We start from the raw sequence: 61592 nt of genomic DNA, 5'->3' as shown, positions 1-61592 counted from the left end.
GCATAGAAGAAATATTTTGCAACTTTACATCATTCAACAAACGTGATGTGCACTTGATAAATTTGAACGTTTGTAAGTACCCATCTACTAGCCACCTGTGGTGATTCTTAAAGGGTAACTGCACCAAATAGAATTTTTTTTGGTTGTGGAACTACAACTCCCTACAAAATACTACACTATAAGAGTTTTTTATCTCTCTCTTTTTTCATACTTTTTTTCCCTGAGCTTTTAGTTAGCGCTGACCTTTTAAGAAAATTTGGACTGAGTATATTTTCAAAGCTTTACTGCTTATTTACTGATTCTGTCATATTAAGTGATAGAACTGAGCAGAGAGGAGCCAGGAGGTACTTCCAGTGTCAGACTTGGATATTTGGGGCACAACTGTAACTGTAACTTCAAGGGTCCACCATCTCAGCCGGCATGGACTCAACCACCTCTGTGAACCCCCTGCCACTGCTGCTGCCATCACTCCCCACTCCCACAGTTTCTGCCAACATCTCCTGTTGCAAACCACCCTGTAGTTGGTGGGATTTCACCCAGTGGGCCAGTCTGACCCTGGGGACTGTCACCACATATTAAGTATAAAATAAAACCACCCACAAACCACATATCCTGTTCCTACAGCTGACATTGTCCTAATCCCTTGCATCACCCCTCCCACCTCCCAAGTACTGATATTATGGTCACGCAAGCTCCTTTGATGTTTCAGCACCAATGAGTGTATCTGAGAGTGTATGGCCTTTATTAAATATACAAAGGAAGACCTTTTAATGGATGTTCCATCTCCAATAAATCTATGCAAAGAAAACACAATTTACAAAAATATTATACTCATGCAAAGTTAAAAATTCTTGAGATTCCCTATAAGAGTGGAGAGTGAACCATAACATTTGATTTCAAAGTCCATCGTTACCTCCCATTTCTGTTCTTTCTATTAGAGCAGGGTTCCCCAACCTTATTTACCCGTCAACCACATTTAAATGTAAATAAAAGTTGGAGAGCAAACACAAGCAATCAAAGAGTTCCTGGGGGTGTCCATTATGGGCTGTGATTGACTATTTGTAGCCCCTATGTGGACTGGCAGCCTACAGGAGACTCTGTTTGGCAGTACATTTGCTTTTTATGAAACTAAACTCAGTTACAAGCCAGGAATTCAAAAATAAGCATCAGCTTTGAGGTCAATGGGAGCAACATTCAAGGGGGTGGTGAGTAACATGTTGCACATGAACCACTGGTTGGGGATCACTGTATTACAATATCTAGTGGTGAAAGTGTTTCTGTGTGTACCTGTGTGAATATGAGAAGGGAGTGAAGGTGGGCTTCTTGACTCCACTCCTCCTCTGAGGACATGGCTATCCTACTAGTGGTATCTTCATAAGTTGATGTGATGTGTTTGCTCCTGCACCTCCATGGTGCATATCTGGAGGTATAAAACAATCTCTGAAACATACAGGGTGCTCTGCGGTTTCCTACAGGTGCCGTAGTTTGTAAACCTCATTTACTATTAGTTTGCAAACATTAGTGAAGCAGGAGTAGTAAAGCACTGCGTATCTTGACAGCGCTATATAAATAAATGATGATGATGATGATGAGTAGGCAGGAGGACTGAGAGATTTCTGGAAAGCACCATAAAAAATTGAATAAGAAAATTGTATATTCCCATCATCATATGATTCATAGTGCCTACACTGAGGCATATTTTGAGAAAAACACATAAAAGATAACATAATTCAATGTCAGTGGGTGATTTTCAGCCATATGGTGGCTGTTGGTGCATCATGGGATTTCTGATTCAGCTACAGGCTAAAAAAAGGCCTCCTTTTATTCCCAAACTCTTGTTTCATGTGTGATAAGGGTCAATATCAGTATTGTAACTAGGTTATATATCAGCCTCTTTTGGGCATAAGGAGAAAGCATAAAATAAAAAGGCAAAAAAAAGAAAAGAATGAAGAGATACAGGAGAATGCTCGGGATCTGGGATTTTCTAGATAATGGATTTTTATGCAATTTGGATCTACGTACCTTAAGTCTACTAGAAAATCATGTAAACATTAAATAAACCCAATAGGCTGGTTTTGCTTCCAATAAGGATTAATTATATCTTAGTTGAGATCAAGTACAACCTACTGTTTTATTATTACAGAGAAAATGGAACTCATTTCTAAAAATGTGGATTATTTGGATAAAATGGCGTCTATGGGAGACGGCCTTCCCATAATTCTGGATAAAGGGTTTCCGGACAACATCCCATACTTACATACTTACATTTGTACATACGTACAAATATTTATTTACACATGCAAGTGCAATATGCAAAATAAGACGACATTCACCAATTTTAGCCAGAATACAGCATTTTTTCCCCTAGTTACGCATACATTTGTGTATCTGCCAATACAAGATAAATAATCAAAATGTACTTTTCATAACATAACACAGACTGTTACTTTATATATAATTTATTAATTTATATTTAATGCAAAATGTATTATACAAATATATATATATATATATATATATATATATATAATATATACAATAATTTATTTTTATACAATTATTTTTATAATAAAAAATGTTTTCCTATTCCCATCCCTAATTTGCATATGCAAATTAAGATTCGGATTCGGTACGGTGTTCGGCCAAATCTTTCTCAAAGGATTCGGGGGTTCGACAGAATCCAAAATAGTATAGTAATATTATTATGTGAGAATAAGGAAATATAAGAATACATTAACAACACTGGTCCATAACTGCTTGCGCTCCTTCTATAGTTGATCCCAGGCGAAGTGCGGGATTTTTCATCAATAGCTGCACAAATAGAAATAGTTGTTACTGAGCATATTCCCCTGACTCTGTTCCCTCTTTTACATTTCTCGTGAGCCTCCCTTGTATGTGACTGGCTAATCTCAGCCAATCAACTGCTGAACTATGTTTATCTATGACTGGCAAGACTAGGCCCTCTATTCTGTAATGTAAAAGCAGGGGAGGGACCAGTTTGTTTTAGGTCATGTTCTAAAATCCCTGATTTTTACTTTATGCAAACTGTGTGGGGGTTATTTACTTAACTCTGAATTTATCTGGTCTGGCTTTTTGGGGCAAAACTCGAATATTTTGATATTTATTAAAGCCTGATGCTGCAAAAAGCCTGAATCTGAAAATCCGCCAATTTAAGACCTGCCGCGGTTGTGTATAATAGTGATGTGCGGGCCGGTTTACCCGCAGGTTGGTCCAACCTCGTACCCCCATTTGCAGCTGTCGAGAGGGTCCGAGTCGAGCTCTTCTTCCTGATCTCCCCGCCCACCGCACTGCCGGCTTATGACTTCCACTTTTATAGCGGTGTGCCTTCTCACCCCTCCCCTTTAGTGATGTCATTGGCATGGCGGGTTGGGTTGGGTCTATAAAAGGAACCCGGAAATCGGGTAGGCGCGGGTGGAGGGAGGGCGTGTTCTGGTCGTGTCACTAGTGTATAAGTCTATGGCAGAGGTCCCTATCCTATTTGTAAGTTTCACTGGTCTGAATTAGCCTGAAAATCTGATCATTTTGTGTTTTTCATTCGGGTATAACCCCTGAAAAAATCACATGATTTGGGGTTTTACTAAATTTTACTCACAAGTTTTTACCCAAACCGATTAAATTGAGCTTGAGCTTTTATAATAATAAATAAGGTGAAATCAAGTATGGGAGTTTGGTCGTGTTCAGGGTCAAACTGGGTGGCCCCGGGCCCACCGGGCTGCTTTTGCAGGGCCCCCCTCTGGGTTCCATTCCAAACTGACCCCCACAGTGCAACACTGATTTAATGTTTTTCATGCCAACTACAACTCCATACTTAAAGGCCTTTAAGTTACATCTTAGTATTTTATAGAATGGCCAATTCCAAGCAACTTTTCAATTGTTTTTTTTTTTTTAATTATTTGCCTTCTTTTTCTGACTCTTTCCAGCTTTCAAATGTGGGGTCAATGACCCTATATAAAAAACAAAAGTTCTGTACGGCTGCAAATGTATTGTTATTGCTACTTTTTATTTCTGATCCTTCTATTCAGGCCTATCCTATTCATATTCCAGTCTCTTATTCAAATGATTGTATGGTTGCTAGGGTCATTTGGACACTAGCAACCTGATTGCTTAAATTGCAAACTGGAGAGCTGCTGAATAAAAAGTGAAATAACTCAAAAACCACAAATAATAAAAAATGAAAACCAATTGCAAATTATCTCAGAATATCCCTCTCTACATCGTACTAAAAGTTAATTCAAAGGTTAATTCAAGTGCAATACAGTTAAAAGACCCTAAACATAACATAAAACAATACTAAAAAAATGGATTTGTAGAGTATTGGTTTATGTATTATGTATACGGAAATTTCCAAAAGTACCATCTAAATATGCGTATACATAGTATATAGTGATGGGCGAATAAATTCGGCATGCGCGAATTTGCGGCGTATTTGTGCATTTCGCCACCAGCAAATAAATTCGCAAAATCAGAATTGGTGTTTTAGCATATGGGGGACCTCCTACATTCAATTTGGAGTCATTTGGTGGACTTTTGAAAAAAAAATAAATTTTTTTGATCAAATTCGATTCAAATTGGATCCGAATTTGCAGCTCGATCCTATTCACCCATTTTTTAAAAAAACTGATTTTTGTTAATAAATTTCGATTGGTCATTTTTTTTTCCATATTTCAAATTAATGGGAGTTGATGGGAGTTTTTAGAAACTCCCATAAACTCAAAATTCAACCCTCGATAAATCTGCCCCCATGTGTCTCTGAACTTACCTCCTCTTGACTCTTGTATTCTTCTGAATAATAAAATCTTGTTGAGTAAGGTGAACTTTCTAGTGGTTTTGGAGAATCTAGACAATCCAACCAAAAATAATCACTAATGATGTTCACGTTATAAACCAAAATACTATTTGTATAGCACATTCTGTAAGCAGACAGCAGAAGGAGATATAACTCATTATATGTTGCCCTGGGAAATTTAGTTTTTTCATAAGACACTTAGGGGCATATTTATCAAAGGACGAATTTCAAATTGAAAAAATTTCAAAATTCGAATTCAAAAAGACCAACAGAAAATAAGTCAAAGTTTTTTTTTGGCTGAATAGGTCAGTTTTTGATTGAATAGGTCAGTATTCAGCCGAATTCGAATTGTACGAATCGAAGGACTAGCACATTCGATCGAATCCGACTTGAAGTTTTTCCAAAAAAAAAACCATTGTCCACTAATTGACTAGAAATAGGTTCTAGGAGGTCCCCCATAGGCTAAAACAGCAATTGGTCAGGTTTTAGATGACGAATGGTCGAAGTCGAATTTTTAAAGAGACAGTACACTACATTTTAAATTTCGATATTCACATTTTTTTCAAATTCGAATCGAATTTGGATTATTCCCTAGTCGAAGTACACAAAAAATAGCTCAAAATTAGATTTTTTTTTTTTCATTCGAAAATTCACCTCGTCCCTTGATAAATCTGCCCCTTTATTGTTACATCCGTGAGTGCTCCTGAATATCTTCTGCTACATGCCTCTAATGAGGAGCACCCGGAAGTTGATTGAAGTCTGGTGAGTGCTGGTGCTTACATTGACTATATATATATATATATATATATATATATATATATATATATATATATATATATATACAGTATATATATATATATATATATATATATATATATATATATATATATATATATATATATATATATATATATATATATATATATATATATATATATATATATATATATATATACATACATATACTGTTGCTTGTTTGTTTTAAGTATTAAATAAAATAAATTAGTATGACTCTGTCCTTGCCTGCAGATAAACTTTAAAGGGAAAGTACATACACCTTGGCTATTGGACCAAATTGTCTCTGATGCAATGTAAACTGTATCAAGTGCTTAACATCATTGTCTGAGGACCATATTGCCTAGATTTTTGGGTATAAATACTGTAATGACTTGACCTCTGTGCCTGATTAGTATGCCTCCATGTTCCCCAGGTCTAAGCACTAGTAATATGCCTATGCACATTGTCCCAGATCTAGGAGTTCCTTTAAACTCCTAGTCATGTCCCAGTATATGCCTCACTTATGGAATGATACCACCCTCTCACATTCTTCTACTATACACTGTACCTTTATATACATTTATAATCAGTACTTTACACAACGCTTTGTTTCATTTTTTTTATTTAAAATTAAGAAATAAAATGCGTGTCATTCATGTAAAAACAAAAGGTATCACTTATTTGGCAGGAAATATTCTTTAAAAAACAGTTTTTATCAAAACAGAGAACCCTGAACTCATTTCAGGTCACAAACATTGACGTTACTTAATACACAAAAGCTATGAATATCTTGTAAATGATATCCTTATAAACGGTGAGTTCTGATGTCATCAGTTATAAACAGTGAGTTCTGATGTCATTTCTGTCACATGACTAACTGAAACTTGTGTATTATAATAAATAAAGTACCCCCAGTTGCAAGATATGAGGATATTAGAAGTAACCTCGGAGTTCCATGACCTGTATAAAAACACTCGGCCTTCGTGTTTTTATATGGTCATGAAGCTCCTCGGTAACTTATAAGATCCTTATAATTTACAAGAGGAGGTACTTTATTCACTATATAAATGGTGTCATCAGCTATAAATGGTGCGTAGTGATGTCATTTCTGTCACATGACTCACTAAAACTTGTGTATTATAATAAATAAAGTCCCCCTTGTTGGAAAATATGAGGATATTAGAAGTCATCTCAGAGTTCCATGACCTGTATTTTTATATAGTCATGGAACTCCTCGTGACTTATAATATCCTTATATTTTACAAGAGGGGGTACTTTATTCACTATATAAACCACATATGTATTTAATGGTAGCTGGCAGTACAACTTATTCCTCCTTTCAGTCTCTAATGAAAAAATGTAAGACCCTTACAGAGGGGACTAATGATGGGAAAAATTCGGTTTTTCGAAAAAATTTTGCCGCAAATTTTCGCGGGCGTTTCGCGAATGTATTCGCTGGTGGCGAATTGCGCAAATTCGCTGCGAATTCACACCTGGTGAATAAATTCGCCCATCACTAGAGGGGACCTCATTATTCCCTGTATTATGCTTTGCTGTCCTACCTAATGGCTTGTGTATTCTTACTAGAGACATTCTCTTCACATTTACCGGATAAATCTGTGAAAAGGACAGAACAGATGGTAAATGTTAAAACAAAGTGCAGTATCAAAATATTTCTATATGGTTTTCTGGATAGCCACAATTCACTAAGGATGTTCCCTCTTGAGCTGTGTGTTTCCTGTAGGTTTATAGTGGTGAGTGGTGGGGCAGGTGAAAGACTAGTGCATGGAATTAGCAGCTCATAACACAAACATCACTATCAGTGCACAATAAGCAGTAGCTACGTTATAGTAATAAACATTGCTGAGAACCAAATATCAGTGACTTTTGGACTCTTGTTAGGGTGAGTTTGAGCTGCAATCACATGTCTGGATAATAGCAGATAAGCCAGGAAACATTAAGGGGCTGATTTATCAAAGGTCGAGTGTTAGAGGTTTTTTTTTTGCCTTGATTGAACTCGAATGAACTGGAAACTCGAATGGTATCTTACATAAAACTTCAATGTGAAAAAACCCATTCTGTGAGTTTGAGTCCCACAAACTCGAGTTTTCGGCGAAACCAAACTTGAATCGCTCGAATCATTGCAGTTTTCGGGCAAAACCCTCCGAAAAAAACTCAAACATCAAGCTCAACCTCTTCAAATAGTTCAAGGGACCTCTGCCATTGACTTCTACGTGACCTCGAAAAGGTTTTAGGCGGTGTATTTTTTAAGATTCAAACTGTTTCCAGGGTCGGGGTATAATACATTTTCTAGTTATTTTTTTAAAATATTGATCGAGTTTTTCTTTTGTAATCCTAAAATGTAAGTTTTGACCAAAAAATATAACTTTTAGGGGCCCATTTACTTAGTTCGAGTGAAGGAATAGAGGAAAAATAGTTTGAATTTCGAATGGTCGAATATGGCTACTTCGACCTTCTACTTCGAATCGAACGATTTGAACTAAAAGTCGTTCGACTATTCGACCATTTGATTGTCGAAGTACTGTCTCTTTAAAAAATTCTTAGACCCCCTACTTCGCCACCTAAAACCTACCGAGGCCAATGTTAGCCTATGGAGAAGGTCCCCATAGGCTTCCTAACAATTTTCTGATCGAAGGAATATCCTTCGATCGATGGATTAAAATCCTTCGAATAGTTCGATTCGAAGGATTTAATCGTTCGATCGTAGGAATAGCGCTAAATCCTTCGACTTCGATATTCGAAGTCGAGGATTTCAATTCGGCAGTCGAATATCTGGGGTTAATTAACCCTCGATATTCGACCCTAGGTAAATGTGCCCCAAAAACTCGAATTTTCGAGATAAAAAAACTCAAACCTTAATAAAGCTGCCCCATAGTTATTAATTCATTTGATATCAACACATGCACAACACTCACGACACCATGCTACTGTAAGTCTAAGCTACAGGTTGCACGTTTGACATTACACACAGGAATCCACTAGCGCTTTGGGCAACTCACTTTGAGTCTCGCACATTGTGAACAAGGAACAGTCACATCAAAACATTAGAGTGTTTTAAAGTAATACAAACAGGGTCGGACTGGGGGGCCTGGGCCCACCGTAGCTACTGGCCCAGGGCCCCCTCTGTCCCCCCTTGGGCACTGGCGATGTGCGTCGTGAATTGCCTCCAACAAAGGGGGTCATGGCATTAAGAAGAAGATGTGGGTAGGGATCTGGGCCAGCGGGGCCCACAAGAGTCGGGGGCCAACCGGGTTTTTTCCCGGTGCCCTGCCGGCCCAGTCTGACCCTGACTAAAAATATAATGCAGTAAAACTGCTGTGTTTGCTTCAGAAACACTACTATAGTTTATATAAATAATCTACTGTGTAGCAATGGGGGCAGCCATTAAAAGGAGAAAAGGCTCAGGTTACAAAGCAGATAAGCTCAGTAGAACATAATGGTTTTATCTGTTATCCACTATTTAACCTGCCCTAACCTGTGCCCTAGAGTCTTTTTTCAATTTCCATCATTGCTACACAGCAGCTTGTTTATATGTAGTGTTTCTGCAGCAAATCAATCAGTTTTACCAGTGCAGGGCAACATTGCATGGTAAATTCATTACTTTAAACACTTTAATTTTTTGGTTTTACTGTTCCTTTAATAATTTCACAAGGGCAGCTGCAATAGTGTCTTTGCTAGAAAACCTTCAAAATGAATTGCTGATTGGTTGCTATTGACAACTGCACTTGGCAGATCAGTCCTTAGTTAGTAAATCAGGTCCTACAGAAAGCTCTGAATTATGGGAAGGCCGTCTTCTATAGACTCCATCATAATCAAATAGTCTGAATTTTTAAAAATAATTTCCTTTCTCTCTGTAATAATAAAACAGTAGCTTGTACTTGATCCCAGCTAAGATATAATTAATCCTTATTGGAAGCAAAAACCAGCTTATTGGGTTTATTTAATTTTTACATGAATTTCAAGCAGACTTAATGTATGAAGATCTAAATTATGGAAAGACCCGTTATCTGGAAAAACCCCAGGTCCCTGTACTGGTTTTTGCTTGGTCACTGATATTTCTTTCATTGTGCCACTAGGTGGAGTATGTGGTAACAAATAAAAACTAACAACACTTAAATCTTTGGGGAACAGCCCTGCTGCTCCAGATTTCTATGCAATAAAGTCTTATTATTGGCCTCTATATAAACATTAGAAGTCTATACATGCTGTTTGTATATGTTTAATGATCTCTTGCAACCGCAGTTCTTTAGAAGGGTGGCCTCCAATGTCTCTTGTTACAATATTTACGGTTACAATATTAATTACCTGTGTCTGCCAATTGTGCTGGGGGCAGGTAAGGGAGAAGGTTGGTTTAAGCAACAAATGTATTTTGTTCAGAGCAGACACAGTGCGTTGGATAACAGGGATTCCCTCACTGGCTCAAGGCAGAAAGTGAGAATATGAGAACATACTGTAGTATAAGTTCCCTAGAGCAGCATGAAAGGTGAATCCAGCCCTACACTATAACCCTGTACTTTATACCAATGGATTTGTTAGTTAATAGAACAGTATTCCTCTGCCCACCGGTCTCACACTATGACTTTCTGTGTTGCTAGACATCCGAATATTATTGGAATTCTATTTGGTATTGGCATTTAACAGCTCAGTGGATGTAGTGCAGGATTGTGTTATATCTCTCTGCATGAGACTACAGTGGGTGTGAGTATCCTCGTGACTGTAAGAACAGGTGAGATAAAAACATCTCGTGGGCAGCTTGCCATGGATCATGTGATGGTACAGGATAAAGATAAAAGTAATAAACATGTAAGACGTCAGTGCAGAGGAAAGGGAGGAACATGAAGAAGAACCGGTCTGGCTGCTCTTTTATTTATACTGGAGCAATTCTGGTTTCCACCAGGCAGACAATCACATGACGGGGTAGCTGGCCAAATTTGCAATTCCACAGGCATTTCCCTTGTCTTTGGCCATTAGAATGTAGCCTTTATCGCCCCATTCTTCGCCCCAACTGTAAAGAAAAAAGCAGGGGTTACACAGGGGCGGCAAAGACATTTATTACCAAATATCTAGTAGTATAGGTAAATCTAAAAACAACTGGAGTTGCTGAGTAATCATTGGAGACGTTTCACTACTCATCCGAGCAGCTTCTTCAGTTCAAAGCAATGTGGTATACGGAGTCCAGTGTAGTGAGGAATGCACTGATCTATACATTGGGGAGACAAAACCACTGCTCAACAAGCGAATGGCTCAGCACAGGAGGGCGAACTCTACAGGGCAAAACTCAGCTGTCTTTCTACACCTAAAAGACAAGGGACACTCCTTTGAAGAAAGCAAGGTCCAAATCTTGGATAAAGAAGACCGCTGGTATGAACGAGGCGTGAAAGAGGAGATTCATGTCAAGTTGGAGAAACCATCCCTGAACAGAGGCGGGGGCCTTCGACACCACCTGTCTGCTACATACAATTCTGTTCTAACATCTGTACCCCGGCGGTTTCAGAACACTTCACACATCTATTCATGCAACTCTCACAAGTAACACCTGTTTATAGGAGTTGCATGACACATTGGATAATCCTATCACAGTAACTACACAGAATGTTTTACAATGTGATTGGATTAGTGGAAGAGTTTATATGCCGAGAACTTCCGACACCAGTCAGTTGAACTGAAGAAGCTGCTCGGATGAGTAGTGAAACGTCTTCAATGATTACTCGGCAAGACCTGTTGTTTTTAGATTTACCTATACAAGTATAGGATCCGTTATCCGGAAACCCGTTATCCAGAAAGTTCCGAATTACGGAAAGGCTGTCTCCCATAGACTCCATTATAATCAAATTAAGCAAATTTCTAAAAACGATTTCCTTTTTCTCTGTGATAATAAAACAGTACCTTGTACTTGATCCCAACTAAGATATAATTAATCCTTATTGGAAGCAAAACCAGCCTATTGGGTTTATTTAATGTTTATATGATTTTCTAGTAAACTTAAGGTATGAAGTTCTAAATTATGGAAAGACCCATTATCCAGAAAGCCCCAGGTCCCGAGCATTCTGGATAAAAGGTCCCATACCTGTACTAGATATACCATAACCTGGATGAATGAAAATCTTCATAGTCATTTATTACCAAACTTATCATGGACTGAGCGCTGGGCACTAACTAAACTCACCACAGGATGCAACGGCCTGTTAATATTATGACATATTACAATATTAACAAGTTAATATGAGTTAAATAATAAACAATTGTATTTACATATTAACTCATATTATAAGTGCATGTCTATCAATCCATGGGCACAGATCTATTTGAATAGAATAAGATACAGGAAATATGGAATTGGGGGCAGCTGTATTACATATGTACTATCAGGTATAGTGTATATACTGTAGCCTTCAGATGTCTTGTTGGAGTGTGCAAGGACCCCTGGGAACATTATTTTTTTTGTACCCTCTGAGTAACACATAATCCATCCCCTCAATTTATTATGTGATGGAAAATGAGCCGTTAAGCTTGAGTAATATAACCAAGGAGCATATGCTGCTTTGCTGCTATTGATACTCCATATTGATTATAACTGACATTTGTATTTAGCTACTTTCTGTAAATAAACCATGTCCTGATTGGTTTAGAACCTCTGCCACTTATATTGGTGACTCTGCCCCACACTAAGCATCTAAAACACACAAACTAAAGCAAATATATATCAGGTGAAGGCTCATCCTTGGTTGCAAGTGGGCAGGAGTGTAACCCATATTTTACCCAGACAAAGCCACAGACTGAAAGGCACATTTATCAAGGGTCGAATTTCGAATTCGTGTGAATTTTTTTTAAACTCCCTTAAATTCGAATGAATTCGAAATTCGACTTGGGGAGCTTTATTAAAAAAATTGAATTTGTAAAAGTTGGATGAATTAAAACGACCCGAAAAATCGAATCGAATTCGATATGTACGAAAACAGTTTTTCTCCTGAATGTCAGGAAGGCTACAAACAACTCCAACTTGACCCCTGGACTTCCCCCATTGACTTATACAGTAATTCGGCAGGTTTTAGATGGCGAATAGTCAAATTTGAGGACCAGAGTATGATAAATCTCGAAAATAAAATTAGAACTTTTTTAAAAAATCTCTTATCGAGTTTCGACCATTAAAAAAATTCTAAAATTTGAATTCTAATTTTTAATTTGACTCTTAATAAATCTGCTCCTGAGTGTTGCTATAATATTTTTCAGCTAGTGTCCTATTTACCTGTTCTTTACAATCCAGTATTTGGCTTTCTTTTGCGTTCCATAGCCCACTGCAAGGACGGCATGGTTTATATCCTCAGCACTACAATCCTTGTCATAGTAAACGCCTGTAAATGACATAAGAGATTAGGGTTACGAGAAGAAGACAACTAACCACATAAATATATAAAGCCATACTAACCATAAGGCAGATATATATATATATATAATCGTTGTGCGAGGGATGAGTATAAAGATCTGAGATATGTTGTATATTAAAAAATCTGGGGATTTTGATGTCTGTAAGACTTCAATCAATACAAAATAAAAGAAGGATGTGCTTACCTAGTGTAATTTCCTTTTATTATTTATTTTTATTAAAAATGATTGCACTTACGATATCGTAGGCAACATTAGCTCAATGGTAGATTCAAATCCAACGCGTTTTGTCACCAAAATCGTGACTTCTTCAGGGATAAATAATCAATGAAAGTTCTCCATAAATGAAGAAACAGCTTCGCTTTCCAAGAGCCAACAACACAAGCGTTCCTTCATAGAGGCCAGAAATCTTATAACCAGCGCATAGAAACTCCAGTATTCCTACAGCTCCAATTTTGTTGACAGTAACAGCTTCAGCCTCATTCCCAGGTCTGAGAGAAAGAGAACTTTCTCTCAGATCTGGGAGTGAAGCACAAGCTGCTACTGTTCAGGAAAAAGCAAAGCAGATTCTTCGTTTTTCTTTTATTGATAATTTATCCCTGAAGAAGTCACGATTTTGGTGATGAAACGAGTTGGGTTTGAATCGACATTATTGCCTACCGATGAGCTGATGTTGCCTACGATATTTTAAAGGGCATGTAAAGGCAAAAAAATAAAATCCCATTTTTGCTTTCTTTAATGAAAAATAAACCTATATCCAATATACTTTAAAAAATATATACCGTTTTTATAAGAAACCTGACTGTATGCAGTGAAATTCTCCCTTCATTTACTGCTGTGGATAGGAATTGTCAGACGGTCCCTAACTGCTCTGCAGGGAAACAATCAAACTTATGAACAGCAGGGGGAGCCCCCGCCTTACTTCCCAGCCATGCAGAACTAAAGCTTGTCCTGTTTTGATAATTTATGACGATCCCTAAGCAGCCCAGACCACACTGAGCATGTGCACAGTCTTGTCTTGCAAAGATGTTTAACAAAGTTACAAAATGACAGCCCCCTGTGGCCAACTTAGAAAGCATAAATCATTTGTTTGATTAGACTTGAGGTGCAGCATGTTTATGTTTAGTATACAAAATACAGCATTTCTAGCCTTATTCTATTTTAGACTTTCCTTGTCCTTTAAGTGCAATCATTTTTAATAAAAATAAATTATAAAAGGAAATTACACTAGGGAAGCGCGCCCTTCTTTTATGATGTATTTTAGACATGTTTCGGATAGACCATCTTGTTATTTGAAGAGTGATTAAGAGACTACAACGAGAGTAAACCTTACCCGGATTTACGGATTCATAATTGAACTATTACACCTTGCTTGAAGAGACTTGGTTTGGCTTGTTTTTTTTAATTTAATTTTAGCTAAGTCATAGGCCCCCTAATTATTGACTAAGACTTCAATCAATGTTTGTTAGATAGAGAATGGAAAACAACCAGGTGGCATTTCCATGTATATAAGATATTGAGTCTTATGTGAGCTGTGTCATGCATGAATACTACGTACCTTTACTGTAAAACTGAAAGCTGGAGAGACCGGCATCTATACCCACTGACACAGGCCCCACCAATGCCACTGCCTTCTTTAATGCTTTTTCATTGCCTTCTTGGACCTCCTTGTAACCTTTACACGCGGCCGCTCTTCCAGACACGTTGTACATACATTCCTGATCCTGTATGAAATTTTAACATATATGAAAAGCCACACAGGAAGGACATAAAAGGCAAGACTGTCTATTATATATGTGTGAAAATCAATAATGATAAAAGGCAAGACAGTCAAACAGGCTGCAGACAACGTTTCAGGGCACCACTCAGCGGTCATTCATTGAGCATTTTTGTATGTAGGGTCTGACTGCATCGAGTACCAGAATTCCATAGTGTCAGACCCTGAAAGCATATGATATTTGATTGCAAATGCCTTTCTGAACCCTTAGTGCTATAGCACCCTAGTATTTGTATCTTAACACAGGCAGTGCTGTATTCATTGGGCACACGTAGGTCTCTATGCTCAGTTATGGACTATCATTACCACCTTCTCTATGGATATGGCTTGTGGTCAACATTGCTTCCTGACATTACTCCCCTCACCCTTTATGATAACAAAGGCATACAAAGCTATTTCACTCCTATACAAACAACTTAATACCCCAACCCAAATCCTAACGCAAGGGGGCAAATTCACTAAATGGCGAAGTGGCAAACGCTAGTAAAAATTCGCCAGCGTTACGTCAATTTGCCACTTCGCCAATTTACTAAAAGTGTCCCTGGTGAAAATTTGCTAGCGAAGTAGATAGACTAGCGCAACTTCGCAGCCTAACGCCAGTCGAAGTTGCACTCTGGCGAAGGGGCGAAACTGAGCAAATTTACAAACATATTTTTTTTCCTGAACGTTACCTCTTTCGCCAGAGTTTACTTCGCCAGGTCAGACCAGTCGAAATGCAATAGTGTAGATAGCAGTTTGTAAAAAAAAGTTGGAAATTTGAAAAAACGCTGGCGTTTTTTACTTTTTATAGGGTGATAGGCTGAAAAAGTTCGAAAAATGTTTTTAGGGTACCCTCTTTCCCCCCTACTTTTGTTAACATATGGCACCTAAACTATACTGTGGGCACATGTGTAGGGCATTAGAACACCTCTATATAATTTTATTAAGTTTCCCTGGGCTTGTGTAATGTTATTTATTTACTGCAGCATACTCGTTCATTCAAACTTCTATTTCGCGCTGTATGCAAATTAGCCTTCGCTAGCGTAACTTCGAACCGCTGATCGTAACATCGCTAGCACAACTTCTCAAACGATCGGTAACTTGTGTGCAACTTCGGATCTCCGTGAATTTGCGCAGCCCTGGCAAATCTACACCTGGCAACGTGCGGCGAAGACAACCCTGGCGTAACTTCAGAGGAACTCCCTTGTGCCCTTATCTTTGGCCCAGGGGGATGTCAAATACGCAGATCTTCCATTGTATGAGCAGCTATAATCTAATACTTGGTATGTCCCACTGATAAACACAATCACAATCTCACCCTTCCACATTCAACGAAGGCATATTGGTAAACAAAGGCATTTAGAGGAATAAAAAGATCTAAGAAACATGTAGCAAGCAACTACTATATTGGTAGTCAAAAAAGGAGATGTTTTAAAAAACCACATACAGTTACAATTCTTAAGTTTGTTAAGATCTCACCTCTCCAACATATGGATATGCTTTCTCCGAGTCAATCCCCTTGTTATCTCGAACATACTCAAAGGCATTGGTCATGTAGCCTCCTCCACATCCATCGTTCTTTTTGACACAATCAACCAGATTTTGAGGACTAAGTACCACCAATTTACCTTTTTTCTTCTTCAGTTGCCCTTCCAGAGCCCCAACTGAGCTAAAGGCCCAACAGGAACCACAGGAACCCTGTGGAAAGAAGGGCAATATTATAGACTACAAATACAAGTGTAATAAACTTAAAGTAATGTTATAATGACAGTGCTTATTTTGTATACTCTGCTATGCTGAGTAATTAATTAGCATGCCCATATCTCCCTTTAAAGGAGAAGGAAAGCTACAGTGGCATTTTATTGGCAATAGATTAGCTGCAATAGTGCAAGCTAGAATGCTATATTTATTCTGTAGAATGCTTTACCATACCTGAGTAAAAAGCTCTAGAAACTCTCTGTTTGTTTAGGATAGGAGTTGCAGTATTAACATGGTGTGACATCACTTCCTGCCTGAGTCTCTCCCTGCTCTGGGCTCAGATTACAGTAGAGAAGGGAGGGGTGGGGGGAGAGGAGCAAACTGAGCATGCTCTTGCCCAGGGCAATGAGGTTTAAGCTGAAGGCAGGAAGTCTGATACAGAAGCCCATGTGTACACAATAGAAGGAAAGAAATGCAGTGTTTCTTTTGACAGGGGACTCAGAGCAGCATTACTTTGGGGGTTTACTGGTATATTTAGATGGACCTTTCTGATAAGGCTTACTTAGTTTTAACCTTTCCTTCTCCTTTAAGTGATATTGTTCAGTAGATGGGTAGATAGGTAGAACAAACATTCTATAATTTTCAGTTTTGGACAACTGCCAATGCTATTTGGCTGTTTGGGGTTTCAGTGATCTGGGGGTTTGCTTGGCCTTCTGGCGTCTATTTACTTAAGTGTCATGCACTTTGCATTTGTTCCTTGTGCCTTCTGGCTCTGTGACCTGAGAGAACCTGTGCTTCTAATTACAACTAAACATCTTTACAAAGCACACAATTTCTATAGAAAGTCCACTCGAATATGTAAACTAGACCAGTGGAATATAGTGTCTGACCCACACATTGTTTCCAAAAAGCTCCAGCTTGCAGAACCCAACAACAAGATTCCCTAAACTGACAAAATGTATCTGCCAGCACCATAGAGTCTACATTTGTCAGTTCCTCTTTGATCTATGCAGTGCTGTGTTGTCTAGCCACACATACAGTAGGTAAGAGGGGCATTTTAAATATATCCCCCACTAACAGAATTTGTAAATGACCTTGTGTGGGCAGTATATGTAAAAGAAATTGTATAGATGTATGCTGCAGATGGTGGTTCAGATGCTTAAGATGCCAGTCTATCAAACTTACGTTTTTAGTAAAGTTTTCAATGATATATACTATAAACCTAGACCAGTTACCTGGTTTCTGATTGGGGTGACATATCCTTTTTTCCTGTAATCAATGGAATCAGGGACCTTCTCTGGTGCTTTGTCATGCTCAAATGTGAGGTTGGTTGGCTTGTTGCGTTTGTGGATCTTCAGGCCAGTCATTGTCCTCACAACCTCCTCACTGGTCTACAAGAGAAGCCACACATAAAGTCACTGTTCTACCTTTCCAGCATTATTTACATTCGTATTAGCCACTTGAATTCCCCCATACATTTAGTATACATGGCTTTACTTGCCCTTGTCATGTGTTTTTTGGCTGTCCAAAAAATCCCTTTTCTCCCATACACACACACACAAACATATTGGTGCTGTAACTTGGACCTCCATATTTTTGGACCACCCAGTTCAAAGAGAAGCAAAATGCTAACAATGATTATTTCAATACAGGGATGCTTTATAGCAGTGATCCCCAACCAGTAGCTTGTGAGCAACATGTTGCACTCCAACCCCTTGGATGTTGCTCACAGTGGCCTCAAAGCAGGAGCTTATTTTTGAATTTCAGGCTTGGAGGCAAGTTTTGGTTGTATAAAAACCAGGTGTACTGCCAAACAGTATATTGTGACCTGAGTTAAGTTAAGTTAGGGACCGCCATATGGGGTTTACCTTGACGTGGTATGGTGGCTTTTCAACTTTATGATCATAACTTTGTAACTAAAAACCCCTGTTTTGTAAACATATGTACTTGCATTTATATTGAATTACTTCTGAGACAGGGGCCCAGGGCAGTGCATTGTAAGTAGCACTTCCATTATACTTAAATATATTTTGTATTAGCCTTAAGAGTGCTTCCACCCCCCCCTAGATTTTTGTATGTTCGCCTGAAGCTGTGGCTCAGCTCAGTGTGGTTTTTTAATAGCACCCCATACCCACCCCTTTATACTAATGGTGGTCCTATGCTTTTAAATATGGGCTTTGGTTTGAGCAATCTCTCTCTCTTAAAAGCCCTTGCTGGCGGGGGAGGTTTTAGCTTTTAGATTGAAACCAATGCACAACACACTTTGTGTACAGGTAATGCTATTATGCAGAGAAGTATCTTTTTATATTGTGACCTGAGTTAAGTTAAGTTAGGGACCGCCATATGGGGTTTACCTTGACGTGGTATGGTGGCTTTTCAACTTTATGATCATAACTTTGGTAACTAAAAACCCCTGTTTTGTAAACATATGCACTTGCATTTATATTGAATTACTTATGAGACATGGGGCCCAGGGAAGTGCATTGTAAGTAGCACTTCCATTATACTTAAATATATTTTGTATTAGCCTTAAGAGTGCTTCCACCACCCCCCCTAGATTTTTTTACTGCCAAACAGAGCCTCAATGTAGGTTGACAATCCACATACGGGCTACTAAATGGCCAATCACAGCCCTTAGGAACATTTTTCATGCTTGTGTTGCTCCCCAGGTTCTAAAGGTTGGGGATCCCTGCTTTAAGGTATTGTTGTGCCATTAAGAAAAATGATAGAAATGGGCCATGAAGAAAAATGATGGAAATGGGCCCCATCATTAAAAATCCTACATTGATTGTAACTCCAAGAACAATAGTCAGTGATATTGTGTGCATTATAATCCCCAGAAAATGAAATAAACGGTACAACATTTGCACAGTCTTATAATCCACAGCAATCAATCAGATTCTTCCTTTAAGCAAACCCTATCTCCTGAGTGGTTGCTGTGGTTAACTAGACTTGCAGCAAACTTTGAAAATGTTATTATATCACCTCTTTTAACTTTTTTTTATGTTTGGCACATGCAAAAAAGATTAAAGGGATCCTGTCATCGGAAAATCAGAAATCTGCACTGAAATCCATTTCTCAAAAGAGCAAACAGATTTTTTTATATTCAATTTTGAAATCTGACATGGGGCTAGACATTTTGTCAATTTCCCAGCTGCCCCAGTCATGTGACTTGTGCCTGTACTTTAGGAGAGAAATGCTTTCTGGCAGGCTGCTGTTTTTCCTTCTCAATGTAACTGAATGTGTCTCAGTGGGACATGGTTTTTTTACTATTGAGTGTTGTTCTTAGATCTGCCAGGCAGCTGTTATCTTGTGTTAGGGAGCTGCTATCTGGTTACCTTCCCATTGTTCTTTTGTTTGGCTGCTGGGGGGTAAAAAGGGAGGGAGGTGATATCACTCTAACTTGCAGTACAGCAGTAAAGAGTGATTGAAATTTATAAGAGCACAAGTCACATGACTTGGGGCAGCTGGGAAATTGACAATATGTCTAGCCCCATGTCAGATTTCAAAATTGAATATAAAAAAATCTTTTGAGAAATGGATTTCAGTGCAGAATTCTGCTGGAGCAGCACTATTAACTGATTCATTTTGAAAAAATTTTTTTTTCCCATGACAGTATCCCTTTAAAGTTAAGCGGCTGAATGGGACATGTGAATATCAGTAATCAGTGACTACATTATAACCAACCATATGCTGTAAAATTGAAACATTATTTATTATTATAATGTAATTTAAGTAACTTTCATCTTAACCTGCTCTCTGCACTTTTGCTTATTGGTAACAAGCATGATGCATGGCTACTCTAATGTGTGAAGTGTCTTGAGCACCATGGAATAAAGTTGGGATCACCCCGTTGCTGCATCACAAAGGTATTGGCTCTCCAATTGTTTCTTGGATATTCTGGACCTACTGCCACCACAATGGTGGTAGTAATTCCACGTTTCCACTGTGGGTTAAGTCAATATATTCAGCAGACATTTCCCATTTTGATGCAGAATCCCAGAAATAATTCTAACCCACCTTTTGAGTGCAATTGTGTCTGATTTGCATTAAACCACAGGTACAATTGCACGGCTGTTAAAGCAACTGCGTCAAACTCACCCTTGTGGATCCAATGACATGCAACGGCACTTGCCTACAACCGATAAACCCTAGTATCTCATTGTGCTGCTTTGTAACATCAAAATAGCTTGCCTGTCAACTTACCATGTCTCCTAACTGATTCATGGCCATTTCATACGTGTGCAGCCCCTGATTGTACTCGAAATTATGGGAGGTGATCATCTTGAAATTTTTCTCCCAGATCAGACGTCTCTGGAGTTCATCCATCTGACAAAATGAAAAAGACACAGGTAAGTGAAACTTCAGCAGCCAAATCCAAATGTTTAGCAAGGAATTCTGACGTCACCCGCTATCTAATGAATGGAATAACTAACTAATACATGAGGTTTCCAGTAAATATCAACTTGCTTGACATATGTTAGTGCATCAATCAGCCTTATGCCCAGATTCAGGAATCATATCCTAAATATAACTGAGAAACTGATACAAGTGAGATACAGTAGGAATGGAGTATAAGAGATAAACATTGCTGAAAGCAATTTCTAAGGCCATACAGAGACTCTGTTGTTGGAGTAGAGAGAAAATGAAACGAAAAAGGGAACTAAAAAAGAGAACAGAAACCACCTGGTCAGCTTAAAACTGACAAAACTACAGCCCTGAGAACAACTTCTCGGATAGGACAGACTATTTAAGAAAAGAAAAAAAAAACCCAACCTACTGTGTCAGTTTAAGCTCAGTTTCCTTTAGATATTTGTAATTCAGTGAGTAAGCAAACCAGAATTTGTAGGAGTTTTATAAAAATATATATTGTGAAAACCTAGTTTTGTAGTTCAGGGGTTGTATTAATGGAAGCAAGTGGGCTGGATGTGGATCTCTAATGGAATGTTATGGTCTCTAGGCTGCTCAATGCTCCAGAGACATGCTATTTGTTATATATGTAGGTATAAGTGTATAACTGTAATAAGTTACCATGCAAAAAGACAAATGACTGGCCCACTACATGAAATAGGTTGCCTAGCACTGATACAGCTGGTGTATTTGTATGCCCTCACTTACAGCAGTTGTTGGACTACCCAAGCTTTTCATTTTTTGTTTGTGCTAATATAACATCAACAACAACCCTCTTGATACAAATAATAGTTGCTTTATGTCGTTCAGCAGAAGAAAATGCTGGTCATTTCTTTTTTACACTTACATTTCTATACTATGATCAATATTAATAGCTTGTTATTGAGTTATATTGGTATAGCGCCATTTGTACAAAAAAGCTAATATCGGGGGAGGACTAAGCCCTCTGAGTGAAACCAATGCCCAGGCCAGGAGACACTCAAGAAATGCTACTATGCAGGGAGGTGTCAGCCTTTGAATAATATGACTGTAAGTAAATAGTTAGGGACCACTATATGGGGTTTACCTTGACGTGGTATGGAGGCTTACCAATTTTATGATCATAACTTTGTAACTAAAAACCCCTGTTTGTGTAAATACATGCACTTTCAGAGATGCTAAATGACTTATGAGACAGGGGACCAGGGAATGTGCATTGATCAATCTCAGTGGCGTAACTAGAGTGCTCCGGGTTCCCCTGTAAAAAAATCTTCAGAGGGGCCCAGTGCACTCTGATTCTCATCCTCCCACCCACTCCCTGACTCCGCCCACGGTACACCCTGACTCTGCCCACTCTCAACCAGACTCCACCCACTCTCCTCCCCTTCCGGCTTGCACTCTGCTATCACCGCCGCAAGTAACAGAACAGCTGGGTCTGCCTGTAAAAAATCTTCAGAGGGGCACAACACACTCTGATTCTCATCCTACCGCCCACTTTTTGACTCTGCCCACTGCACACCCTGACTCTGCCCACTCTCAAACAGACTCCGCCCACTCTCCGCCCCCTGCTTCCCTGCCGCAGGTAACAGAGCAGCTGGGGAAGGGGGGGTTCCTTGTTAGCTATAGAGGAAGCAGACCCCGCAGTCAGGGCCCCCCTTTTCCTACAGCCCCCCCTGCAACTGCAGGGTCTGATTCCTCTATAGTTACTGATTAATCCACTCTCTTTTTTGTATGCTTATACTATGCTAATTTGACCAAACCAGTAACACTTCCTTTGTATTTATATATTTTTACTTAGCCTTGGTATGCTCCAACAGTCCCCCTTTTTTGTATGTCAGGATTCATAGATGTATTCTGGCTTCATGCCTATATCTTTACCTTTAAGATTATCCTACAAGGACCTACATAATGGCTGCTCCTGTCTGTTTCATTACCTGCCCATTGTACTGTTTGTGATAGGTCCTCTTCCACAGGTCCCACTCAGCATCTAGTGTTTCATCATGATACAAATCCGTCCTCACCATGGGAAGAACCAAGGCCAGAAGGCAGAAAGACAACATTATACCTAAATAAGAGGGAAGACATGTTTTAATGAAGTCCATTGTGCTTCTGGGATGTTCTTGCTCTTATTCTCATGAGTGGAAATTTAGAATTGCTACCATAAAACTAGTGGTAATGGCAGACATAGGCTTACTTGTCTATAGATATAAATGTGTGTATACAGGTATGGGATCCATTATCCAGAAACCCATTATCCAGAAAGCTCAGAATTACGGAAGGGCCGTCTCCCATAGACTCCATTATAATCAAATAATCCAAATGTTTAAAGGGATACTGTCATGGGAAAAACATTTTTTTTTCAAAACACATCAGTTAATAGTGCTGCTCCAGCAGAATTATGCACCGAAATCAATTTCTCAAAAGAGCAAACAGATTTTTTAATATTAAATTTTGAAATCTGACATGGGGCTAGACATATTGTCAATTTCCCAGCTGCCCCAAGTCATGTGACTTGTGCTCTGATAAACTTCAATCACTCTTTACTGCTGTACTGCAAGTTGGAGTGATATCACCCCCTCCCTTTTCCCCCCAGCAGCCAAACAAAAGAACAATGGGAAGGTAACCAGATAACAGCTCCCTAACACAAGATAACAGCTGCCTGGTAGATCTAAGCACAACACTCAATAGTAAAAACCCATGTCCCACTGAGACACATTCAGTTACATTGAGAAGGAAAATGCCAGAAAGCATTTCTCCTAAAGTGCAGGCACAAGTCACATGACCAGGGGCAGCTGGGAAATTGACAAAATGTCTAGCCCCATGTCAGATTTCAAAATTGAATATAAAAAAATCTGTTTGCTCTTTTGAGAAATGGATTTCAGTGCAGAATTCTGCTGGAGTAGCACTATTAACTGATGCATTTTGAAAAAAACATGTTTTCCGATGACAGGATCCCTTTAAAAATATCCTTTTTCTTTGTAATAATAAAACAGTAGCTTGCACTTGATCCAAAGATCAAGATATAATTAATCCTTATTGGAATCAATTGGGTTCATTTAGGGGCAGATTCACTAAGCTCGAGTGAAGGATTCGAATGAAAAATACTTCGAATTTCGAAGTATTTTTTTGGTACTTCGACCATCGAATTGGTTAAATTCGTTCGAATTCGAACGAAATCGAACGAATCGAACGAAAAATCGTTCGACTATTCGACCATTCGATAGTCGAAGTACTTGCCCTTTAAAAAAAACTTCGACCCCCTACTTCGGCAGGTAAAACCTACCGAAGTCAATGTTAGCCTATGGGGAAGGTCCCCATAGGTTTGCTAATCTTTTTTTGATCGAAGGATTTTCCTTCGATCGTTGAATTAAAATCGTTCGAATCGTTCGATTCGAACGATTTAATCGTTCGATCGAACGAAAAATCCTTCGATCGATCGATCGCAGGATTAGCGCTAAATCCTTCGACTTCGATATTCGAAGTCGAAGGATTTCAATTCGAGGGTCGAATTTCAAAGTATTTTTAACTTCGAAATTCGACCCTTAGTGAATCTGCCCCTTAATGTTTACATGATTTTCTAGTAGACAAGGTATGAAGATCCAAATTACGGCCATATTCATTACATTTTCCCTACTCAGGTATCTAACATTCCTAACTTAAACCTTACTTAAACGAACCTTAGGGGCAAAATGTGTAAAGGGATTTCTAGTAAATAAAATCTGCTTATTGGACCAACAGGTTTGAATTGGGATCCTGCATTCACCCAATTGCTTCCTGTTCCATATTCTCAGATGAATGTGCCTCTCTTTTGCTAAGCAAGGCCTGTGTCTTAAATCTCACCTATTTCCTCACTGCTAGAGATGACATCATGATGAAGTCATTGCCCATTTTACCCACCCAGTTCTAACCATTTGCCTGCACCTTGGACCCAGGTATTGGTTGTTACTTTGGGTATGGCAGTCAAAAGGGCATGGGGTGGTGTCCCTTAGCAATTTAGCTGGCAAATACCATTTGTGTGAAGGCTCTCTAATAAAAAAAAATTTGTCAGGCAGGACTGTCTCTTTAAAGGGGAACTATCAAGAAAATGAAAAATGTATATTCGCTTCAGTATACTGAAATAAGAAACTTTCTAAATATAATCAATTAAACATTCTGTATCATTTGGTACACGTTTATCTTCACTATCCCTCTCTCAGCATATGTTTTGCCTAGAAGATGTATTAGAGCTCACTCTATTAAAATCACCAGACATCATGTCTCTCTACATGCAGGACTTGTGCAAAAGGCAGTTATTTTGTTAGATTGTGTTTGTACTGGAATCAGTTGAGTGAGCGCTAATTCATCTGCTAGGAAAGAAAACCCTCCCTATAAGATATATTGGATCATTCATCTGACACCCAACTGATGCATAAAGACAGAATGAAGAGAAACAGATGCTGAGAGAGGAAAAGTGAAGACAAACTTGGTAATTTCAGAAGCAATGCAGAATATTTAATTGATTGTATTTAGAAAGTTTCTTACTTCAGTATGAGGAAGCTTATATTAAATTTTCATTTTCCCGATAGTTCCCCTTTGAAGGACATCAAGAGTATGTTTCTTATAAGGAGGCTTTCACACAGCCAGAGTAACCGCACAAAAGGTAGAGTTCTGTTTCTGCTATGAATGAGTCAGTGGGTCACGAGAAACATTCCTGGTACAGGCTCACAGCTGCAAGCATTTACACTTCTATAGCTTAGGCTAGACAAAATGAGAAACACACACTCTGTACTATGTACTCATCATATTACTACTGTCAAGTGACTTCCAAGCCCTCCACAGCTCTGCCCTGATCTGTAGCTTGTCCCTAAATGTTCCACAGGCCTGAGTGAGGGAGAACAAGGGCATGCCCCGAGGAACCACACTTGAGCCAAAGACAGGCTCACACTGCATTACTGCACATACATAATGTACTAATATGTACTAATATGTAAACTGCTAACATACAGTATGTAACCCTGAGATCTGGCCTGCTGTAACGGAAGTAGATTTTGTGTTCAATTGTTGACTTTTTTTTTCCCCTTTGTTTCCCTACAAACGAATCATTTTAAAAATCACTCTATGTGTAATATCTGTGGTTTCAAAGTTAAAGGAACTAAGGCCAGAGATAAAATCCTGGAAGACACGTGATGGGGGTATGAAAAAATGTCTTTATGAGACCCCCATAAATACATAGTTGCTCTACTGGAACAAAACTGAGTGTAAATCCTTCCCTGTATCCTAAAGTAAAAGTCAACTGAACCCTGAGAGAGAACTGGAGCAGGCAGAGAAATAAAAGTAAAAGAGGGCTGGAGATTATTTCTCATGCACTTTCTCCATAGCTACTATGTGGAACCTGAACTCGGCATAATAATTCCCTTTGTATTGCAGGACACAGCTAAATAGCACAGTGTTATAATTATCAAGGGATCAAAGGATGAGCAGACAGTTAATTAGTTCTATCAATCACCTACTATCCATCTGTCTATCTACATCGCTGTCTATCACCTACTATCTATCTATCTGTCTATCATCTATCTATTCATCTATCAACCAATCTATCTATTATCTATATATCAATCATCTATCTATCTGTTCTATATAAATCTATCTATCTATCTATCTATCATCATCTGTCTATTCATCTATCAACTAATCTCTCTTTCATTTATACATTAATCTATCTATCATCTATCTATCTATCTATCTATCTATCTCTCTCTCTCTCTCTCTCTCTCTCTCTCTCTCTCTCTCTCTCTCTATCTATCTATCTATCTATCTATCTATCGGCCCAGATTTGTGGCAAGGCCACAAAGGCAAGGGCCTAGGGCAGCAAATTTTAGGGGCGGCATGCCGCCAAGCCGCATCCTGAGGAGTACTGGAGGCTCCAGTGCTTGAAAGTGTGCTCGTGTGCGCATGAAGAGTTTTGCGTCGAAGAACCTGGCACTAGGACCATGCGGCCACGGAAGGGGGTGCACAGGCACGATGTTCCTTGGGGAACGGCTTCTATTAATCATCTATCTGTCTATCATCTATCTAGTATCTATTGATCTATCGAATCATATATCTATCTATCTATCCATCTATCATCTATATATAATTTATCTGTCAATCATCTATCTATATATCATCTATCATCTATCTGTTTATGATCTATCTAGTATCTGTCTATTATCTATATATCTCTCCTATCTAGTCTGTCTGCCTACATCTATCCACTATCTATCTTATTTTTCTGTCTCTCACAATCGACTAGAGACCCATCTAGCTATATCTAACTATCTGTCATCAGTATATCTGTCTGTTATCTATCTGATCTATCTATCCATTATGTATCTGATTTATTTATGCATTTTCAGATTAAACATGCCTGCCGTGTATACTGAAATAAAATCAGATACTGTCTGTCCATTTTACCTTAAATCCAGCCTTGCATGCAGGAGTCGGCAACTGGTCTGTAACTTAACAAGCCCACACTCAAGAGGTGACTTATCAGCATGAGATACATGAGCTTTTATGTTGCACATATACATTATTAAGCTTTTTATTTGGCAGCTCTCCATTTTTCAGTTTTAGCAAGTTTAGTTGCTAGGGTCCAAATTATCCTAGCAACCATGCACTGATTTGAATTAGAGACTGGAATATGAATAGGAGAGACTTGAATAGGAAGAGGAGTAAGAAAAAGTAACAATAACAATATATTTGTAGTGTTACAAAGCAATTGTTTTTAGATGGGGTCAGTGACCCCTGTTAGAAAGCTGGAAAGAATCAGAAGAAAAAAGCTAAAAGTTCAAAAGCTATAAAAAATAAATAATGAAGACCAATTGAAAAGTTACTTTAAGTAACGGATTCTGCATTATAGAAGCAAAAGCAAAGGGGACACAAGACATCGGCTGCCTTTGCTTGTAAAGTTGACTTTCTCTTACTCTAACAAAAGAGATCAGGAATAATTGAAAACACATTGGCTTGCAGGGCTTACATGCATATATACCTATCCCAGCAGTCACATCCAGAAAGCTACAAAGCACATTAATATGAAGGGAACACTTTCTGTCTACAAACTGATCACAGTACCTGTAGAGAAGCAGCAGAGTCCAGCCTATATCTTCTTTGTCTCTGAGCAGCAGCAGCAGCAGATGTGTAGTTGTGTCACAGAACAGCTTGCCTTATGGGCCGACCTATTCCAGGAAGTCTGAGAAGGAAATGGGAAAATCTGGGCGGCAGTGAGCGGCTGGGCAAAGTTACAGGCAGCCTCACAACAAAAGGAAATAAAAACATTCAGCAGCTGCAATTCTTTACACTGCACGTGACAATTCTCCGGAATCCCCTTTTCACTTCTAAACTTGCCTCCTGGCAGTCAGAAGTCTGTGCTGATTTTCCCCGAGTCATGTGAGAGAACGAAAAATAAATAAAACAAGAAAAATTACTTTGCCTTAAAGCAGAACTAAACCCTAAAAATGAATACGGCTAAAAATGTCATATTTTATATAATGAACTTATTGCACGAGGCTAAAGTTTCAGCTTGTCAATAGCAGCAATGATCCAGGACTTCAAACTTGTCACAGGGGGTCACCATCTTGGAAAGTGTCTGTGACACTCACATGCTCAGTGGGCTCTGAGCAGCTGTTGAGAAGCTAAGCTTAGGGCTCGTCACTAATTATCCAGCAGAAAATGAGGTTCCCCTGTAATATAAGCGATGCTACAAGCAGCTGATTATTAAATTATGTGCTGCCATGTAGTAATTATCTGTATTAATTAGCCTTATATTGTGACATTTCTATTCTATGTGTACTGTATTTTGTGAGTGGGTCCCTTAGCTCAGTAAGTGACAGCAGCACAGAGCATGTGCAGTGAATCAGCAGAAAAGAACATGGGGAGCTACTGGGGCATCTTTGGAGACACAGATCTTTATTGCTAAAGGGCTGTGGTTGCCTTGGGCTGGTACAGAAGCACAAAACATTGTACAAAATTTCTAGCTAATTGTTTAGTTAAGCTTTAGTTCTCCTTTAACAAAATGCTAGGCATGTGGAACCCTGGTTTCACCTCCACCGATCATACAAAACTGTTTCTTGTCTCCTTAGTGAGACTGAAAATACTTTGTTGACTGATTATTTTTCTTTATACCAAAAAGTTTTGCTTATTTATTAATTTATTTATTAAGAAGTATTTTCAGAGCACCAACTTATTGTGCAGCGCTGTATTTATGCCCATTTATATATTTGTTTAGACTGTCCATAACTTGCAATAATTTTATTTGACCAGTATGGGTTCAGATTGATTGAATAGTTTAAAAAAAAAAGCTTCTGGTTACTCTGCTTCTGCTTATCTTTCTTGTTCTTTCCACTCTCTTTGTTAAATCAGCTATAAGCTGATTCCAAGCACCAAGCAGCAGTGTAGTTAATGGCAATGGACAATTTAGATAAAGGGAAAGTTATTCAGCTGGTTATCTGAGAGTATAACAGGTATGGGACCTGTTATCCAGAATTCTCAGGACCTGGGGTTCTCCAGATAAGGATCTTTCTGTAATCTGGATCTCCATCGCTTCAGTCTACTAGATAACCGTTTAAACATTACTCAACAAACTCAATAGGCTGGTTTTGCTTCCAATAAGGATTAATTATATCTTAGTTGGGATCAAGTACAAGCTACTGTTTTATTATTACAGAGAAAAAGGAAATCATTTGTAGAAATTTGGATTATTTGGATAAAATGGAGTCTATGGGAGACAGCCTTTCCGTAGTTCGGAGCTTTCTGGATAACGGGTTTCCGGATAACGGATCACTAGAGTATTAGGTTCTTGGGGTCATTTACTTAGACCCCAGACAGAAGTGCAAGTGGAAAGTGGAAGTCCCTTGACAAAGGCTGTTTGCCGAAACGTTAGGGCTGTTCTCATTTTGGCAGGTGTATCCGCTTTCTGTATCTTCTTGTTTGCCATCTTTGTACCAAAGGGTGGTATGTATACTACTATTATGTGGAGTGTTTTATCTTTGTAAACATTATGTTACTGTCAAATTGTTCTTCTAATTAGTAAAACATTTTCTATTATACCACCTGAGTCAAATGATTTTTTGTGAGTGTAGCAGACCTGATTTTCTGATATGCTCCAGTCTTGATATACCATCAACTGAGCCCCCCATTCACTGTTCTGGTTCCCCCTAGTTGGACCAACCCAATAGGTCAGGGACCACTACTCTAGATGACAACTACGTAACTATGTGTTTTATATAGAAAAAAATTCAAATGTATGGATTTTTTTCATCAAAAGAATAGCCGGAACACATTTTTAGCATAAATTCCATTTTATTTTTCTCATGTTGTATGCCAGACTAACTGGTTTATCTAGTAAGTTTGGTTCTTCATATGCAGGAGTGCATGATGCACCATCTGCATGTAAAATCAAGGTCTGGGTCGCTAGGCAGTTGTGCAGTTTGGTATAAGTACCATATTTCCCCAACTCTGTGGGCATAGATCTTGGTCAGTCTATTAAAAAATTATAATTCTGGATTTATGCACAATTACATTTCTCCCATGGGCAGACCATACTGCTTAGATACGTATCTATCTGTGTAGCACTAGGAAATGATTATAATTGTACATAGTAGTTATGATAAAGGACAATATCAGATGCCACCATTAAACCTAATGAACACTGAGTGATAATTGGTAGGGGAATTCCAGTATACATAATGGCCCGGAGATAATTCATTAAAATCAATTCTTTCTTTGTCCATTATTCTGGATTAGTGGGCAATTTCTCATATCACTGGAAAGCTGGCAAGAGTTGCGATTCCGCATGCATTCTTCTTATCCCTTGCTAGGAGAACATAACCCTTCTTTCCCCACCAATCGCCCCAGCTTAAAAAAAAAGAACAAACATGTTTATAAAAAAATGAGTGTACAGGCCTCATCAACTGTTTCAGGGACAGTAGCATTTCTAAGACATAGGAAACTACTTTTAGTTGTATTGTCTACCAGAAGAACTCCTGGTGGGCACATGCTTTAGAAGGCCCCATGCAAGAAGAATTCCCTTCAGAATTCCATTTTCCAAATATAATCCTTTATAAAAATATATAATGTTTGATATTATCTATATCTAGATTGGCAGGCATGGCCTGTCAATCTGTAGATTCTTGTAAATTCCAAGGGGCTGCTATGAGATGTCATAGATAGTTACTATTTGTAGTGGCTACAAGAAGTGTAGTAAGAAAAGTGTTACATAAATAAAATGTGAGGCTAATTAAACCCTCCAGAGCTTGTGCCTCACAATAAAGTTAGGGCTCTTGAGACGCAACATGCTGCATTTTTCCTGCGTTGGGCGCCTACACGCGCATGTGTGAGTACAGCCCCATTGGAAAAAATTTAATGCGTCTATCCCTGTGCTCCCCTGCGGCTGAACGCAGAAAAACGGAACGCAGGGGAGCGCAGGTAAAAACGCTAGTCTGTAAGAGCCCTTATACTTATAAGTTCCCCTCAATGTAATGGAGCAGCACTTACCTGTTCTTAATGATCCAGTGTTTGATTCCCTTCTCGTTTCCATACCCAACCACTAGCACTGCATGATTTACTGCATCTGAGTTGCAGCTGCTATCAAAATACACACCTGTGGGGACAGATTTAGTAATCCTGGTTAGTCATTAATTATCATAGATTTAAACCCAAACTATGGCAGATTCATGCTAATTAATCAATAATTTAAATGCAGTATCCCCCAAAAATTCTATGAATATTTCCAGTACAGGTATGGAAGCCATTATCTGGAAACTCATTATCCAGAAAGCTCTGAATGACAGAAAGGCCTTCTCCAATAGACTCCATTATAATTAAATAATCCAATATATTTTAAATGATTTCCTTTTTCTCTGTAATAATAAAACAGTACTTTGTACTTGATCCCAATTAAGATATAATTAGTCCTTATTGGAGGCAAACTCTGCACATTGGGTTTATTTAATGTTTATATGATTTTCTAGCAGACAAGGTATGAAGATCTAAATTACAGAAAGATTCATTATTCGGAAACCCCCAGGTCCCGAGCATTCTGGATAACAGATCCCATGCCTGTATTAAACATTTTCAATTAAAGTTATTAGTAAATGTAATTGCTGTTGAAAGCTGATATTTTCTGCACTGCTAGTTCTGACTCCTGAAACCATGTAGCCGAAGCCAGCTGGATAGTAGACAAGAAGGAGAACTGACCTCTACTACATTGTTTTAAGAGTCAGGAGCAATTTATAGAACAGAGGGTATCTAGATTTAGGCTTAATTTAGGTTAATATGGATTCGTTTTCAGTTGTAATTATGACCACAGCCCTGGGGTTATTATACTACATGGTGAATTGTCATTGACAGTAATAATAATAGTCATTTATTTTATACACCAGGACTATCAAGTGCAAAACTATGACATTTTCACTTTTATGGTTTTGTATACTGGATGCTCTACTGTAAGCAGGGCATTTCTGTTTGAGAGAGTGGATATTTCACTGTGGTGGCAGTGCTTGATTATGGTCTATTTTGGAGGAAGAAGTACAGTATAGTCACCTTTATTATAGAAATGGAAAGACGGTAAGCTGGCATCAATGCTGACCACCACAGGTCCAACATGGGCGACCGCTCGTTTCAGTGCCTTATCGCTACCTATTTGGATCTCTTTGTAGCCTTTGCAAGTGGCAGCTTTCTCTGTTGGATTGTAATGGCAGCCTTCATCCTGTCAATGGATATTACTGTATGAATGTCTGAAGGGATAAGTGCAGATACTGACATTCTTAAAGGTGAAGGATCTGTCCGTTTGTATGCCACACACTTTGCATCTTACACACATATGCCTGTTCTTGGTGCAGAGCGATGTGAGAGTGATCTGAATCTTTATGATGGTGGAGACTTATTAGCACATCCAGAGAAAGGTGTACAGCAGTGATCCCCAACCAGTGGCTTGTGAGCAACATGTTTCTCCCCAACTCCTTGGATGTTGCTCCTATTGGCCTCAAAGCAGATGCTCATTTTTAAATTCCAGGATTATAGGCAGGTTCTGGTTGCATAAAAACAAGATGCACTGCCAAAACAAAAATCTATATGCTGCCAGTCAACATAGGGGCTACCAAATAGCCAATCAAAGCCTTTATTTGGTAGTCCCTGGAACTTTTTATGCTTGTGTTGCTCTACAACTCTTTTTATATTTGAATGTGGCTCACAAGTATAAAATGTTGGAGACCTCTGGTGTAGAGCAAAGAGCACTCTGGAGTACAAGGGAGTTGTGCACTTGACTGTCTTGCACGCAGAGGTGGTCCATCTAGCGCCTTATTAATAGCATGCTATGACCATGGACCACCTACATGTTGCCCCTTACACATCAAGTGCAATTTAAAACCACTTGTGGACCTTTCACTGTAGGCCACAAATCTTTAACGGTGGTAGGAGCAAATAGTTGCTCTGTTCCCATCGTCTTGAGGATGAATTTATTATGTGGTATCAAGTGTGATTCGATACATATTTTTTTTAAATAACAATACAATTGTCTCTTTTAGCTTTGCTAACGATAAATTGCCTACTCTTTCCTGTAGCAGTGTCCAAGAGCTCACCTGTCCGACATAGGGGTATACTGCATCTGAATCTATTCCTCCGTTGTCCCTCACGTAACCAAATGCATTGGTCATGTATCCTCCTTCACATCCATAGTTATCTGTGTCGCAGTCCACCAGATTCTGTGGACTTAGGGAGACCAAGTTTCCTGTTTTCTTCTTCAACTGTCCTTCCAATGCACCCACGGAACTGAACGCCCAGCATGAGCCACAGACTCCCTGCAATAATTAAAAGCCATTTACTGACGCATTAAAATCACTGGGGCTCATTTATAAACACTGGCAAATTTGCACCTGGGCAGTAGCCCAGAGCAACCAGTCAATGATTAGCTTTTTTTCAGCCAGCTGCTGTTTGAACAGTGAAAGCAATCATCTGATTGGTTGTCATGGGTTATTATCCAGATAAAAAAATGCCCATTGTTTATAAATGATACTAAAAGAGAAACCCATTTACTGATTACAACACTATAATAAAGTGTTTATAATACATCAGGCTATGCAGTGCAAGTAAATGACTCTAGTAGCAGCAGTGGTGGCATAACTGCTGGTAGGGAGCTGGAAAAGATCTGCAGCGATAAGCAGATAAAGTCTAGGAACAAAAACAGAGGAGGGTTAGTTGGCTAAAGAAAATTTAAAAAGCTGATTTCTCCTAAACTGTTTAATGTCCTGTCTCATGTGAAAATTTCTGGTGCCTTTTAAGATGGACTTTGGGTGGTGCCTCAACCTGCCAAAGCTTAGCCTCCTGGACCTTTCACCAATGCTTGGACCCCTTTATGAAATATGGGCTCTGGGTAATTAAAAGTTTTGTTAACTAAAGCAACTGGGCACATTAAATTAGAGGGCCTTGGAATTTTGCATTCATGCTCCCCTCTAAGATCCAGTATTTGGCCAGTTTTCTACAAAAGGAGTCATGTACCAAGTGGAATGCAATGTGAAAATGCAAAAAAAGCACCCAATCCACCATTTAAGACACTGCCTTCACTTCAACAGCTCAGATACCTTCAGTTTGCCTCTCTGTATTCAACACGGGATGGGCGTTATGTAGACTTCAGATTTCTTATCTTGTGGGAGGTCCAGAGTGCAGCCAGACCCTGCTAAGGGACATACTCTAGCACTAAAGGTGGCCATACACAGGCAGATATAGCTGCCGATATCGGTCATTTGGACCAATTTGACAGCTTATCTGCCCATGTATGGGGGCTTCCGATGGGTCTTCTCGATCGATATCTGGCGACGATATCGATCGGGAAGGTTTGATTTTTACCCGACCGACCCGTCGGAGCCCCTTGGCGTATCATAATTCGATCGTTCGACCATACGGCTGAATGTTCGAATTACCCCGGATATAGCCATGCCATTAGTGGCATATCGGGGAAAGATCCGCTCGTTTGGCGATGTTGCCAAACGAGCGGATCTTTGAGTCTATGGCCAGCTTAACTCTAACAATTCTGCCTGGGGCTGTCATAAATGACCCCTAAAGTCTAATGAAAATCTATGAGAGCAAATAAGCTTTCACCACCCAGACCCACATAAATAGACCTTTCAGACAATGCTTCCAATGCTCTAGGGACCCCTAGGTGGACAACTCCATAGATAGAACTACTACTACATAAAACTAATGCAAAAATGTCTGTGATGAATCTCAACTATTTATCACCAAAACAATCCATAGTTGCCCCCCACACACCTGAATTATGTTCCCTGCATACAGTATCCCATAACAACATATTATTTACCTGATTTTGTACTGGAGTGACATAACCCTTTTTCCTGTAGTCAATATATTCAGGAACCCAAGCAGTCTGATCTGGAATGTAAGTGTTATTGGGCCGCTGTTTAGGTGGGACCTTCAACCCCATCATCTTTTTCACAACTTCTTCACTGGTCTGTAAATAAAAGAGCGTAGGCAACAGAGAGGACTATTAAAGGAACTGTTCAGGGAAAAATCAACCAGTGACTTAAAGGAGAACTAAACCCTAAAAATGAATATGGCTAAAAATTGCATCAGTCTAAAGTTTCAGCTTGTCAATAGCAGCAATGATCCAGGACTACAAACTTGTCACAGGGGGTCACCATCTTGGAAAGTGTCTGTGACACTAACATGCTCAGTGGGCTCTGAGCAGCGGTTGAGAAGCTAAGCTTAGGGCTCGTCACTAATTATCCAGCAGAAAATGAGGTTGGTCTGTAATATAAGCTGATGCTACAGGGCTGATTCATTTCTGATGCTAATTGCACTGGTTTCTGTGCTGTAATGTAGTAATTATCTGTATTAATGACTAATCAGCCTTATATTGTGACATTTCTATTCTATGTGTACTGTATATTGTGAGTGGGTCCCTAAGCTCAGTAAGTGACAGCAGCACAGAGCATGTGCAGTGAATCAGCAGAAAAGAAGATGGGGAGCTACTGGGGCATCTTTGGAGACACAGATCTTTACTGCTAAAGAGCTGTGGTTGCCTTGGGCTGGTATAAAAGCATAATGTACAATTATTACATTTCTAGCTACTTCTTTAGTTAACCTTTATTCTCCTTTAAAGGGGCCATATAGGACATGCAGTTAAGGATCAAAAGCAAACTAACTGAACAGTTATGTCCCATGTGCCTCGATAATGAGTTATAAAGTTGCACCAGGTTGTAGAAATAGTTTTATTTATGGATATATATATATATATATATAGTGAATAAAGTACCCCCTTTTGTAAAATATAGGGATATTATAAGTTACCGAGGAGTTTCATGACCATATAAAAACACGAGGCCGAAGGCCGAGTGTTTTTATACAGGTCATGGAACTCCGAGGTAACTTCTAATATCCTCATATTTTACAACTGGGGGTACTTTATTTATTATAATACACAAATTTCAATGAGTCATGTGACAGAAATTACATCAGAACTCACCGTTTATAACTGATGACATCAGAACTCACCGTTTATAAGGATATAATTTACAGGATATTCATGGCTTTTGTGTATTATATGGATATATATCATGGCATGATTTATGTCCTATTTGTACAGGGTCTTGGTAGGAGTTAGATAAATATGATAAACATAGATAAAAATAGCTAGGGAACAGTGCTTTGGCATCTGCAGATTTGGGTCCTAGAATACAAAGCCCCCCATGTGAAACATGCCTGCAAGCAGGGAGAGGTAGGCAGGAGTCCTGTCATGGTTCTGGTTAATTGAGGCCCAGACTTGCAAAAAAGGGAAGTGGCTTCTTGAGAAATGGGTGTTTGGGTGTATTGTGGTCTTGGTCAGGCTAGTGTAAAAGGCCACAACATTTAAGCTACAATTTTACCCAATTTCACTTGAATTCTGAATCAGTGCAAATTCCATTTACCAATTTCAAATTTCGAAGTGTTTTTTGGCTACTTCGACCATCGAATGGGCTACTTCGACCTTCGACTACGACTTCGACTTCGAATCGAAGGATCGACTAAAAATCGTTCGACTATTCGACCATTCGATAGTCGAAGTACTGTCTCTTTAAGAAAAAACTTTGACCCCCTAGTTCGCTACCTAAAAGCTACCAAACCCAATGTTAGCCTATGGGGAAGGTCCCCATAGACTTGGCTAAGTTTTTTTGGTCGAACGATTATTCCTTTGATCGTTCGATCGAAGTATTTGCGCAAAATCCTTCGACTTCGATATTCGAAGTCGAAGGATTTTCATTCCCCAGTCGAATATCGAGGGTTAATTAACCCTCGATATTCGACCCTTGATGCATCGGCCCCTTAGTCTCTTTTTGTAGTCTGGGCCCTTGAAGTATGTAAGGCTGAATGGAGGCTCATAAAACCTATAGGAGATGATAACTTACCATATCTCCCAGATGGTTCATGGCCAGATCATAGCTGTGCATTCCCTGGGAGAACTCTTGTTATGTTGGGATATAAAATTCAGATTTTTCTCCCAGATCTGCCTTCTCCCAATCTCATCCAGCTAGAATAAGGCATAAATATTAAAATATACAATTCAGATTTTTGCAAGCCTGTAAAAGCATTTATAACCCAAATGAATGTTATAATTGTCCCCATTGTGCGTCTCATCTATCCCTAATGGGTGTTTCTGATCTTTAGTCTATAGAGGTTGCCTCCACCATTTCTGTGTATTAGCATTACTGGTACATACAATGGTACATAAAAAGCTGCACATTACAAAGAATACAGAGTAGAATAAATACATCAGGGTCTGCAGAGAATGAACAGTATACATGCGTATTATTATTACCTGCCCATTGTACTGCTTGTGATATGTTTTTTTCCATAGTTCCCACTTAGAATCGAGGTTGTTGTCTTGGCACAAACCAATCTTCACCAAGGAGAGGGTAAAAGACAAGAGACTGAACCACATCATGATGCTAAGAAGAGAAGAAAATATCAGTGTGAAAGGAGACATGCAAAAAAACTAACGAAAAGAAAATGAAACATTCTAACCAAAAACCTAACCAACCTATATCCTAATAAATGGTCCATCAAAGCATTTTTTAATTATTGTAATATACATCAGTAATTATTGTCCCTTTACATCTTTTCCCTTGACCTGCCATAGGGACAGACTTTAGTACTTGGCAATGGGATGATGCCATATCATATACTGTTGAAAAAAGCAAGGCTTTATTAATTTATATTAATTTATATTTAAAATATGGATTGTTTGTAATGTTATGGGGGTATAGCTTCCCTTAAGTTCATCTTTCGTGCATGTTTCCATAGAATACAGATAGATGTGAGGACATTTTTTTTTCTTTAACAAGGATTTTTCTGTTGATCACGAGCAAGGGCTGGTTTAGAACTGATTCTTCTGTCTTGGACATACAGAATGCTTTATCTAGGAAAGAAACATGGCTCCCACCACTCACCTCTTCAAATGCGATGTATTCTTAGGGGCACATTTACTATTGGTCGAATATCGAGGGTTAATTAATATCGAAGTCGAAGGATTACCGCATTTCCTTCGTTCGAACGATCGAAGGAAAAATCGTTCGATCGAACGATTAAATCCTTCAAATCGAACGATTCGAAGGATTTTAATTTTCCAAAAAAAGCTAGGAAAAGCCTATGGGGACCTTCCCCATAGGCTAACATTGGTGTTCGGTAGGTTTTAGGTGGCAAAGTAGGTGGTCGAAGTTTTTTTTAAAGAGACAGTACTTCGACTTTTGAATGGTCGAATCGTCGAACGATTTTTAGTTTGAATCGTTCGATTCGACGTCGTAGTCGAAGGTCGAAGTAGCCAATTCGGTCGTCGAAGTAGCCAAAAAAATACTTCGAAATTCGAAGTATTTTTTATTCTAATCCTTCACTCGAGCTAAGTAAATGTGCCCCTTAGTGTTCATAGCTTACAACCACATTTTCAGGAACTGGAGATATTAATTACATGAAAACTGGCAAAAATGAAATATTTATAGAATATTTTAAGAAATATATCTCTATATTAAAATATTCTATGCCATGTTTATCAATAATTCTGAATACATACACAAGATAAATATTTAGCAATGATAAAGGATATTAAGGAGCAATATACAATCTTACCTTTTACAAGTGCTTGGAGTGATTGTGTTCTCAGACAGTACTCGTTCCTGATGATCTGCCCCTGCCCTCGGCTTACAATTTTATTCAGCTCTGTAGGAGGAAGCCACCTTGGAAAGTCTGATGCGCCACATCTTGTTCTTGCTGAATCACATACAGTATCCCCAAAATTATGCCTTGCCATTGCTTAGGTTGAACTGAGGTTCAATATTGAGCATTGTAAAGGTTAGTCTATTGGAGTATTAATTAGAAATTATCCACCAATCCCAGTATCCAGTGAAACTACTGATTTCAGATAATCACCTTGTAGTACAACAGGCCAAACATCAGACCTGTCTCAGCAGTATATCAAGAGGTTATCCAACTGATCTAATGGCCTTAAGCTGGCCATACACTATAAGATCCGCACAACTACGGATATGGCTACCAAAAGGTGGGTAATATCTCGGTAATCTGATCATTCGGCCCTACAGCCAAAGAATCAGATTACAATGACAGGCATACCAGCCGACCGGGTGAGTACTGCATCAACTAGTTGATGAGGTCCTCAATCGGGAGGGAAAATCAAACCTGCCCACTCGCAAATCTGGCCAGATATCGGTCAGGGAGGCCTGTCTGAGGGCCCCATACATGGGCAGATAAATCTACCTGTGTATGGCCACCTTTAGAATCAAAATCATCTCAGCAGGATGTGATCAGATTACCAATGGACCTAGTGGCCTCAAAATGAGGCTCAGCAGGATAACAGGGGATCAGTAGGGCCTAATGCACGAAATGTCTTTTATGACCAAATAAATGTTTTTCTATTTTTACTATTTTGGCATATATACTTTCTCACACCAATCTCACAATCGAGCTTTGTAGTATATTCCTGTGCACCTGGACTGGGATGATCTGTGAGTTCTTCTCTTCATTTATTGAACTTCTGTCACTATATTACTTTATACTTTGGCAGTGCTTCTGTAAATTTTTATAATAGGGGATCACCCAAGAACCTTAAGCTGGCCATACATAGGGAGATGCGCTCGTTTGGTGATGACGTCAAACAAGCAGATCCCTCACCGAAATGCCTACCTTGAGGTGGGCGATATCAGGCCCTAGGGATCAAAAAAACGCATCAACAAACCGAAGCAGTCCTTGAACCAAAGGGATTTTTGAACCCACCCATTCGATTGGGGAAGCCCATCGGAGGGCCCCATACAATGCCCGATAAACTGCCAACTTAATCAATGAACAGATGCAGTCCTCGAACCAAAGGGATTTTTTAAACCCGCCCAATCAATTGGGGAAGCCCATTGGAGGGCCCCATGCAATGCCCAATAAACTGCCAGCTTATATCAGCCTGTGTATGGGGACCTTTAGACTTTAGGGGCTGTCTAAACCGCCAGTTTACATAAAAGCACCACCTCTAACCACCCTAAGACACAGCAGTAACTTTACAGCTCTGGTCTAGTCTCTCAGCAGGTCTCAGCCTTCCAAGTAAGTGTTGTTCAACAGCAACATCATCCCCTCTTTTCACCTTTAAATTAACTTTTATAATGACGCAGAGAGTGCTATTCTGAGACAAATTGCAATTGGTTTTCATGTTTTATTATTTGTGGTTTTTTAACTATTTCGTTTTTTGTTTGGCAGCTCTCCAATTTGGAATATTGGCAACTATCAGGTTGCTAGGGTTCAATTTAACCTAGCAATCAGGCAGTGGTTTGTATGAGATGCAGGAATATAAGTTCAGGAAAGTCTTAATAGAAAGATTTGTAACAAAAAAATAACAATAGCAATGAAATTGTAGCCTCACAGAGGAATAGATTTTGGTTGCTGTCAGTGACCCCCCATTTGAAAGCTGGAAAAAGTCAGAAGAGGAAAGCAAATTATTTAAAAACTGTAAAGAATAAAGACCAACTGAAAAATTAATAATAATAATAATGCTAAGAATAAGCTATTCTGTAACATACTAAAAATTACCTAAAGGTGAACCACGTTTGTAATTTCATCCAACAACAGACTCATCTCTGAATTGTGCAGTTTTGCCATCGTGACAGTCAAGATACTTAGGACAAGATCTATTAAATATTTAACTGGAGAACCCAGATTGCTAAATTCACACCTTACTAACAGAATCACCGTCCTTCAAGTCAAAGCTGGATAAATTATTCTTTATCTGAATGGCTCATTAGCATGTTACTGCGCTGCTGCTTGGCAGGACTGCAGTTGATTTAGCAATAAAATAAACAAATACAATAAATATAATAAATAAATATAAAAAAATAAGTACAAAATCAGAAAATAACAGGAAAAAATGGAACAGTAATAAAATAAAATGGAGTCATTACATCCCTTTAACATTTTAGAGATAGTTTTGCAATCACTGGAAATGACACATAAAGAGTTAAATCCGTAGCGTGTGCATTCACACAGTGTGATCTGAGAGAGATGGAGCTTTTAGCAGCTTCTTGTCCAGCATCTGTTTTCCATTCTCCAAAACTCACATGATTCCTGATCATTTCCCTGAGTCAGGCTGGAGCCTCGTGTGGTAATGGGATTTTTTTCCTCAAAATTCCTGCATACTCTTTAAAAACATGTTCAGAATTAATAAGGGTTTCACAGAAATTGTTGCTTCTTTGGGGAAGCCTGATCTTTAAAATGATTTCAGTCTGTCAGTAATAGTGTAAATCGTGACATTTGGAGGTGTTTGACCCCAATAGTGTCAGCAAGATACTATCTCAAAGGTCTCCCCTTTTTTAACAAATCACAGAAGGCAAAATTTAAACCAGGGCCCATAGGTTTGGTGAGCCCATGACTAAGTGCCGTACAAAATGCACAAAATGCGTAGGGCCATTAGGAGAAGTTCATATTTTAAAGGGGTTGTTCACCTTTAAATTAACTTTTGGTATGATGTAAAAAGTGAAATTCTGAGACACTTTGCAATTGGGTTTCATTTTTTATTATTTGCATTTTTTTTACTTATTTAGCTTTTTATTCGGCAGCACTCCAGTTTACAATTTCGGTTTATTCCAACCCCCGAGCTGATGGGCTGTTGCACCTGGATCACCTTTTCTACTTGGTAAGTGTATCAACACTAGTTATTTGTGTCCAACAATAAAAACAAAGGTCAGCGCCTGTGGCAACAGAAATTAGAAACTAAAATGGTATAGTACGTTTTATCTTTGTTGGCACCACCCAGAGTTCAAGCAGATTATTACAGACTTGCCCACGTTTAACCTTTGGAGATCCCACAGAAATTTGCATTCAGAGTTCTACAGTTGTGCTGAAATAAACGATTTTTGTGTTTGGTCTCAAAACACCTCCACCAAATGGCTAAAGTGCCTACTTACAGACCAAGGACATTGGTATAGCGTTTAGTATGGGTCCTCTCACTGGTTTCCCCTTCTGGTGCGCAGCGGCCTTATGACTCCCAGATGGAAACAAAAATCCAGGGATAGTGTAATACTATTTCAATAAAATAACATTTATTTAAAAATACACTCACATTTTACTTTGAATACAAGTCGCATATAGTCCCGAACTTGGCAAAAGTATTGTTTTGAAGAGGTGTTTCTGCCGGCTCAGTTGTATCACCTCTTGGTAATGCCCTCAGTCCTGTACGACGTCCCTTTCTCCTGACGCGTTTCGATAGTTTCCCAGCTTCCTCAGAGGATGCTTTTTGGACAGTGGAGAGACTGTAAGAAGATCGGCAGGAAATAAGTACCTAACAAACTAACATCCCTATCTTTTTGTATCGACTAGTTATTTGTGGCGCCTTTTGATCATAACCATTTACAATGCAGGCTACAGTGAGCAAAGTGCAAAAAAAAACTTCCTTTTCTGCATGTTGCACATTGTATTTTGTGAATTTCCACAGCCTTCTTTGCTCCAAAACCTGTGACTGCCCCCTTAAACAGAGCACTGCCTTTGTTTGTGAAGGCTCTATACAAGGGAGAGGCACATAAGCTTCCCACCCCTACACTTTGCATCATTCATGCTTGGTAATAGAGCAGGTCCAGACTGAGAATTAAAATAGGCCCTGGCATTTCAGGTACACAGAGGCCCAAACAGCCCCCACCAGCCCACTAAATACTGACTTTCTATGGGACCTTATAGCAGCCCCTCTGGCATTTGCCAGAACCCGCAGATTGCCAGTCCGGGCCTGTAATAGAGCAATAAGGGGTTCTGTCTTAAATTATGAATGAAAGGTCTAAGGCAGATTTGCCCAGCTACCCCCTGTATTGGTTTTGCTGCTTATGGCAGACAAACCTTTAGGCAGGGTTGAATTGGCGTATCATAGTACTGGTACCACTGGGCCCAACTCCTAGTGGACCAGGCCAATGACGATTCCCATCAGCACTTTCATACATCTGCCACTTATATATACAGTATGAAAAATATCACCTAGTCTGAGGGTGAGACTGTGATTCTCTGATGGGTCTTGGAGGTCCGTTGTGACACTGCACTCCTATACACACACATACAAAGATTAGGTAAAGGAGAGCTGACACTCTAGATAGAAGCTGGAGAATGTTGCTGTTATACTTGTGGATTCAAGGAATTTGACATATGAGGAAACTTATGCCATAAAGATGATGTGAAAATTACTATGGGCTAAAGTGAGAGCACAACAATAATAGAGTCAAAAACCATACGTTTCCCTTCCTCCTTCTCCTACTTATTTCTTCTATTTTTTCACACCTAAATCTACTTATGTTCAGTCATAACTGGTACAAAGCACAAACATATGAGTGTTTTGTTTTTAGCTTTACTAACTGTGAAGGAACAAATTAAAGAGTAAAAAGTATTTTCTCTGCAAAAAATAAACTGTAATATCATGTAAAGTAGTGTAGTTATATTCAGCTTGAATTAGCACTTGTATATTCTGTTTTAGACTGTAAGCTCTTTTAGGCAGGTTCCTCTTCACCTCTTGTATCGGTTATTGTTAGCTATGAATGTAATTCTGTATTTTCCTTGTATAAACCCATTTATTGTACAGGGCTGGAGAGTATATTGGTGCTTTATAAATACCGCTATTAATGATAAAAATGCTTGTAATTTTATGTTTCTGGCAAAGAGCAGCAGTACTGCCTTGCTTTATGGAAGGGACATATTCTTAGTCTTTCAAGAAAAAGAGAAGGATTGAATTCTATTACCTGATTAGCGTGTCTCCTGTGTGAGCAAATACCTTTGTATTTGGGCAGGTAGTGCCACCTGAGAAACTTAAGACCTCTTTGGGAAAAAGGGATTTAGACTCTTGATCCACCAGGAGTGGAGTGTGGGACTTTACCTGGCAAGGAGGTTCAGGATTGGACTGCAGATATTCCCAGGGTAGTGGGTCATTAATAAAAAAAATCATATTTTACTTTGCATTTAATGTTATATAAAGTTTCTATGTTACACAGCACTTGTGTGTTTGAATGTTTTCCTAATGGAGCCACTCGCAGGCGTATCCCCAGATCCCATTAGGTGGAGGCACTGCCATTAGAGGTAATTCCCAGTACTCTTTCACTTAGCAAAAGGGACTCAGGACCTGCTATTTGGTAAGAATGTGCAACCTTGTCAGCAGGGAATCTAATAAGTATCAGCTTCAATGAACAAGTGGCTTTGAACATATATATATATATATATATATATATATATATATATATATATATATATATATATATATATATATATATATATATATATAATTTGTCACACAGAACCGCACTCCAAAGTCTCTTTAGTGAGTCAAATCACCTTTATTAGCATGTGTATCCAACGTTTCAAGGATAAATGCTTACAATGGTGTACATATATTTATACCATCACCTCCCCCAGTGTTTTTGGCGCCAAATATGACATCATGTATTCCTGAATGATGCATCATCAACTGTCCATTTACATCAGGTATTGTAAAACAAATATATAATCTCACCACTCGGTGTCACTGTTGTGCATTGAAACAGAAATAATCCATTTTGTTACATTCTCTGCCCAGAGAACCTGTGAAATGTATACAAATAAAACAATTTAGCAACATTTGTAACAGTGTTGTGTTCTTTTTGTGCAAATCCTAAGCAACAATTAAAAACAATGAAAATATGTGAAAGAACCTTGTTTGCCGTTTTTTTTTAGAACACTGTGTTACTGGTTTTAACCCTTGCATAACAACATTAGAATTTAATGCAAAAAACAGTTAAGCACCAGTTGCCCATTGAGGCCTTTGGGAGCCACACAATCCAGCTCATTTATCCAATAGGCTTCTTTCCTTTGGAGGGCTTTGTAATAATCACCCCCTCTTGTACTTATCGAGATCTGCTCAATGGGCATACATCTGAACGAGACCGGGCTGTGTTTTGCCTCAGCCCAATGTTTCGCCACTAATTGTTGTGATATGTCCTGTTTTTTGTTTTTCTCTTTTGCTTTTTCACCTTTATCAGGGTTCAAGGCTGCCCTGATGCTGGACCTATGCATGCCCATGCTCTCTTTTAGTTGACGGATAGTTTTCTCGCAATATATAAAACCACAGGGGCATTTAATTATGTATATAACCATGGAGGTGGTACATGTCATCCTTTGCCTAATGCTGTACTTTTTGCCAGTTTGTGGGTGGGTAAAGCTGTCACCTGTTATGAGGCTGCTGCATAAAACACAGCCACTACATTTATATACTCCGGGTCGTGGTGTCAAAAAATGTTGTATCTGAGCATTTTTATATTTATCAGAGGGGTCAGATGGACTTAAATTTTCCCTTAAATTTTTGCCCCTTCTGTAATTCAATTTGCCTAATGCTGTAAATTTTTGCCCCTTCTGTAACTGAATTTTGGAGTGACAGGCAACTTTTTGGCAAAGCTGTCATCAGAAGCGATGATCGCCCAATTCCTTTCTCTCATAAAGCTAGATTGTGCACCATATTGGCTAACGTAGTAGATGCCCTTAGACTTGCCCTTTTCTTTTGTTTTTTTTTACTGGTGTTACTCTGTTCCCATATTGTTGTTCTGTGGTCTAAAGCTTGGGCCCATACCTTGGTATCACTAATTAATTTCTCTGGGTAACCCCTACTTAAAAAATTTTTTCCCATGTTGTCAAGATGACAACATGGTGAAAAAGCAAAAGAGAAAAACAAAAAACAGGACATATCACAACAATTAGTGGCGAAACATTGGGCTGAGGCAAAACATAGCCCGGTCTCGTTCAGATGTATGCCCATCGAGCAGATCTCGATAAGTACAAGAGGGGGTGATTATGACAAAGCCCCCCCTAAGAAAAGAAGCCTATTGGATAAATGAGCTGGATTGTGTGGGTCCCAAAGGCCTCAATGGGCAACTGGTGCTTAACTGTTTTTTGCATTAAATTCTAATGTTGTTCTGCAAGGGTTAAAACCAGTAACACAGTGTTGTAAAAAAAAAAAACGGCAAACAAGGTACTTTCACATATTTTCATTGTTTTTAATCGTTGCTTAGGATTTGCACAAAAAGAACACAACACTGTTACAAATGTTGCTAAATTGTTTTATTCTCTGCTCTGGGCAGAGAATGTAACTAAATGGATTATTTCTGTTTCACTGCACAACAGTGACACCGAGTGGTGAGATTATATATTTGTTTTACAATACCTGATGTAAATGGACAGTTGATGATGCATCATTCAGGAATGCATGACGTCATATTTGGCGCCAAAAACACTGGGGGAGATGATGGTATAAATATATGTACACTATTGTAAGCATTTATCCTTGAAAAAGGCCCCAAGGCGGGCCAAAACTTTGGACACATGCTAATAAAGGTGATTTGACTCACTAAAGAGACTTTGGAGTGCGGTTCTGTGTGACAAATTAAGTACAACCTTTTTGAACCTGCACCCACAGATATACTGCAAATCCAGATCAGAGTGCGGCTGCCTGAAAGTTTGTATATATATATATATATATATATATATATATATATATATATATATATATATATATATATAAAACATAGCAGTGGCAGTCATTACAATTTCACTTCTAAGCAGATGCTTCACAGGCCCAGTTGTGGTATTTATTTTTTTTACCTCACAGAATCCTTTCCATCACTCACTCCCTCTTTTCCTTCTGTTTGCAGCTTTGTGTTTATAAATGGATTTCAATTCTCTGTCTTTCTGTGTTTACCCTTTTCCATTTTTTCTGCTTCTCTCTGTAGAAACATGACCTCACCACAGTAACAAGCAGTTACTTTCCTCACACAGGTAGCTCCGCCCCCCTCCTCCAACCAGCGTCTCTCGTGTACTATTTTTTTAAATTAAATGTTCATTTTTGTTGTACAAAGGTGTCTGCTATGTCTCCCCTGACCAATGTCCACCCTAGACTCCCATCACTATTGGGCATTCCCTCAGGAATAAGAAAATGGAAGAAAAGAGCTAGAAAAATAGTTAGAAAACAAAATCAAAGGTCTGATTGGTTGCTGTGAGCAACATCATTAGTAATATTTCACTCTACTTTTTACATAGCGAGATAAACAGACCCCTAATGGGCCCATTTATTATGCTATGTAAAACATTGGAGAAAAAACGTCACTGGCGATGTTGCCCATAGCAACCATCTACAATTAGATTTCAACAGCCACCTACAAGTTAGAAAACAAATGCAAACTCATTGGTTGCTATGGGCAACATCCCTGGTGTCTCCACTGTTTTACACAGCATGATAAATAGGCCCCTATGTGAGGTCTGCAGTGTTGGACTGGACCTTCTGGGGCAAACCAGAGAACCTGAAATCTAAAGGTTCCTCATAACTAACAATAAGAAGTAGATAATGGCAAATGTTACAGGTGATATATACACCTTAGTTGCAAATAAGAAAGGGCTAATGGGAAATGGCCGAGGTCTGCTGTAAAATTCTCTGACCCTATAGGGGCAGATTTATTAAAGTTTGTGTTGTGTTTTCAACAAAAATTCTAGTTTTCAAGTTATATTTTTTTGTGTTTTCCATGAAAATTGTAGTTTTTGAGTTGTATTTTATGGGTCAAAACTCACATTTTCTGGTTTAAAAAAAAACAACAATTGTTCATGTTTTCTTTAAAAAAAAAAAAAATTTTTCAAGATTTATTATACCCCGACCCTGGAAATAGCTTGAATCCGAAAATACACCATTTAAAACCTGTTGACGTCATGTAGGAGTCAATGGCAGAGGTCCTTTAAACCGTTTGAAGATGTTAACATCCTGAATGATGTGCAAGGTTTTTTTTAGGAGGGTTTTGCTGGAAAACTGGAATGATGCGAGAGATTAGAGGTTTTTTTTCTCCAGAAAACTTGTTTGATTCAGGTTTTCGGGTTCTGTGACTCAAACTCTCAGAATTGGGTTTTTCATATTTGAGTTTTTTCTTAAACAACATACCTTTTCGAGATTCGAGGTATAAAAAAAACTCGAACTTTGATAAATAACCCCAGTGTGTCTACATTTGTGCAGAGCTCCTCAAACTGTGATTATCCAAGACAAAAAACTGAGGGCACACTGCTGCATAAAGTAAAAAACACTGTAAAAAACACTGTTTATTATAACATAAAAAAACAGATGGCTGCTGTGGAATGGACACGATTTAGGAATAGCCTGTAATCATTATAATAACCATTGATGTTATAATAAACAGTGGTTTTTACTTTACAGTGTACCCCATTTTTTTCCTTTTTTTGTCTTGCCAAATTGTACAATATCTGATTGATCGTCTCTGCAAGTGATTGGTCAAATCTCCTGAAAATTGGGGACCCTATTCATTGCCTGGCTGGTCACTGCTGGTTGGGGGTCAGCTGGTGTTTTAAGCCCATATGAACGCTTATTCAAAACTATAATTTTCAGTGATTAATTATTTTTGAAAAAGGCTGGGTATGGGCTAGCACTGTTGGATTGTTGACCACCACATCCTAGTTTTAAGGCATGGTCTCTAGCATACTTGGGGGCATTTTTATTAATATTGATTGCCCATAGCAACCAATCAGCAGTTAGATTTGAACAGTTAGAAAACACGAAAAAAACAAAGATCTGATAGGTTGCTATGGGCAACATCACTGGTGATGTTTTGTCTCCAATATTAAGTGCCTCATATGTGTGTTTGTGCACTTGCCACACTTATATAAGCCAGCAGTTGTGTGGTGTATCTGGTCCGGTGTGTGGTTACTGCCTGCCTAGTTGTTAACTGTGGCCTGCCTGCATCTCCCTCTGTGTCCTGCCCCTCTGACATGTGGAGATGTTTAGTTAGACATCCTAAAAGTTTGCCCATCTGTGGCCCGTTTTAAAATGATTCCTGTTTTAGGAAAACCCTTGAAGAATAATCCCATAATAGGAGATTTGGTACAAAACTAGTTTTAAAGTCTTTGAATCTATAACATGTAGGACAGCTTAATAAAAGGTTATAAGAGGGGCCGTGACACTGCAGGGTAGTTGCTTTAGTAGAGTCCCATAGGCATAGGATTTTTTTTTGCCTCTAGTCAAAGCAGTTTTAATGGCTCCATCCCCCATCCAACAAGATCCTGTAAGACCTGCATGTGACCTGCATGTAACTAACAGCAACTAAAATATGTATAATATATAAAAGCCATGTATAAAATGTAAAAGATTTATTTTAAGATAAACCTGCTGCCTTGTGCCCTTATATAGTCATCAAACTACTCAGATACATTTTTGTCCCTATAATGTTCAATAGGAGATACATTATTCATATGACAACATTCTGGCATGAAATGACACCATTTAAACATACAGAATGCAGAAGAGTTTATGATAACAGTAGTGTTGTTCATGTATTCGCTACTATATATATTCACTGTATTGGGTATTGTCATAGTCGGTGTCACCTCTCAAAAACAATGAAAAGATTAAATGCTTTGCCAAATTATATTTATTGCAATAAAAAGAGCATCTGTGACTCCTGCAAGCAGTATACATATAACATAGTTCAAGTCACAAGCAATATGGTGATACAATAATACAAACAACAGCCTAAAGGGGAAATGAAATATCCAGACAGTCAGTAATAAAAACAGCATAAAACAACCGAGCACTGCACTAAATATAATTACAAGAACATAGGGCAGGGTATAGAACTCTATGAGATTTATAGCACATGTACATATCTTCCAATAGCCCCAGTTTAAATAGCATAGTCCCAAACTGAGAGCCCCCAAATGTGTCAGGGCTTAGAGGAGATCTGTCAGAGTTTCAGGGGCATGTGGGTATATATGGGCATAACCAGGGGTGTGTTCTATATTATCCCTGTCTTTAATATTTAAATGTTGTGAGGCAAGAACAGCTTTTCGGCCGTCAGGCAGTACAAATATTATAATGATTATATAGTAAAATGCATTGTGCTGGGCAGGGGTGCAAGCTAAGGAATATTTTATAAGTCTCTCTAAAGGGGTATGTTGGCATGTATGAAATATTTCACAATAGAATTACTATCTATAGTATCTATGATACTTTGACATACTACTTATTTTGTTGGACTTAATTCCACCTTCCATTGCTGCTTGAGCTTTGATGTTGGGCTTGGGAGAAAGGAACATGGCGGTATATTACCCAGGATTTGCCCCATTCTCAATTACACATCACTGATGCAGCAATAGGAAATGGAATGAAGTTTCCTCACTACAGCATATATATATATATATATATATATATATATATATATATATATATATATATATATATATATATATATATATATATATATATTTATATTTATATATAAATATATATATATACATATATATATATATATATATATATATATATATATATATATGTATATATATATATTTATATATAAATATATATATATATATATATCTATATCTATAGATGTAGGGACATGGTGAGCCATCTGAGTCAAGGTTCTGCATGAAGTTTGTGCCAAAGTTCTTTGTTGCAGCAGAAAATGCAACATTTAGGCATTATCCATAAGCTTCATGTAAACCGAGCAGAAGGCAGTGCCATGTAGGGGGAGTAAAGATTCCACATGGACCTTCAGATTTGAAAAAGAGTCTCACATTTAAGTCTGGCCTCACAGTTTGACAAACAGAATAAGAAAATGACAGAATAAAAGAATGAAGACATTTACTATAGACAGCACAATGCTCAGTTATATAAATGCCTATATGATCCATCAAAGCTAATTGTTGCTGAGTTGCAGTTGAACTAAGGTTAAGCAGAGAATAAGGCTAGAAATGCTACTATACCCTGTGTTTGGGGTTCTGTACCAGCCCTTTAGCAATGATGATTTGTGTCTCCAAAAATGCCCCCAGTAGCTGAACCTTTAGGCTGGTGCAGTAAGTTCAGTATATAAAATATGGCATTTCTAGCCATCATTTGTCTGTAGGGCTTTTCCTGTAACTATATTAAAAAAGAATTTTTAGCCATATTCTATTTAAGGTGTAAGTTTTCCTATGAAAAAATAGGGTAGTAAATATAATTTGCAATGCCGCAATGGTTGCGATAATTTCGTCTCATTTTAATGTATCCGCCGACACCAAATCCAGTCCCATAGCTGAAACAAACGGAGAGTTAATACAAATTATTCAAATGCACGCACGTGAAAAGGCTATTGATTGTTATTATCATTGCATGTATATCGTGGTAAACGTTGCTGCATTGCTTAATATCGGTAGTCCCGTTTTATGGATAAAATAAAAAAACAATATCATCTTCCAAGCACACTAAACTAAAGCAAATACACAGCACCTTCTAACACCTTACAATAATCTTTTATTACAATGTGATATATTAGATACTTTGCAGTTGGTCTTTTCCCTATTTTATTTGTACTGTTTAAGAGATTTCCGTTTTGTAAGATATTATCACTGTGTGATTTGTTTTCAGTTAAACCATTAGGTCACGTGATCCAGTATCTATGAGTTCCCCCCTTAATAATTTATCCCACAAAGTGCTAGTGCTTAACCTCAAAACGTTAACATTAAATAGGGTAAAACTAAGACACAATTAATTTTCCTTTTAAATATTGTGTGTATTTGGTAATTACTAACTCATAAACAGTTCATTTAACATTGATTAATAAATTACTAACCACCAGCTAAAACACCAATAAGGATGGTAAAGTGCCAGCAATTGTGATCGATTCACATATAAAATACTTAAAGTGCAATTATAAATATCTCTGATTCCAAGAAAAGGTAAGAAAAGGAAATTGGTAGAAGGGTGGAGAAGTCCCGTATTGTCTAGACTCTAGCTGATTGTTTTACTAACCGTGGGACCCCACAAAGGAGGAGAAGTCAGTGCTTCTGGAACTGTGGTCTCAATTTAACTAGCTAGATTGAGAAGCTATCTTTTCTAAAAAACACACAAATTCCAGAGCACTTATAGTGAAAACAGCAAAACAAGAATACAGATGAGGAATCTCCTATAATCTGAGCAGAGAGAAGCGCCCAGATCACTATAAAAAAGTTTTTTTGTAAAAAGAACCCTCCAAGGTTTTATCTAAAAATGGTATAAACCAGTGAAAATGGCAAGCCATGTGAATCGATCACAATTGGTGGCACTTTACCATCCTTATTGGTGTTTTAGCTGGTGATTAGTAATTTATTAATTACTGTTTATGAGTTAGTAATTACCAAATACACACAATATTTAAAAGGAAAATTAATTGTGTCTTAGTTTTACCCTATTTAATGTTAACTTATTGAGGTTAAGCACTCATAGATACTGGATCACGTGACCTAATGGTTTAACTGAAAACAAATCACACAGTGATAATATATATTCTTTTGTATTTTTTCTGATTAAGAAGACGGGGATACTTTTCTTTTTTTCTCCTATACAAAATTGAATACTGACGGAAGTCAGATCCCCTCCTTTTAGTCAATTTTATATATCTGAAGTTAGATCATTCCTTTTTTATGGAGATTTCCGTTTTGTTTGTTTTTTAACTCGGTTTTTATAACATTGCCTGTAGATGTCCTACCCACTTTAACTTTAGCAGGTGTTTTACTAATTGGGTGACAACCCAACATGCAACATGTACACTAAGCAGCCTACTGTCACTATTACTTTCATGATTGCTTACCTGTTCTTAACCAGCCAATAGTCTTCGTCATTCTCTTTACCATATCCAACCACAAGCACGGCATGATTCTGTAAACCCAACAATGTTTCGCATTTATTGTCGGTATAAACACCTGCCACAAGAAAAAAAAAAACGTGTTACCAAGACAGCCAAAGTGGTCGAAGTACTATTACCCGAAAAAGAAACACCAACACAACATCATTATAATGTTTTACGGACTGCAGGGAGGCAGTCGCTTGTGTGAAACATACAACCTTCTCCTTGCGACCAATAAATAAAAAAACACCAGACTCGGTTTTCTTTTTCATAATGGGTGGAGGTCAGCCACAGTTTTCTTAAACCACGTTTAATCAATGTTATGGCAAAACAGGGTCAGACTAGGCCGGCGGGACACCGGAAAAAAACCCAGTGGGTCCCCGTTGGCCCAGACCTGCTCCACAATCAGTTGGCCAATTGGCATTCATCAGCGATGCATCACTCGCTAGTTTATGCATGTGCACGGCACATCTTCCGCGTGTTCACACATTCACAGGAGTTTGGAGGTCGGAGCTGCCCCCCAGTGACTGCCAGGAGGGCCCTTCGCCTTGTAGCCCCAATAGGCCCCCAATACGTCAGTCCGACCCTGTGGCAAAAATGTAGCTTACCCAGCCACCACAGCTGTAGTGGGCACATAAAGAGAACCCGCAGCAGCTGTGACATAACATATCAAAACAGTGGCACAAGTAATAACATGTTGGCAAATAGAAGCAATTATTTTTTTTTACATTTCAAAAATAAAAACCTTTACATTAACACATATTGCAAAATAAAACAATGCAATAGGTCAGGGGGGTGGGATGATCTGATGCCTTAATTCGAGACCAGACACGCTGCCAAGCCTGCACAGCACTCCAGGTGCCCATGATGCTGAAAGAGGGGGATACGTATTCTCCTTTTTATATCAGCCCTCCTATTAGTGTACATCACCAATCCGTCACCTTCATGTAGTTATAACGAGAATTCCCTCTGCTCCCCAGCATCTCCCCACAGTCCCCGGCAACCTTCATTATCCACTTTGGTGCCATACATAACAGAGACAGAAGTATCACAACAGTATAATTAAAAGGAAATTAGCAGAGGGCACTGCTGTGTAGGAAACAGTTTTATGCATTGACATCTAGTTAAAACAGATACATGCGTCAAACCAGATACAAGAATCATAGACACTAACCGGTTGTGAACGAGCGAAAAGTTTTTGTAAAATTTATAGCAACAGACACAGGTCCAATTGTTCCCACTATTTGTTTAAGTTGCTCTTCGCTCCCGGGTGATATTTTTATGTATCCTTTACACCGTGCAACTGTGTTACTTGAGTTAAAGTTGCACGTCTGCTCCTGGGAATAAGAAGAAAATCACGTAAATATTGATTCATTTGTTCCATTGGTCTTATCCAGATAAATTCTACAGTGTCAGCTAGTAATTAGTAATTAAAATCAGGGGCATCATTTAAAGCCAGCTCCCATATTTTATGTGAGTCCCATGGTCCTGAAACCATGTTGATGATGACTCATTTACAATGCAAACTGCAAGAATGGATACAAAATTGTTCATACACTGATGCCCTTCATAACGTTATTGTCACCAAAACATGCTCCTAGCAACTTGGGTCTAGCACCAATTAGGGTTGCCATCTTTTGGCCCGGTTGAATCTGGGCAGGGGGCGGGCCGTGGTGCAATGGGGGCGGGGTTGTGATGCTGCAGGGAGGGGGCTATGACATGGCAATTGGCTAAATCATAGGGAATCCTGCCCAGTTTTCCTACTTTGGAAAACCAGCAGGCAGTTTTGATGTGGGCAGCCCTTCAAAAAACTGAGTTGTCTGGGTCAAAATTGGACAGGTGGCATGTACAGGTATGCAACCTGTTATCCAGAATGCTTGGGTCCTGTTTTCCGGATAACAGATCTTTCCGTAATTTCGATCTTTGTACCTTAAGTCTACTAGAAAATCATGGAAACATTTAATAAACCCAATAGGCTGGTTTTGCTTTATTATATCTTTGTTGGGATCAAGTACAAGATACTGTTTTATTATTACAGAGAAAAGGGAAATCACTTTTTAAAATTTGGATTTTTTGGATAAAATGGAATCTATGGTAGACAGCCTTTCCGTAATTCAGAACTTTCTGGATAACGGGTTTCCATAACTGTAAAAGAATAGACTTAGATTTTATGTGCATGTTGTTGTCTGTGGCAAATTTTAATTACCTTTCCTTTGTATGGATAAGAGTGGTTAGTGTTAACACCGTTTTCCTTGATATATTTAAAGGTATCGTCCAGGCTTCCAGGACTGCAGCCATTTACTTTTGAGCAATCAACTAGGTTTTGTTCGCTCAGAGCTTCCAGTTTGTTTGACCATTTTTGCCACTGGCCCTCCATAGCTCCTAGAGCGCTGAAAGCATAGCAGGAATTACAACCCCCCTGAAAGCCAAAGAAATTTATTGATTACAGAAACGAAAGCAGACAATAGAAGACTTGTTCTGTTGCATTATGTTACCATTCAGATTACAAATCGAGCAATGGGCTACAAATATTTATCTTTTGTAAATTCCATCAAAAGCATCGCATTTCAGATTAAACTGACAATTCCTCAAATTTCACCTGTCTCCTTTTCATAAACCATGAATTACATAGTGTTCAATAACTCAAAGAGCCGGATATAGTTGTACTTGTAGAAGTTATTACGTTTTCAGCAGGAAAAGTGCAGCTACTTGAGGAACTATTCAAAAAGTTGATGTTGGATCAGTGTAGAAGAATAAATAATCAGGGTAGTATGTAATAAACTTGAACTGAACCGAGTAGGAGTAGTGGGGTTAGCATTAGCATATACATTAAAAAATCAAGGTGACAGTACATGTATGCTTAATGCATATCATGATGCCAACATGTGCCTATAGATATTAAAGGGGAACTGTCATGAAAATTAATTTAATGTAATGTAAGCTTCCATCATACTGAAATAAGAAACTTTTCAAATATAATTCATTAAACAGTCTGTGCTGTTTTTGAAATAATCAAGTTTATCTTCACTATCCCTCTCTCAGCATCTGTTTTTTTTTCTCCATTCTGTCTTCATGCAGGATTTGGATGTCAGATTTTCACTGACAGTTAGATCCAATATAGGGGCACTCACTTTTCTGGCAGATGTATTAGAGCTCATCCATATAAGTGACTCCAGCACAAACAAAATTTACTAAAAAACTGACTTGGCACAAATTCTGCATGTAGAGAGACAGGATTTCTGGTGATTTTAAAAGAATGAGCTCTAATATGTCTTGTAAGCAAAGCAGCCCCCCAAAGGCTGCATTGGACCACACTGTTATTAAAAATTAGACTCCCGACTCCTGCATAAAGAAAGACAGATGGTGAGAGGGGTAGAGTGAAGATTAGGCACTCCGGAAATCCATTCACAGGTCAAAAAAAGAAGATAATTATAAATTGAAAGAAATATTTAGTGAATAATCATCTCATAAAGCTTTTCGTGTTTAGTGTCCATCTTACACTAAGGGGCAGATTTATCAAAGGTCAACTGAAAATTGTAATTAAAAAAATTGCAATTTCGAGCTAATTTTTGTGTACTTCGACTAGGGAATAGTCCAAATTTGATTCGAATTTGAAAAACGAAATCGAAAACGGACCTATTCGGCCAAAAAAAACCTTCGATTTAATTTACGTTGGTCTTTTTGAATTCGAATTTCAATGTTTTTCAAATTCGACCCTTGATAAATCTGCCCCATGCATAACCTATGTGGAGTCTATGGGAGATGGCCATCCTGTAATTGGGAGATTTCTAGATAAAGGGTTTCTGAATAATGGATCCCATAACTGTACTGTGAGTTTTTTGTTTTTTCTATAAGCAAGTTAGTTTCCTATAAGCAGATTAATTACATGCAAATGAAAAGATAATACAATAGTAGTGTTGGATCAATTAATTTACTTGGTGGTAATCCTGTGGGAATCGGGAGGAACCGGAGAAGAGCAGCTGCAGACATGGATGTCTTGAAAACTCTTAGGGGCAGATTTATCAAGGAGTCGAATTGAAAATTCTAATTTTTTTAGTGTAATTCGACTAGGGAATAGTCCAAATTTGATTCGAGTTTAAAAAAAATGTAGAAATTTATCATGTACTGTCTCTTTAAGAATTTGAATTCAACTATTCACCATCTAAAACCTGCCGAATTGGTGTTTTTAGCCTATGGGGGACCTCCTACAACCATTTTGGAGTCATTTGGTGGATTTTTGAAAATCTAATTTTTTAAAAATAAAAACTGAAATCAAATTCAATTCGAATTTGATTCGAGTTTTCGGGTTGATCCTAATTACCTGGATTTAAAACATTAGATTTTTTTTGATAGATTTCGATTGTTTTTTTTTTTTTTTCAAGTTTATGCGAGTTGATGGGATTTTTTAGAAACTCCCATAAACTCGAAATTCGACCTTTGATAAATATGCCCCTTAACGTTTTTAAAACAAAGATTACTTAGATAATTTTTTGAGGGCTGGTCAAATTCAGATGTTTGTCCAAAGGTGAATATCACCTTTAAAGGGGTTGCTCACCTTTAAATTAACTTTTAATATGACGTAGAGAGTCATATTCTGAAACAGTTTTCAAGTGGTTATCATTTTTTTATTATTTGTGGTTTTTGAGTTATGTAACTTTTTATTCCGGCAGCTCTCCAGTTTGCAATTTCAGCAGTCTGGTTGCTAGGGTCCACATTACCTTAGCAACCACGCATTGATTTGAATAGGAAACTGAAATACGAATAGGGGCGGGTCTGCGTAAAAAGATGAGTAGTAAAAAGTAGCAATGACAATACATTTGTAGCCTTACAGAGCATTTGTTTTTTAGATGGGGTCAGTGACCCCCATCTGAAAGTTGGGAAGAGTCAGAAGAAGAAGGCAAATAATTAAAAAACTAAATAAAAATAACGAAGATGAATTGAACAATTGCTTAGAATTAGCCATTCTATAACAGACTAAAAGTTAACTGAAACCCTTTCACAACAGGGGTTGGGCAGCACTAATCAGTGACCTGCACTTGGATTAACCTACTCAAATACTCCATTCTACTGGTAACTGGGTATGTTTATAGTGTTTCTATGTATCCTGTTGCCCAAAGGACACTATCATTGCTAGTAAAGGATCAAATAAAAGTTACAAATGTAATGGCTGGAGAATACTCTACAGTCAAGAGTTTGGCTATACCTGGGCCATCACGGGAGTCACACAGCCTTTATCTCTCCAGTCTATTTGCTCTGGTGGTGTAACCTTTTCCTGTGGTACGTATGTTATATTGGGCTCTGGATCATCAGAAGCTTGAAATCCTGTCATAGTATCAGTGATTTCCTCATAGGTCTGTTAAACGAAAACAATACAAGTTACCCAGAGAAGAACCCCACCGTCATTCATGCTCGTGTTTCTGCTTCTTTTCTTACCAAGCTGCCTGCTTAAAGGAAAACTATACCCCCCAAAACAATGTAGGTCTCTATTAAAAGATACTGAGTAAAACAGCTCATGTGTAAAACCCTGCTTCATGTAAATGAACCATTATCATAATAATATACTTTTTTAGTAGTATGTGCCATTGGGTAATCATAAATAGAAAATTGCCATTTTAAAAAATAAGGGCCGCCCCCTGAGATCGTACGATTCACTGTGCTCACATACAAACCACATGTAAGGTCACATGAGCCAATTAACAGACAGAGTTCTGCCTTTTGCTTCCTCACTTCTTCCTGTTACAGTTAGTGTTGTAGTATTTCTGGTCAGGTGATCTTTGAGGCAGCACAGATAGAGTCACGAAATGGTGGTTCAAGGCAAGAGATGTAAAAGGGCAATATTTATGTAAATATATATTCCAGTTTGGTAAAATTCTTTAATATGTCATTCAATTTGATATAAACTATCTGTTGCTTAAGTATTCATTTTGGGGGTATAGTTTTCCTTTAAAGGGCTGTTGATGTAGAGAATTGTGATGGGAGAATTTATTCGCCAGGTGCAAATTCACAACGAATTCCCGCGATTCGCTGCCGGCGAATAAATTTGCGAAACCGCTGAAAAAATTTGCCAGCGTCAAAGACGAGACGACGGCGCCGTTTCACAAATATATCGCGGATTTTCCAGCGAAACGAAACGCCCCAAATTTGCCCATCACTATTAGAAAATTATATTCCTAGATAATTTACATTTTGTATTATTTGTAGTGATGGGCAAATCTGGGTGAAAAATTTGCCAAAGCGCAAGTCAATGGGCGTCAAAATAATTTTGGCGCACGTCAATTTTGACGCCAGTTTTTATACACATAACTATTTGGTCCAAATGCATTAAAATCAATGGGTTTCCGAATAATTTTGACGTGAGCGACAATTGTGACACGTGCCATTTTTTTTTGCCGCAGTTTTGCAAATTTATTTGCTGGAATGTGCAAATTACCCGCAAATTTGCGGCTGCTGACTTTATTTGCCTATCACTCATTATTTGTTGTTTTTGAGTTATTTAGCTTTTTATTCAGCCGCTCTCAGTTTGCTGTTTCAGCAATTTGGTTGCTAGAATCCAAATGACCCTAGTAAACAAGCATTATTTTTGACTGGAATATGAATAGGAAAGGATCTGAGTAGACAGATGAGTAATAAAAAGTAACAATAACAATACATTTGTAGCCTTACAGATCATTTTTTTTTTTTAAATGGGGTCAGTGACCCACATTTGAAAGCTAGAAAGAGTCAGAGGAAAAAGGCAAATAGTTCAAAAACGATAAAAAAGAAGAAATGAAGACCAGTTGCAAAGTTGCTTAGAATTAGCCATTCTATAACATACCAAAAGTCTGCAATTTAACCCTGGAAGAAATTCTTGCCCGTCAGTAAATTTACCATTTTCTAATATTTCTTCTTTGTTCGTTATGCTCTAACCACTAAAGTTATACAAAATTTCCAATATTCTGTTCATTGATTACACATTTTCAGCAGTTTTAATTGTAATTGCTATTGAAAGCTGTATCTGGATGGCTGTTAAGATTTTCTGCACTGCTCATTCTGACTCTTGAAACAATGTACAAGACACCGGCTGTAAACAAAAAAGGTATCCACAAATACTACCACAAATACTACAAATTGCATTTATAAATAACCACTTTGCACTTTACCGGTGTAAGGGAAGAGTTACATGAAGAGTAAAATAAAAAGCCACATGGTCTTGCTTGCTGCGCCCAGCTAACGCTCTAATCTTTCATGTTCTTCTCGTGCTGCCCCACACAGTCAGATACTGTGATTGTGGGATAGTACTTGAAGAATGAGGAGGTGGTGTTAGGAGTTCTAGATGCTGGCCATAAAAAGCAAGATGATGCCAGAAAAAATTTAAATAGGGGTTTTTCAACCTGTAGCTTCTAGATGATGTTAAACTACAACTTCCAGCAAATACTGTAAATACAGCAGCAAGGAAAGTTCAATAGCTTTATACAAATAATAGGGGCCCAAAATGCCGGGGGCGTACAAACCCTTGTTTCATCAGTTACAGCAATATTCACAAAAGCTACTAAAACACACACTTAGGGGGTTATTAATAAAGTCCGAATGTCTAAAAACTCAAAAAAGTTGAGTTTTGTTACTATAAAATCTGAATTTTTAGTAGAAAAAAAACCTTGTGTTTTTCAATATTTATTATGGAAAAAGTCAGAATCCAAAAACCCTGCATCTCAAACCTACCAAGGTTGCATATAAGTCAATGGGAGAGGTCCCTATCTTATTTGGAAGTTTCTTTTCTTTTTCAATTTGTTTTTATTGAAGTTTTAAGATAGACATTCAGATATATCACAAAATATCAGTATTATTGACAAGAGAATCAATACAGAAATTTAAATGCTTGATAGCAAAAAATAATATTTGGAAGTTTCTGTGGTCTGCGCTGGAATTAGCCTGACTATTTCGGGGTTTTCTAGGCAAAAATACCAAAAATTCAGGCTTTTCGGGAAAAAGCCCAAAAAAATATGGGAAAAAACTCAGATTCAGGTTTTCGCTTAATTTTATTATGTGTTTACCCGAACCAATTAAAATCGAGCTTTTTTAGTAATAAATAAGGTCAAATCGTGGATTCTAGTTTGGTCTGACTTTTTTTAATTTAAATAATCAGAAAATTCCGATTTTAGTAAATAACCCTCATCGAGTTCTCACCATATCTCCCAGATGGTTCATCCCAATCTCATAAGTGTGGAGTCCCAAGGAATATTCCAAGTTATGGACTGTGATCAATTTCAGTGTCTCCTCCCAGATAATCCGTCTGGTACGTTCCTCCTCCTGTGTTGATGAGAAATGAATGATAAATGATGCTGATATATATTTGTTTTGATAATGAATACGCAAACAGCCAAATGGGGTCAGGCTGATAAGTATCAGAGGTGTATCAGATCAGCAGGAAACTATATATATATATATATATATATATATATATATATATATATTGCAGTGCAAAGTGCAGTGTTTTGAAAAGTCTTTTGCGGGAATGGAATTTAAAACAAAGACTTCCCGTGTTTAGTGACCCATGGAAACTAATAAGATGCATTTCCATTACACAGGTGACCAGTAAATGCTACCTGCT

The 61592-nt window shown here is 38.3% G+C and overlaps 2 protein-coding genes and 1 pseudogene across 2 annotated transcripts in view; all 3 read right to left on the bottom strand.

The window, feature by feature from the left end:
• Nucleotides 1–9810: 9810 nt before the first annotated feature.
• Nucleotides 9811–27944, bottom strand: ctsk.L (cathepsin K L homeolog). The gene is given in 8 exon segments (NM_001112843.1): nucleotides 9811–10610; nucleotides 12852–12957; nucleotides 14547–14712; nucleotides 16224–16442; nucleotides 17678–17833; nucleotides 20649–20771; nucleotides 22766–22896; nucleotides 27921–27944. Coding segments are annotated over 7 exon segments (996 nt in total). The 5' UTR covers nucleotides 22892–22896; nucleotides 27921–27944; the 3' UTR covers nucleotides 9811–10510.
• A 2178-nt stretch (nucleotides 27945–30122) lies between these two features.
• Nucleotides 30123–38100, bottom strand: LOC108699345 (annotated as a pseudogene).
• Nucleotides 38101–51180: 13080 nt separating this feature from the next.
• The window catches only part of LOC108699344 (cathepsin S), a 12354-nt gene continuing 1942 nt past the window's right edge, over nucleotides 51181–61592 (bottom strand). The window contains exons 3-8 of the mRNA XM_018231361.2: nucleotides 61169–61291; nucleotides 58209–58358; nucleotides 55212–55424; nucleotides 54180–54342; nucleotides 52970–53081; nucleotides 51181–51436 (exon numbers count right to left, since the gene is read on the bottom strand). Of these exons, the coding sequence (XP_018086850.2) occupies nucleotides 51334–51436; nucleotides 52970–53081; nucleotides 54180–54342; nucleotides 55212–55424; nucleotides 58209–58358; nucleotides 61169–61291 (864 nt within the window). The 3' untranslated portion in view covers nucleotides 51181–51333. The remainder of the gene's footprint in view (nucleotides 51437–52969; nucleotides 53082–54179; nucleotides 54343–55211; nucleotides 55425–58208; nucleotides 58359–61168; nucleotides 61292–61592) is intronic.

Source organism: Xenopus laevis, chromosome 8L (assembly GCF_017654675.1).
Source record: "Xenopus laevis strain J_2021 chromosome 8L, Xenopus_laevis_v10.1, whole genome shotgun sequence".
Classification (NCBI taxonomy): domain Eukaryota; kingdom Metazoa; phylum Chordata; class Amphibia; order Anura; family Pipidae; genus Xenopus; species Xenopus laevis.
Note: the sequence above shows the minus strand (reverse complement) of the source record. Positions and strands in the feature narration are given on the sequence as shown.